The sequence below is a fragment of the Gigantopelta aegis genome, chromosome 3 (assembly GCF_016097555.1).
Source record: "Gigantopelta aegis isolate Gae_Host chromosome 3, Gae_host_genome, whole genome shotgun sequence".
NCBI classification, from domain to species: Eukaryota; Metazoa; Mollusca; class Gastropoda; order Neomphalida; family Peltospiridae; genus Gigantopelta; species Gigantopelta aegis.
Genome location: NC_054701.1, coordinates 45,124,682 through 45,191,607, shown reverse-complemented (window position 1 = coordinate 45,191,607; position 66,926 = coordinate 45,124,682). Strand labels below are relative to the sequence as shown.

Below are 66,926 nucleotides of genomic sequence, written 5' to 3'. Positions count from 1 at the left end.
ATACAATATTACTGTTTTTATAGTTGTATCAGACATACGTATTCTGAGAAAATTCAGTGGTATCAGATATATTCAAATTTTGATTATAACAAGACATGTCATATCTACTAAATAAGGGTGGTATGCTCTTTTAATATTTTAATTTATTTACATTAAATACTACAGTAAGGCAGAATTGTTTCTGACTTAGGTATTTAAACTCATTACACACACCTGTGAGAATTATTAAATGCACACGTACCACTATTATTATGATATTGATTATTACAAGGAATGAATGAATGGAATTATTTCACGACTTTCAGCATGAACAATACATCGGCTGTTGGGTGTCAAACAATAGTAAGTGCATGAAAGAATCGATGATCAACATCAATATAAAAAAGTCAAAAAGTCAAAAATTAAAATTAAAACATAACTTGTAAAAAGTTGTGCCAAAACAATACAGATGTCCCATGTTGGTAAAATTAAAATTTAGAATAAAATTCAGTATTTCTGACAAATTTCAACAAATTCTGAGTGGAATCAAAATAATTCCACCATATTTGATTTCTCCAACCAAACAGATCTGTTTTCGTTTGCAACAAAATGTGGCTTACTTCCAGAGTACACTTTCAAGTCTCGCATTAAGGTGGAGAACAAATGAACGTGTCAAATATGTGTGACCGAAGTAAGCACAAACACAAGGCCATTTCACCTTTCCTGCATCGCTTGTAGAAGGACTGCCACTCCCAGAACTAGCTTTGACAAGTTGAAAGCTATATTGGTTAATGTCATGTTTAAAATCGATGTAGGGCACACCATCCCTGACATGAGGCAAACTTAAAGCAGACTTGGCAACTGAATCTGCTGATTTTATTTCCCCTGATGCAAACATGACTGGATACCCAACAAAATGCTATGTCTTTATTGGCAATGTATAAAAAGATGCACCTTCGTATCACCATCCAGGTGTGTTCCCGCTTGATAGTTATAATGGTGCAATAGGGTGGTTGTTTGGGAATGACAATCCTACAGGTGAAGTAAGAAGAATGATCAAATGTTTGACATCCAATAGCCGATGATTAATAAATCAATGATTTTGGTGGTGTGTAGTTAAACAAAATAAACTTCAACTTTGTCATTCAGATTTACGAAACTACGTACAGTTTTGTTATCCGTACTGGAATGGTCTCCGATAGTTAAAACTTGATTACGAACGATTCTAAAGGTTAACATCTTCAAAATAAACCCGTTTTGTGTGAGCCAGGTAATGTTAGATCTACACGAATTGCATGGCCATATTGCTTACGTGATCAGGTATCTGCGCCAGAACTAATTTTCTTGGCGGATGTGTTCTATTTTGGGCGGCGATGTTGTTCTGACATTTAAACAATTCGCGGTCTGTTATGGCCTACAGGATGCAGGGATGGAATTTTCACTCAGTATATAACCACGCAGTTCAGCGTACTTCGTGTAGCTTTTTACATCTTTAAATATACTTAAAGTGGTTTAGACACAACGATTTGTATACATAGTATATATAGGTTTCATGTTTTTGAATAATGTTTTATATTAGCAAATATATTTAATTATTTATTAAAAATATACTAACATGCAGTCACATTAACTGTTTGTAAAATAATTTTGCCTACAATGTGTTCATAATGTATTGATATGAAATATAGAAAATATACCAACACACTGATTAGTAAAATTATATATATTTTTGTTGATCGTTCTCGAAAGGTGTTTCCGTCCATGCATACATGTCATTTTGCTACCAATATTCATTTCACGATGTTCTTCATATTTAGTATTCAACTCTCTTAGACTTTTTTTTTTTTTTTTTTTTTTTGGCTTTTTTTATAGTGTTTTTCCTTTCGTAAATTCGTTTTTCTACAATTTATTACTTATTTTATTTTTAAAATATTTTTATGTTTAATATGCTAAATTATTTATTTGTTTATTTATTTATTTATTTATTATTATTATTATTATTATTATGTTTATTATATCACCCTTTTCCTATCTATATCACCCTTCTCTCTCTCTCTCTCTCTCTCTCTCTCTCTCTCTCTCTCTCTCTCTCTCTCTCTCTCTCTCTCTCTCTCTCTCTCTCTCTCTCTCTCTCTCCCCGTTTCTTTTCTTGCAAGTTCATGCATCATCGAGTATCATCTTCCTTGACATGTTTTCATATCAAGAATATTCACTGTAACGGATTCAGAGGGACGGGGGATCACTAGCGCTGCAAGTTTTACCCAATCCCAAGAAAAAAATAGAAGAAAATCTCCCGTGAATAGTGCCTTCCATTTTGACGTAAAAACTTGAGATTTGTGATAATAGCTGTTAGACTCAGGGATACTTTTAGAAATGAATAAGGACACCCTCCTTACCCCATCTCTTTTCTAGATCCGTACTTAAATAATGACATAAATATTCAAGTTTTCGATTAATAACATTACTGTTATTGAAACCAAACTAAGCAAAATAAGAAAGATCAAAGTATATTTCAGTCTACAAAAGAATGTTAAAATGTTAATAATAAATGAATTTTAAAAATATTATAACAGCTTGTGGTAATGTATTTAACAAAAAATCCACCTTATTCCGTCCTCCAACGACAATCTGAGAACGCATGCGATACATATCTTTTATGTGCGGTTGTGGTTTTATTGTTATTTATTTTGTAAGTAGAATTACATTTTAAACATAGTATATTATTATAAATGTTTAACATGGTAGCGTTAGTTTTGAGATTTGCAATAAACTATGTTTCAGTCGTGTGATGATTTTGTTATTTATAAACGGCAACCAGAGTAGGCGCGGATCCAGTAATTTTGCGGGAGGTGGGGGGACTACATGTTACCCGTCATGTAACTAGTTAAATGAAAATTGTATATTAGTGGTAAATTTTCTTTGAAAATAAATGAGGGGGAATTTCGTCGTGAACAGGAAGGGCCTACCCCCCCCCCCCCCCCCAACTTGGATCCGCGCCTACAAAGCATGTTATAAATTGTTAACGCTTCGATCGTCAAAGGGTTCTTGATTTAGTCATATACTTCTCAGGCTTTTCATTCACAAAAAGTTACCGTCACAGTAAGTGGTCATATAGAATAGTCAACACAAATAAAGAATGATTTATGAATTTGGGTGGCATTCATTGGCATAGCCTAAAAAGGGGCATCTTTTTATGTTCTTCCCACATAATATAGCCTACTACTCGATTTTAAATACGTCAGATAAACAAATAGTGCACATCTGAAATTTGGTCAACATGTAATCAATAAAACAATATGCAATCTCGATGTTCCTTACATCACCACAGTAATGTATAAAAAGTTTGTTTTATTTAACGACGCCGCTAGAGCACATTGATTTTTTATCTTATCATCGGCTATTAGACGTCAAACATATGGTCATTCTGACACTGTTTTTTTTAGAGGAAACCCGCTGTCGCCACATAGGCTACTCTTTTTACGACAGGCAGCAAGGGATCTTTTATTTGCGCTTCCCACAGGCAGGATAGCACAAACCATGGCCTTTGTTGAACCAGTTATGGATCACTGGTCGGTGCAAGTGGTTTACACCTACCCATTGAGCCTTGCGGAGCACTCACTCAGGGTTTGGAGTCGGTATCTCGATTAAAAATCCCATGCCTCGACTGGGATCCGAACCCAGTACCTACCAGCCTGTAGACCGATGGCATGCCACGACGCCACCGAGGCCGGTCACAGTAATGTATAACTACAGTTAGATATGTCACCCATCGAATACAATAAAGTTAACGTTTGTTTAAACGACACCACTAGAGCACATTGATTTATTAATCATCGGCCATTGGATGCCAAACTCCAGCCAGTGCACTACGACTGGTATATCAAAGGCCGTGGTATGTGCTATCCTGCCTGTGGGGTGGTGCTTATAAAAGATCATTTGCCACTAAGGAAAAAATGTAGCCGGTTTTTTCTAAGACTATATGTCAAAATTACAAATTGTTTGACATCCAATAGACGATGATAAATAAATCAATGTGCTCTAGTGCTGTCGCTAAACAAAACAAACTTGGTGGGGTTTTTTGGATTCAAACATTTCGTAATTTGGTAATAGAGAGGAAACCCGCTACATTTTTCCATTAGTAGTAAGGGATTTCTTATATGTACCATCCCACACATAGGATTGAATACAATAAATGCATTTACTTTACTTGACATGTTGTTTTTCTTTCATATATCACTAGCAAAAGTTGAGTAGTACAATCCTAACACGACGTATAGGGTTTGTTTGGGTACCACCATCCCTCCACGCCTATATAAAATCTTTGCTACGCCAGTGGTGGCATTTGTTCTATCTGAAGTAATGAAAGAAAAATATTAAGGGCCGAATGTAGGAAGCCTGTTTTCCTTAAACGCAGATGTTTAAGCATTGTAAATATATATATATATATAGTTACACGTGTGTAAGACTATACAGGGTTTGTAAATTCGACCCTAAAATTTCTTATTAAACGACACTCGGCCCACTTTAGACTGGCTATTTGGTGTCTATTATGGTCCGTGAATTGATAAGAGAGAGAGAGAGAGAGAGAGAGAGAGAGAGAGAGAGAGAGAGAGAGAGAGAGAGAGAGAGAGAGAGAGAGAGAGAGAGAGAGAGAGAGAGAGAGAGAGAGAGAGAACGAGGGAATTGACGGGAGAGGGATGGAGGGAGAGAGGGAGGGAGAAACACAGACAGAAAGAGGGAATGAAAGGGGGGCGGGTGGACAGACTGACAGAAAGAGGGAATGATAGAGAGAGAAAGAGAGAGAGAGAGACGGAGAGACAGACAGACAGACAAACAGAAAGAAAGAAAGAGGCAATGAAAGGAGAAAGAGAAAACGAGGGAATTGAAGAGAGAGGGAGAGGGATGGAGGGAGAGAGGGAGGGAGAGAAAAACACACAGACAGAAAGAGGGAATGAAAGAGGGAGGGGGGACAGACTGACAGAAAGGGGAATGATAGAGAGAGAAAGAGAGCGAGAGAGAGAGACAGACACACAGAAAGAAAGAAAGAGGCAATGAAAAGAGAGAGAGAACGAGGGAATTGAAGAGAGAGGGAGGGAGAGAGAACCACACAGACAGAAAGAGGGAATGAAAGAGGGAGAGACAGACTGACAGAAAGGGAATGAGAAAGAGAGAGACGGAGAGACAGACAGACAGACAGAAAGAGGAAATGAGAGAGAGAGAGAGAGAGAGAGAGAGAGAGAGAGAGAGAGAGAGAGAGAGAGAGAGAGAGAGAGAGAGAGAGAGAGAGAGAGAGAGAGAGAGAGACGGAGAAACAGAGGGAGGAGGGAGGGAAAACGGGGCACAGCAAAGAATATTTTAATATGCACTTTCCCCTGCTTTAGTGGTGTCGTTAAACAAAAAACAAATAGTTTGGGATACGGGGCGAGACGTAGCCCAGTGGTAAAGCGCCTGCCTGATGCGCGGTCGGTCTAGGATCGACCCCTGTCAGTGGGACTATTGGGCTATTTCTCTTTCTAGCCAGGGAACGACGACTGGTATATCAAAGCCTTTAAAGCAGAGTATGGCGGGAGAGGACCGGTTCGTCGAAGGCTGCCAAACCTACGATGTACGTATACATTTAACTGTATGGGAGATAGATACCGAGAGACATTCACTACCAAACCTACGATGTACGTATACATTTAACTGTATGGGAGATAGATACCGAGAGACATTCACTACCAAACCTATGATGTACATACATTTAACTGTATGGAAGATAGATACCGAGAGACATTCACTACCAAACCTACGATGTACATACATTTAACTGTATGGGGGGTAGATACCGGGAGACATTCACTACCAAACCTACGATGTACGTATACATTTAACTGTATGGGAGATAGATACCGGGAGACATTCACTACCAAACCTACGATGTACGTATACATTTAACTGTATGGGAGATAGATACCGGGAGACATTCACTACCAAACCTACGATGTACATACATTTAACTGTATGGGAGGTAGATACCGGGAGACATTCACTACCAAACCTACGATGTACGTATACATTTAACTGTATGGGAGATAGATACCGGGAGACATTCACTACCAAACCTACGATGTACATACATTTAACTGTATGGGAGGTAGATACCGGGAGACATTCACTACCAAACCTACGATGTACCTATACATTTAACTGTATGGAAGATAGATACCGGGAGACATTCACTACCAAACCTACGATGTACCTATACATTTAACTGTATGGAAGATAGATACCGAGAGACATTCATCCCATCTCCGTGTAATTATGTGGTACAAAACTCGTCTTAACCGATTCCAGAAAGGTGAAATATCAACACTTTTCTCCAGAGACCAGGAAAGGTTGCGAGTCACGTGTTAGGATTGCTTATACGTTTAACACATGGTTTGTTTTTGTTCTTCTCTCTCTCTCTTTTTGCGAAGAACGCTAGTCAGATCTTTATTCATCGACATTTCCACCATTACTATATACATGTAGTCTCACGCGTAGGTGTACGGGTTCCCAATTTTGTAGCGGGAGGGGGGAGCTGGCTGATTTTTTACCGAATTAAACGAAAATGCAGGCATAACATTTATTCATATTAGCATTACTACCTAACAGTTATATAGGGTTGCAAACGAATCACTACGCATTTTTACATGGATTACAACTAATTTTGAGAGTAGAATGATGGAAACACATGCTAAAACTCTCCGGTTTAATAGGGTTTTTTAAGGACAAAAGAAAATGATTAATGAATATTTCAAACTATATTTGTTGTACTGTTAATAGTAATAAGAACTGTGGTTTAGTCGTAGATATAGAGAATAATACTTCTTATTCTTATTCTTTTAGGTTATGTATAAAATTCGGCTTACGATGTTCTGTGAAAATGGGCCGTGGGCCCCGTTCCACGAAACGATCTTAGCTCTAAGATCACCTTCGTGCATAAGGTAGCTATGCACTTAAGGTGATCTTAGGGCTAAGATCGCTTTGTGGAACGGGGCCGAGGACGACAAAACTGTAACACATGATCAGGGCCCCATCTCCACACAATGCAGAGTCGAAAAGGCATTTGGCAAAATAATGGATGATTCCATAAATCTTTAGCCAGTGCCTTGTCTATAGGCCAGCCACTCGCAAGGAGTCTCTTTGCTGAAGAGTTCATCCTTCTTGGATCGCCACAAAGAGGTTATTTTCTAGATAGCGAGAAAAAATCCGTTACTCATAAAGCAAGAGGTCTATTATCATGTACATTCCCACAGAGAACAACGAGTATTACCACGGCTTTCGGTGCAACGTATATTATAAATGATAAAAAGAACAAATAAAGTGTGTTAATTTCATATTTTTAATCAACCAATATCAACAATCGGGCATTGCAAAAACTCAAATGATTTGTACTGTCTCACAGCTGAGTGAAATGAATAACACAAAATATAAATAAGGTTAGTTAGACCCGTTTCCCATGGAAACGCAGTGAACACGGAGCGTAGCACCTTTTTAACCAAAAAGCTACATAATTACTATCTTATAATGATTTACAGGCAACACTCGCTAAACTCCAAATGAAAAACAGAGGGGAAAAAAGGGAGAAAACTATATATATATTAAGAGGAAACTGGACATCATACTTGCATCCGTACAATTATGGACCTGAGAAAATATTCTTCCTCTCTCTCTCCCTCCCTCTCCCATACTCTCTTTCTCTCTCTCTCTCTCTCTCTCTCTCTCTCTCTCTCTCTCACAAACACACATTATATACATACGTAATGCACATATATATAATTATATACATCATTTGTCTTTTGAAGTCATAATATTAAAGATATTAATTCATCAAACTAGTTCAACTTAATATTAATGAAAACATAGATCTGCAAATTCCTTCCTTGTTTCAAATAATGGTAAAAGGAAAATAAAATGGAAATGCTTCGATTCAATGCAATAATACACATGATATTAATGATAAACACTTACAAATGTGTTTTAAATGTTGTTTTAACCAGACCAAAACAATTGTAAGTAATCACATATCTAATACCATAACTAACGGGGATGCTAGTGGGTGGGTGGGGGATGCAGGTGGGAAATGGGTTGGTGGGTGGGGGTAGAATGGCCATTTTTGTGTAGCTGGAGGATGATTTGAATTACTGTACCCCAAACGTTTAGGGCACCTCCACCCCAAATATTTTATGCTCTGTATGGCCAAGCATTTTTTTCTGCTTAAATCCCACCACCACCACCCAAAAGGGCTTTTTTAAGTGTCCTTCTGGAAAGGACTATATGATTGGGTCATGATTCTTTTTGTACCCTCCCCCTGCAGTTATTTTAGATGTTAATAAACAAAATGAGTAATATATAATACATACACCTGTATTCTGAAGAAAGTTAATTTGCAAATCACATAAAACAAAACAGCTTGCAATGACAACACAACTCATGTACCAAGTATACATACATAAATGGACCCTTGAAGACATACATTTATCAAAGCAACACTGCTAACCACATTATTTTAATGACAATATATGTATGCATATAGTATATAAACTGTTTCAGAGGAAGAGAATTCTACATGAAAATACCCCTGCAAACATATTCCAATGTATTCTTATTTTTGAACTTAAATGATAACTACTCTCAGTTATTATTCTTTGATAGATAAATTACTAGTATATTATTAAAATTTTGTTAATTCACTTCTATTAGAAATCACCTACTGTCACTTTCATTTCAACTTATTTTCGTGCTTATGTCCAATTAAGGTTCAAGCACGCTGTTCCGGCACACACATCAGCTATCTGGGCTGTCTGTCCAGGACAGTGGGTTAGTTGTTAGTTGGTTAGTGGTTAGTGAGAGAGAAGAGGGTGTTAGTGGCCTTACACCCACCCACACTGAGTCCTTAAGAACTTGCTCTGGGATGGAGCCGGTACCGGGCTGCGAGCTCTGTACCTACCAACCTGTAGTTCGATAGCTTAACCACTGCGCCACTGACGCCGATGACACTGTCAATGTTACTAAATGAATACTTGCATATTCCATATGTTTATATACAAATCTATAAATAATCAGCCAATAAACATACATCCTAGAAAGACTGACAGGGGCAACAGATAGGCAGTGATTGGTTATGATCTTAATATATTCAGTTTGTCATGTAGATTTGAACATTATGATGGATTCCAGTAGATAGTTACAATAAACATATTTACACCGTCTTGCTGAATGTCAATAAAGGAGTTATAACTTGTGTTTAGCTTCTTTGTGAAAATAAAATTCCCTTTTATCTTATAGAAAATGAAGAGATTCTTTAAAGGCAGCTTACTTGAGCAAATGAATATGGATGAACCTCAGTAAGAATTTAGCTGCCACCATTTCAATTAATAAATAAATGTGTGGATCTAGGTGGTCTAGACCTCCCTACCTACCACTTTCTATTCTGTAATATTTTTTAAAATTCTAATCACAAAATCTCCATATATAACCCATAAACAAACGTTAACCAAGTAAAGTGTCATGGACCCAAAAGAACAGACAAGTAGATAAAATTGTGGGCATCCATACACATGACATGATGGCACATAATAAAGTATAAGCCTGAATAATCAGGCATATGTAGGCTTGGCAGAAGCAAGCAAACCTTGGCGCACCTGACTGGCTGACAGAGAAGGCGTTTCATCTAAGAAAGTTTGGTAAGGCAATTTTGACCTGAAAATGTCATATATAAATTATAATGTAATTTTCTGTATTCTACAAGTAAAATTCATCATAAGTAAGACTTTTTAAATGCTATTTTCCCCACAATGTATACCATTTAAATTTGAAACATTAGAGTCATGTCTCAAATTGTTAGAATCGGTGAACTATTTATTAACAATGAACAACTGCACGGGTCCAATCAAATAATTTGTTACAATTACAATTCCAAATATCATGAATATTATCAACAAATAATTCATCGTTTTGCAATGTATTATTTTCAAGTTACTACATAGGACTTTGTATCAAAATCTTCAGCTGAACAGGCTCAACTCCACTGATAATGGGTACTCGAACATTTAGAAAACTGTAGGTATAGGTAAAATTTATGAGATAACATATGCTTTGACAGACAAATATATGACCCAAAACATTCAGGGGATTACAAGTGCTCTCCTTTGTCCCTACACCCATGGATTAAATACATATTTCTACAAGCTTTAAACTGTGAAATGACAAATAGGACATTATTTCAGGTCTGACATCTGTTATTTAACTGAAACATTAAGTTTTCGTTAGGTTGGTGCTTTTGTTTATAATGCTTTTGTCTGCATTAAGGTTGTATTCAGTGTACATGTAAGTCCAAAAGCACATAGCATTCTTTCTAATAATGTTTTTTTCAAATAGCTATATATTAATTTTGTTTTTTATATTTACCATAACCACACTAACAAACATCGTGCCAACCGACCTTTTGGGGTCATGATTTTCAATACAATTAGAAACAAAAACCCAAACCAAACCCCCACCACCCAACACACTCCTCAATTCTTATTAAACAAATACCAACACTGTGTGTCATGTTAACACTAACTAAATGTTTTCTAAGGATCCTCTAGCCAACTATGTTTCTCTTTCATCTCAAAAACTAAATCTATATGCTCTGTAGACAGCAAAACAAACTACATGAATCTACCTCTCACCAAATACTTTTTCCATACATTCTTAAAACTTCTCTTTTTCTAAACCTAAAACATTTGTATCATGCTTAATTACAGTTCTTGTTTTTAGCTGATAACTATTTATGGTTGTCAGAAAGCTTTTATTTCCGTAAACTAATGCAACTATCTACTTATTTTCTGCATTTTAACGCTAATTTCACCTACTGTATGTACTACTGTGATCATCTGCTTTGAGGTTTTCAAAACAAGAATTCTGCATACATAAACATTCAATAATTAACTTAATACACTACTTGGCATACAATGGCATTTTTTTTTAAAAACAGAAGAAAAAAAAGCAGTGACAAAACAAATTCTTCAAACATCAAGACATATAAATGATCGATTTTGGCCTTTAGTATTCATTCTCACATATTTTGTAACATAAATTAATAAACCACAATGCATTATTATTTCAAAACAACATGCAAATACACAGATAAATAAAGTACAAAATATGACTTCGGTGACACTGGATACAAATATAGTATATGTTATCATACATTTCTGAAAACATGCGCGTGCCAACACTTTGGCAACATTGCAAAGTAATTACAGATATGTATACCGACACTATTGGTCAAAGCAACACACTTTTAAATAATCTGTCAAAAATCACAGGCATCGGAACATTTTGCTTTCAGTTTATGTCTAGCAATAAATGTTTGGGAGGCACAATCAATATCCAGGAGGAATGTAGGTAACAAGTCTTCAATACTGAAAGACATAGGGTGTAACTATAAGGAAGTCTTGTTGTGTTTTCTTGTCTCCCTCACAAACCACCATGAAATAGTTGAACATTCTGTCACAGATTTTGTTGTTGCAAGTGTCTTGTACATTGCAATCAACAACAAAATTAATACATATGTACAACTGAGAAACAAAACAATTTCTATTTTTCTCTGAAGATTGCACACAAGGGAAGTAACTCCTTTCTGTACACAAAAAGTATTTCATCTTATTTCATACTCCAACCAATGAAAGATTTATTAATGAACCATTTAAAGATCTTTTACTCAAAACTTCTTTTCCACACCACAAATTGTACATAACCACACAATGTTACTAATCACAAAGAAATGTTTCCAAAAAGATCCCAGTTAACACTGTATTAGTTTTAATTGGCAGCTTTCATTCACAAGTTAACAGTCATTTTATTCATACACCAAACAATTATCTGCCATTGAGAAACTGCTGTACCTGATGAATGGAAGCACGGACAAAGACAATATATAAAAAAAATTCTCCATTCTTCATTCCAGAAGCTCAAAAAGATCCATTCTTCATTTTCAAAGCTCAAAAATCAAACATTATAAAATTCATCCATTAAAAGAAATCTTTTTTACTTCAGTTGTGACGGTCAAAAGCTTCATGTTGGAATGACTATAAAAATACTGTTAACGTTTTACTGTATTTTAAAAGGAAAACAAAAACAAAAAAAACATGTGATGCTAACCATATAAAAACTTGTGAAAACAAATTAGCTGCATAAATAAAACATGGCATCATTAGCACCATACTCTGGGTGTATCGAGAACAAACTGAAACGGGTCTTCACCACAATGGTTGAATTCCACGAGTGAAAGTCAACAGAACTGTCTGTGTATGGAACATTAGCATAATAGTGCAAGAACAGATCCATATTGGCTTATCCTCTTTATGTGTTACAAAGCAGTCAAACAGCCTAAGGAGATTCTTCGGAGGCGACTAATTCACTAATCTCTCACAACTTTGATATCTTGCAAACTGACAGGACGATGCAATGCAGCTCTTAAGAGAACTTTGTGCATCACACACCAGGTTTATAAGAATATAAGACATCTGACTAGATAAAGCAGCTGCTTGATATAAGAGAAACAGACCAGTTGGTTCTTTCGTAGTTCTGTATGTACTATTTTGCAGATTTGTTTTTTTTTTTAAAGTCGGTCAGGCTTAATACTGGCATCTGTGATCCTCCTACTGCCTTTTCTTGTGTTGGTTGACAGGGAACAAAACATTTAGAACACTCTTGAGTCTTGAGACAACTTCTAAAAGCTTTGATGTGTATCATAACTTGAGAATAAATTGCTTAAAAGACCTGTTTTGGTCTTTTTGGGAATGTTGGGAGTGTCTGAATATTTCTTTTCAAAATAATTTTTCATGACTGTCAAAAGAAAGAATAGGTCTTCACAAAATAGTTTTCTACATATCTATTGGGAATAATAACAACCATTGATTTATTTTCTTATTTTCCTAATAAGGATGGCTTGCTTACAGATTCAAACTTTTTTTCATGAAATGTTGTTTTTGCTCATGTCTTGATGTGACCCTATTTCAATGTGAATAAGGTGCAATGGCATGTGTCAAGTTGACTCAATACTTTTACATATGTAAGAACTTAGAATGACACGGAATTGCTTAAACGTGTAAGCTCTATTCAGTACAGTCACAGTCTTCTATGTATTGTCTTCTAATACTGAAAGCTGTACTCATGAAGTGTGAACAATGATGAATCTTCAGATGATATCTTGATGCTTATACATGAATATTCATGAACTCAGAACAGCATGGGCATGCTTAAAGGTGCCGGCTCCGTGTCTGGAACTTCGTGTTTCTCTGTGTATGTTTTGGCAGAATCCTGAGACAGAATGGAGATCAAAGACTTAACACAGTTGCCTGGTATGAGACTCCCTGCAAACACAATGATTCATGTTCAAGTAACTGATTAAAGCATAATAAAACTGAGATTTATTAGATTTGTGACCAAGTAGTTTAAGTAGTAGTTGACCAATCCCCAAATAGGAACTGGATTTGAATTTGAACTTACTTGGAACTGGTCAAAATGTAAAATTGACATTAACATGTTTATATACTTACATTTGTTTGACACCTAACCGCCAATGTGTATTTTTGTGCTGGGGTATTGCTAAAAAACCAAATATACATACATATATACATACATACATACATACATACACACATACATCACACACACACACGGTATGCACTTGGGATTTTTTTGATTGGCCAATCGGGCCATTCACAGCAACACTCTGACTTGTCCGTGCAACTTTTGAATGGCCCACGACTGAATTTCGTTAAAAAAACCACCCTTACTTAAACTGCACTTTAAAAACATGTTATCATATCATACAAACAATAATAACAACACAAAAGAAGGAAACAGAACTTGTTTTAGTTTTATTACAAACTGCTGTAATTAAATTATAATTATTATGTTGTTACAGGACCCTATATAGGTTTAGTTGCGCAGATACGAATAGGAAACCAGTTGAAAACAACAAATAAAAAATAATTTTCTGATCTCTAACAAACATTAGTTGCGGCAATTTGCGGTCGCCAGGCGGGCGACATGTGATAAGGTTTTGACTTGCCTGACGCTATTTTGACTCGCCATGGGCGATCAGGCGACCATAAAGTGCACACCCTGCATACATACATACATTCATTCAACCTTTTTTCTAAAAATGAATTTTGGCCACATTATGTCAACAAAACAACAACATTTTTTTTTTAGGGGGGGGGGGGGGGGAGGGGGTAGTAATTAGTAATTATTATAATTTTAAATCGGAATATCTGTCCAACTATATTGCTGGCATAGAGATTGTTGAAAAAAACAACCACTCAAAAAACCCTGATAACAATTAAATTAATTCGTAAAAGTTAAAAAGTTTGTTTTGTTTAACAACACCACTGGAGCACATCGATTAATTAATCATCGGCTATTGGATGTAAAACATTTGGTAATTCTGACTCGTAGTCATCAGAGGAAACCTGCTACGTTTTCTAATGCAGCAAGAGATCTTTTATATGCACTTTCCCACAGACAGGAAAACACATACCATAGCCTTTGTCCAGTTGTGGTGCACTGGTTGGAATGAGAAAAAACCCAATCAGCTGAATGGATCCACCGAGGTGGTTCAATACTGCAACTTAAGCAAGCACTCAACCGACTGAGCTATATCCTGCCCCCAATTCGTAAAAGATAATGCTTACATATAAATCACAGCAGAAGCGTTCCACCACCACCCCATCCCAAGTATATGTCGAAAATCACTTAATAATGAAACTTCAAATGTTAGCAACAAACTTTTATCCACATCATTTTAATCAAGCATATACCTGCAACACCAATTCTAGAGCAAACCTCTTGGCAGAAGGAATAGGCATACGGTCTCTCATTTTTGTACGGGGTGAGGGGGTGGGGAGGCTGATTTTTGCCAGAATTACACGAAAATGCCCAAATCTGTATTACAACATTTATTTATATTAATTAGTGTTATATTAACAGCTCTGTAGGGTTACAAACAAATCACTATGCATTGTTTTACATGGTTTACAACTAATATTGCAGTTAGAATGGAAATATACATGTATGGTGAATAGTTTTCAGGTCTGTTCATTTTGCCTGAATATCGCTATCGTTTTTGCCCGAATTTGAATATATGCTCAGCACTGTCTTGTACACTTACGGCAGTAAGTAATCTTTTATATGCTCTTGCCATTAAGACATGGCACAAACCATGACGCTTGACAGAAAAGTAGTTGGAACAGAAAAAGCAGTCTGAAGTAGTGCTTAATACGATCGATTGTTGTACATCAAGCTAACATTCTTCTGAAGTGGAAAATCCTACTACTCTTTTGATATATCATAAATATTTACTTTTTACAGGGTGAGCTAAATAAAACCAGGATGTTAACTCATCCAGCAACTTACCAACAATTCCTCGTATTGCCTCTCTCTCTCTCTGTCTTTCTCTCTGTCTATCTCTTTCACACACACACTTGCACATACATATATATACATATATTATTTAGTATATACATTTGAATATACAGATCTAATTATGTACTGTTTATGTATATACAATAATACAACACACAGCAATGATTCAAGGCCCCAACTTTGACCTTGCTTATGTTTCTGGGGACAATAAACAATTATTTGTTTTTAAAAACACCTTACCAACAATTCTGTGACCGTCGTCGGTCTTTAGCCTGATGATCTGCATCTTGGATCCTGAGGCACCAGGCATGGATGTGAGAACGCTCTCCACTTTACTCCACACACTGAGCACGGAGCCACTCAGCACGTGGTAGGTCCGAGTACGCAGGCCTATCTCACAGGATAGACCGAGACTCGCTCGGCGGCAGTTACCTCGCCTGCAAAACAAACAAATCGCATAATGAACCACACAGCCTTAGAGCCTAGCAAAGAGGATATATATATATATATATATATATATATATATATATATATATATATATATATAATGTCACAGGATATTAAACTTGATCTTACAGAGTTTTTGGAGAAATCTGAAGACATACCAGGTGTGTGTGCAGGAATTTTAGCAGGGCAAGTCTAGACTGTAGCAGGGCTAGCTCTTCTACTCGCCATATTCGCCAATTGCGAATTTCGACAAGAATTGGCAAATTTTATTTCAATTTGGCGAAAAAATACTGTGTTATAATTTATATTTTGTTGAAAAATAACTGTAGGTTTGGCATTTTTGAGATAATTTGGCGAAATGTTCTGATCATCCAGAGCTAGCCCTGCTGTAGTGAGCAAAGTTTATGGGTGGTTTGGGATGTGCTGGGGTTGAGATATGCTTCCCTGGAAAATGTATTGAAAAATAAAATAAAATTTGCATGAACCCCAATTACTTCCCTGCACACATAGAGACGAGGGATATACTAACATTTGAGCCTGGAATCACTCCCCCCCCCCCCCAAAGAAGAAGAAGAGAAAACCATGAAATTAATAAAGTTTCTTACACACCCGTTGGTAGGAACACCATGTATTATTTTTGGTTACAAATACGTATTTCACTGGAAATAAGCCCAGGGGACCAAAACAACTGATTGTGAGCTGAGCATGGGGGGGCTTATTCCCAGAAAAGGAGCCAGGTTTTTTTTATAAAAATAAATAAATAATAATAATAAATAAAATAAATAATAATAATTAAATGAACCAGGAAGAAAACAAAAAACGTTCAGTAACATGTTTATAAATTAGTGTTCAATTTGTTATTAATAAATAATGATTTATTAATTAAATTAATTGTGGGTTTTTCCCCTAGTATCTAATTATCAGAAACACACTCTCTATGTTACAATTACTTACGAGTGCTGTTTATTTACATCCAAAATTTAATGCTGAGAAGACTTACAAGAACAGCAATTAACAACAAACTCAATAGCGTATACACACATTTGCGACACAGCCAGCTTACACTGTTCAGGTCATAGGGCTTTACGTGCACATTCAGAGCAAGCTGTTGTAGCACACGCCTTTCAGCTAGCTATACAGGTAGTTGTCAATCTAGGTCATTGTTCTTAGCCAATCAGAATAAGGTATTTGCCTAATTAGCATTAACAGCAGACCCAGTGTGGTTTTAAAAATAGACATTGGTTTTAGTTCAGACTTGGTAGATATTGTAAATAATTTTCAACTACAACAGCCTTTTTAATGTTAAGTTACACATTATTTACAAATTTCCAATTAAATTAAAAAAATTGTGTTTTTGGTTGTCCTGGTGATTGGAATATCTTAAAATGCATTATTATGCAAACCACAAAAGACATATACCTTTAGAAACTACAGTCGACAAATTAAATGGCCGTTTGGAAATTTGGAGGAAAGTGGAGAAATCATGTAAGAAAGTGGAGAAATTACTAAACATAACAAAAAGAAGAGAATAAAGTAAAAGTGAACATACCAGTAGGCGTGACTGCAACAGGTTGTTGACAAATAATACTGATCATCCCACCAAGTCTGAGCCTGGTCTGGTAAAACCTGTAAATACAAACAAAAACTTTAAAACTCAATACAAAAACTCACGAGATGAGAAAAATATTAATAGTTACAGTAAGAAATAATACACTGCTTATGGTCTTATTTGAACTTTCCCATTACATATATTTCAACTTATTTCCGTGCTTATATCCAATTAAGGTTCAATCATGCAATCCTGGGCACACCTCAGCTGTCTGGGCCGTCTGTCCAGGACAGTGTGTTAGTGGTTTAGTGAAGAGAAAAGTCTTACACCTACCCAAAGAGTTGTTAAAACTCGCTCTGGGTGGAAGCCGGTACCGAGCTGCGAACCCAGTACTTACCAGCCATATGTCTGATGGCTTAACCACGACACCACCGAGGCCAGTGAACTTTTCCAGCTAGCCTGTGATATATATATGCACACTGGTTATTATCTGTTCTAGTGATGTCACCAATTATAGCTACAATGTATGCTATAAGAAATTCTGCATACCTTTTTATATTTCTTTCTGATTTCCTCCATAGTCTCGCAGCGTGGCTGAAGCCCTGTGTTTGGACGGTATACATTGTACAGCTTCTCGTGCTTCTTGTTCTTGCCTTGTATCACAACCAACACGGAGGTCCTCTTTAGGTTTCTTTCCTGAGTGGCCAGACAAGTGGAAAATATAGTAACAGTAAATTTACTACTATTATTTGATTTGAGAATGCTTTGGAAAGGGAATGGAAGTAAAGGAAAGTAAAGGGAGGAAAGTAAGGGGAGGAGAAGTGAGCTGAAGGAAGGAGAGGAAAGGAAGGGAAGGGGAGCGGTAAAAGGGAAGGAATGGAGTGAAGGGAAAGGGGAGAAAATGAGAGAAAGAAAAAGAAGTGTGCACAAAGTTTAATCAGCAGCCATTTGGCATCAAGCACATACAAACTGTAACACTTAATCTTAATTTTTTTTTTTTTTAAATCAGTAACCAAAGTTTGTTTTGTTTAATGACACCACTAGATAAATTGATTTATTGAAGATTGGCTATTGGATGTCAAAACTAGTAACCAATAAATATTGCCAGTTTCTGTAGCAAAGTATGACCCTTTTTGTGGAATACTCTTTGGTATGAAAAGAAAAACATCTAATGGATCCACTCCCAATGACCTTACTTATTTTAGTTGCATCCATAAATGCTAATCTCAATGCATTTTAAAAAAATTAAAATTAAAATTAAAATGGGGGAGGACAATGAAATTTTAAGAAAACAATGGGAGCCAAAATTTTCTGTGCTAGAATTCTGTTGTGGCATAAATAAGTATATGGACTTTTCGTTTAGAGAAAATTCCATATGTAAATTTTTTTTAAACTATTTCACATGAACATGATAACAAGTAATTCATATATTATTTTCTACATTTTATGAATGAATGAATGTTTAACGACATGCAAAAAAACTACAATAATGGATATTGAACCTGATGTGAGAGATAGAATCCTTCTTCTGTTCCAACACATTTCCTCCACAGATCTGTGGCATTCAGCCATGACATGCCACGCTCCACAGATATCTAAAACATATTTGATAATTTAATAATCAACATCTCTTAATGATACAAATTAGACTACCAAACATTCTACTAAAAAAAATTAAAATCTGGCAGAAAGTATCCTAACCTGTACGTAAAAAAACAATGCACTAAGGATGAGACTTAAGTTTATACTTCTGTCATGCAAAATGCTTGCAGTTTGAGTTTTAGATTTTCAAGTTGAAGTCAAGAATTTAACGATAAAGGAAAGATGTATGGTAAAGTAAAGTTTGTTTTGTTTAACGACACCACTAGAGCACATCGGCTATTGGATGTCAAACATTTGGTAATTCAAACTCGTAGTCAATAGAGGAAACCCACTACATTTTCTTAATGCAGCAAGGGATCTTTTATATTCACTTTCCCAGACAGGAAAGCATGTACCACGGCCTTTGACCAGTTGTGGTGCACTGGATGGAACGAGAAAAAAACCAATCAGTTGAACGGATCCACCTCAAGCGAGCGCTCAACCTACTGAACTAAATCCCACCAAAAGAAAACATGTATGGTGACAAGCATTACAGCACCTGTGTGTGCTATAAGTGGTTTATTAGATAATTTTCAGACCTGGTTGAAATTTCATTAGCTCTGCTGCTGAAGTAGTTGGCATAATGGAGTTTCGTGCATTGTTATTTAATGTAAATTCAAGGTTTCCTAATAACTATGGTAGTAAATGATTTATTCTGCTTTTTAATATAATATGTAATAAAAAATTAAAGAAAACTAGTAAAGTAATTTTAAAAATGACTGAAATCAACCATTTATGAGGTAAAATAAGGCATGCTAACATATGAAGAAACTAATAATACATAAAGGCAGTGTTTCTGCCAAAAAGAAATTTTTGGGTATGGTGCTATGGAACTGAATGCAACCACAATCAAGATGAGGTATGGGGGGGCTCCCCCAGAAAGAAAATGAGTTACGTTTAGGGTTAGGGTTAAGAAAATCATACAGTAATGATAAGAATAATTAATTTTGTTAAAAGGTTAACGTTAAAAAAACAATCTGCAAAAGATTTGGGGTATGTCGCCATCCCATTTTACCCTTTGGCAGAAACCCTGATAGAGAATATTACCAGTCAATAGTGTTTTTCGATATCGTCATTATCATATATTAGGAATAAAAATTTATTATGTGAGTATATAGCGAGCATAATACATTATTTTTATTCCTAATATATATTGATGATACCAATACACACAAGGGTAATAATCCTCTTTATCATATAATCTCAAGCTTAATACATGTTTTGTAAACTTTATGCACAACTTTAATTCCAATCAGCCATTACCCAATATTTTTTAATGGAAATGACGTCAAACTCGAATGGCGTCATTTTGGATATCCTTACTAAAAAAAAAACCTAGTGCTTAATGTTTTTTATTTTCTGAACACTGGACGGCTTTCAGTGTAAAGTTGCTATGAAATGTTTTTGTTTGATGACTATGAATGCATATGTCAGTTATGGAGTGTCACAGTAGTACGTTTGTATTAAAGTCATCTAATTTGCAAAGTTATCAAATTCTGAAAGTATGTGATCTGAAAAATATCACATACTTTGATTACAATGGATATGGTAGTTAATATAGGATAAATAATATTATCTACTAATTAAAAAAAACGACAACAGAAAAAGAAAAACCCTTACTGTAGTAAGTTCAGTCTTGGCTGTATTGGTAGCAGTATTTCCAAGGAATGTCTGTGTTTCCAGTTTGTGAACTCTCTCTTGTCCAGAGCCAAGATCTGAAATATTACACGTAGAATAAAAATATTTGCCAATATAAAATTTTAAAAAACCAGTTTCTTTCTTAGACAAAAGGACACATTTTACAAATCCCCCCTCCAAAAGAGCAGCAGTTTTAAACTAGTACAATTTATACTATGAAGAAGAAACAGATTGCTTCTTGGTTTGCAGTTGCCCTTGGACCATATTAAAGGGACATTTTTGAGTTTGCTGCAATTTTTAAGATGTTATAGACTAACAGAGACTTTTTGACGACTGTAATTACATATCAAATACATTTTTCTGCATAAAATATTAGTGGCTGTATATTAAACATCTTTCTGATCATTCTAATATTTGTACTAGGTTAAATTTAATTTTATTTCCTAAAAAAGATTATCTGAAGACAAAATCCAGTTTGGGCTTCTTACAAATATTAAGACGACCAGAAACACATTGAATATACAGACACTGATATTCTGAAATAATAAAAAAAAAAAATTATATGTTAAGTTTAATCGTAGAAATATTTTATTAGTCGGAAACATCTTACAATGCAGCAAACTCAGGAGTGTCCCTTTAATAATATTCCAAAGTGTCTGAGGTAATGATAACCATAATGAAATGAAAATATAGGATGTCGTCTTTAGTGTTAGATATCTTAAACAATTATTTAAGTAATCATTTTAAATAACCTGGGCTCATATTTTCAAAGCTATCTTAGCAATACGATAATGTAAAAAAAACTAAATGGGGCTATGTCATCTGATGCATGGAGGTCTTAGCTGCCAACAGTTTTACAATATGGTTGCGCTAAGATAGCTTTTAAAATATGGAACTATGGATATATACATTTAAAAAAATATATATATGTATCTTACAAAAATAATTTAATGAGTACTCTACATTTGTTAAATTAATTTTTCTGTTGCAATGTTCAAATCTTAGTAAACACAGTTTTAGACACCTTAAAACCAATTTTTTAAAACATTGTTGGTGATGAGAGAGGTAGGTCATAACTCTTCCATTTTGCTCTTTGTTTAATTTCAAAATGAAAAGACTAAGATCGAAAAACAGAACACAAATGTAGAAAAAAAATTCCTTAACCTTTAGACTACTGGATTAATTTTTAACAAAAAACACATTGAGTGGGTACAAGTTTATAATTTTTACTTACATATATTCACTTAAATGTTTCATAAATACATGAAATAAAGTTCATATAGGAATCGGCAAGTATTATTTGCGTGTCTTTTTTTGTAATTTTTATTATTTTAGATCGGCTAATGGTGATTAAAATTAGGCAAAAAATCGAAAAAGTTGCGTTTACTTACGGGCATTTGTGGCCAGCTGTCCAGTATTTATGTCCATTATTCCCGATAACAGTGGTTTTCTGATCAGAATTTTTTTTTAAACCCGAACTACGATTCATATTGAAATATTTGGTAATTTTCGTTGTTGGTAAAACAATTAAATTTATTATCAAATTAGCTGTCACAATCAGCTATCGATCCCTGAAAATGACCGCGACGTGCCGCCATTGTTGTCAAGCGAAAATACTTGCCGAAAAAAAATCAAAACAAAAACCACCATTTTGAAAAAAAATCTTTTTTCTTTAATTATATTTCCGTTTCCGGTGAGTGTCGTGTGCAAAACGGCGGGAAATATGAATTGGGGAATGCACTGTATACAGTGTACAGTATATCGACTGACGATGTTGGGCGAGATATCTCGCCTGCAGTACTCAGAAGGTTAAAAAATAGTCACAAAATGTACCTAGAATTCCCATGTCCCAGCGGCCATTCCTCTTGGCCTCCAGAATGATTGTGGTGAGAGTTTCCGTGAAGTACATGAACAAGGCATTCTGTATGGCAACCTTCATCCCAAGTATTCGGTTCAAGAATCTGCTGATGTTATTGTAATCTGAAAGAAAATGCATATTTTAGTCAAAAAGATCTGAAGATGACATGGGTTTCGAAAAACAAATCTGGAAATTTAAAACAGGTGGTCGGGTTAGAGTTATACAATGGTCTAAAATGGTGGTCCCTTTTGAGAAAGCATGTAAAGCATCAGCTGAAAAACCATATCCTAATTTTTGTGCAGAGAATACTGAATTTTTTTTTACAACAGTGGAAAACTTGTTAACACTGCACTGACTATTAAAAATCCACAATTCCTGATAAATCCAGAATTGATGGGATCCTATTGATGGGATTTAAGTAAATTGAAACACATGGAATGTTTTAGTGTTAATTTTTTTTAAAAGTGGCCTTCACCTTTAAGCAAATGACTAGAAAAGCACCACCATGCATTTTCTTTACACGAGACATAATTTAAAGGTTTAAAATCAGTGTAACGAATGATTTTGATTTAAATACATAGAAACCAATTTTCTATGTTTAGCAAGTGACTCTAGACTTCGTATTCATGACCTGAAATGCAATTAAATGCATCCTTTTGTATGAGGGTCTACAGTAGAAGTTTGAGGTTAATCCATTAACCTTTAGACTACTGGATTAATTTTTGACAAAAACCATGTTGAGTGGGTACAAGTTTATAATTTTTACTCACATATATTCACTTAAATGCTTTATAAATACATAAAATAAAGTTCATATTTGAATCGGTAAGTATTATTTTCGTGCATTTTTCAAATTTTTATGTTATTTTAGATCACTTATTGTTGATTAAAATTTGGCAAAAAATAGAAAAAGTCGCGTTTACTTATGGGCTATTGTGGACAGCTGTCCTGTATTTATGTCCATTATTCCCAGTAACAGCAGCTTCCTGACCATAATTGTTTTTTAAAAAACGAACCACGATTCATATCCCAATATATGGTGATTTTTCTTGTTGGTCAAATTTATTATCAAAATAGCTGTCACAATCAGCTATCAATCCCTCAAAATTACCGCGACATGCCGCCATTGTTGTCAAGCGAAAATACTTGCCGAAAAAAATAATTTGAGACACAGGAAGCTAAGTTGTCTTTTGTTTCCTCTTACTAAATCGTTTCCGGTGTGTGTTGTGTGCAAAACTGTGGGAAATATGAATTAGGGAATGCACTGTATACAGTGTACAGTATGTCGACTGGCGTGACGTCGGGTGAGATATCTCGCCTGCAGTAGTCAGAAGGTTAAATGATTTGGACTGATGTATAAATATCAATACGTTACTTCCCCATTACTAAATTCCATTGTTTTATAAATGTGTGCAAATATAAACAAGCATTCTGAGAGTACTACTAAAGCAATTAAAAAAATGTGTGGAAAACAAATATTCATATCTCCTAAGTTCAAGGGAAGTAACTCTTTAAAACAATTTGGTAAAATCAAAACTTGATCTGTATCAGTATATGATAAAGCTGTACACACAATTTCAGCTCAATATCTCAAGGCATTGTTAAAAAAAAAGCATCTGGAAAACTATATGAGGGACAGACACGGATGGATAGACAGACAAAGATGAAACTTATAGTTCCATCCGGTTGAATCGGTAGGGGACTAAATAAATGAGGACAATCTTTAAATGTTGATAACAAGCATCACAAATGTAAATTGTACAATTTATTTTGTCTACCTTTTTCTAGATTTGAGAATCCAGAGTTTTCCTGAACGGTGACCATTCCCACACCAATAAGACTCTTCTTAGCATCTGGGAAAAAAGAAATCACAAAACAAATGAATCCAAATTAAATATGTTGACAAACATTATAGTACTCTTTGACATCATTAAACCAAATACAAATTCAAGAAAATATGTTGAAAAGACAGAGAACTCTTGTTATTCAATAGAATCATCAACATAGTGAAACCCAACAAATCAAATTCTCATTAACCATGAAGCCACAAAAGTTTTGGTGACCTATTTCAAGAAAATCCATATTAATTAACCCCTTTATAATTACTTTTCAATAATAATCACTGCAGGATAATTTAACACACTTTATTCATGTATTTTACAAAAATACAACTAAATAGAGCCGTAACAAATGCATATTTGCTATCAACATTTGTTATGGAATGAAATGTCATAAACAAATATTTTTGCTGTTAAATACACATTGCTTTCCAATGTGTGTTTGACCATCCTTATTTTCACAATAACTTTGAATACATTTTGTGCTAAACAGTTGCTGGGGCTGAATACGAATGGAACTGTGGCATGTTCAGGAGGGCGAGAGAGAGTTTTTGTTTAACGACGACACCACTAGAGAACATTGATATATTAATCATCGGCTACTGGATATCAAACATTTGGTAATTTTGACATATAGTCTTAGAAAAGAAACCCGCTACATTTTTCCATTAGTTGTAAGGGATCTTTTACATGCACCATCCCAGACAGGATAGCATATACCACGGCCTTTGATATACCAGTTGTGGTGCACTGGCTGGAACGAGTCAAGAGGGCGAGTGATTATGAACAATTAAACTGGTATTGTCTTCTATCACATCACATTCATTTAAATGTTTGGTACAAAAACTGGTCCTCTCGATCATGCTACTGGTGTATTTATTGTTACTACATGAATGTTATTGTAGCATTCGAGTTAAATGTTTACCTTCAAAGAAGTTGCCAACGTAGTTGCTGGGTGTTGGCACCAGTGTAACCTCACCATTGATGTTCAGTACACATTTCATGATCACCTCCAAAGCTGTTCGGCCAAACTGTAAAACAATGTCAAATTTGAAAGAAAAGAATTTTTATTTTTTATTTAATGACTCCCTGAATATTTTACACTAATTGTGTATGGTTATTATGCAATTAACATATAATATTAATATTAATAATTAATATCTTTATGTAGATAGAGACAAATACATATGATTCCACCTAGATTATTCTTGTGATTAGCAGCAAGGGGTCTTGAATTTTTTTTTTCCACAGATACAATAGTACATACCACAGCATTAGATATAACATTTGAAGTATTGGTCTAAAGTGATCTGTATACAATATAAAAAATAATATACTTTTGTCTTCGCATTAGTTAATTAATAACTAAAAGGGGCAAATATTTGAAAAAATAACAGTGATAAAATGTCTTTTTATATTCAGACAATAACTGTTGTAATTCCAATACCTTGTTATCAATGTTGAACCTGCTGAGATCTCGCGTCTCGGTGGCCCGTCGATCACCATGAGTCAGAGCTCCCTGAATGACAACACAAAGATTTAATGTAATGGTTAATTCATAAATAATGAATGAATGAATGAATGAATGAATGAATGAATGAATGAATGAATGAATGAACGAACGAACGAACTAATGAATGATTTAACGACACCCCAGCGCACAGAATACACTGGTAAAACAGTCGATACAGAATCAAAGAAAATGAATGTACATTTGGTGACTTATCGGCACACTTATAATGACAGACTGATAGAGGTTACATATCAGGGCTTGTGACATTTTAATCATCATTAGCTGGGTGTTCAATTACGTTTAAAAGTGAAGTGGGGTACCCAGTATTTAATTGTGAGCAAGAAAAGTAGCCAGCAGCAAAAAATCACTACCAACAACCTACTAATGAGCCCTGTATATAATAACTACTGCAATATCTTTGAACTGATTACTCATGGATATTATTCGGTTTGGATTTATGTACTAAAAAATAAACCTTACCAAACTCTCCAGTCTTTTTGCTACAGTGGCCGCAAACCTCCTCTCTCCAGCAAGCTCGGAGATCAAAAACACGTACTCTGGTGCATTCACCTGGTTCGATCGATGAGTCCGTCCTGCAAACAAGACACCGCATTATACGTGGTTCATAAACTCTGTTATCAACTAATTCACCGTTTATGTTTTTACATGGATCCTTATTATAACCAAATGTCTGCACCCAAATTCAATGCATTATTTTAAGTGCCCCTACCAAACAACAAAGAAGAATTATTGAGCTATTTTCTTTAACATGACCCAAATCAAACTTTCTATGATTTTTGGAATATAAGATTTGCAAATTCCATTATTTTCTAGGATTTCTTGTATGAACTTTTAAATTTTTATATTAAACAATATTATACCATCATCCATGTAAATGTTAAAATTGTTTGACATAAAACAATATAACATATAACTTTTCGTCGCCAGGCTGTCGACACAGGATAATATTTTGACCTGTTTTGACATTATTTAAATCACATCCCATTTTGTTAACATTTAAGACTTACACACATCTCAAATAAATGATTGATGATCACCATTTCGTAAATGTGCTCCCCAGTAAGGCCATGAAGAAATAACTCACCAAACTGCTGGATAGCCCGGTCTGCACTCCAAGGCAACTCCAGTGTTATGTGAACTCGTCTTTTTTGATTGATAACTCTTCGGTCAGATTGCAATGAAATACCCGAACTGGCAGCTTCAGATATAATAGCAATACACTGCAACAAACAGAGTAGAAACTCAAATGTGGAGTATAACAAGAGTACAAGTGTATTTAAAGTAGTCCATAGCTCTGTACAGTTACTGCCACACGTATCCAAATTTTAACAACTCAAAGGTTTTAGACAGATATTAAAACTATACAATTTGTTCAACAGAAAAAGTAGTTTATTTTCATATCTAAATGCTAATAATACTTAATTTTATGCAGACATGAAAAACGTAAGAGTTTGTGCTAAAGAATATCCAAAAATTATTCAGATTATAAAATGCACACTTGAAGCCAGACAACCATGTGAAGGGTGCCAATCTGGATTAATGTGGTACATCATAACCTCATAAAGCTTGTGGCTGGACAGTTAGGTCAACAAGGTTATTTAATAGAGGACTGAACCCAAGGAAATATGGTAGATAAAACAAATAAAACTCTTTCATGTCTAAAAGACAATGGCTGCAGTATATTTTTGTTTTTAATGGCTTCAGTTTAATTTAAGGGGTTTTTTAATGCTAAAAAGTTTCAAAAATTGTTCAAAGTGTGGCTTAAATGCCAATTTTTGTAAATTATGTGAACAAAGTAAAAAGCAACCTTTTCTCCATCCATAAATCGCTGCTTCTCAGTAAGGTTGAGGATTTCAAGAGGTACATCGACTTCACTTCGGGACTCGTACGAGATGCCACCATCGTCATTGGACACCACTCGGCCTTTACGACCCGTCATCTGGAAAGACAGTATCATCGTTATAGTTCGGTTGTTAAAAATTAAATATACACCAAGGCTGGTAAAAAAAAAACAATTTAAACAGAATTAGCAATACACAATATATATGTGTAATTTAACCCCCCCCCTAAAAAACATCTCTTTACACACATCAGACAGATAGTTAAAAGTTTGTTTTGTTTAATAACACCACTAGAGCACATTATTTATTAATCATCGATTATTGGATATCAAACATTTGGTAGTTTTGACAAATAGTCTCAGAGAGGAAATACACAATATTTTTCCATTAGCAGCAAGGGATCTTTTATATGCACCATCCCACAGACAGGATAGCACATACAACAGCCTTTGATACACCAGTCATAGTGCACTGGCTGGAACAAGAAATAGCCCAATGGCCGCACTGACGAAAATCAATCCCAAAGCAGCTGCACATCAATTGAGCACTTTACCACTGGGTTATGTCCTGCCGACAGATAGACAGACACCCCGAAGAGACAGACAGACAGACAGACGTACCTCTGCAACATTATCGGGTCCCCCTAGTTCATCAATGAGCTGATCCAGTGTGTTGGGAGGAAGCTGATCACCGAGAGCCTCTATTTTATTCAACAAGTCAGACTTCATGGACAGTGCTTTGTCCCAACCATCCTCATCTGAGAAAAAAAAAATAAAAAAAAAAAAAAAAATGAGAATTACGATTAGATTATAAAATTAGATCAGGACATTCCTTTTCATGACATAAAAGTTTTCCAAAATCTTGTAAATCCATGCAGGAATCGTCATTAGTTGTAATTGCAAAATGTCCTATCCTGGCTAGAGATTTTCCAAGCTATCTTAATGCTATGTTATCATAAAACTGTTGAAAGCTAGGACGTCACTACATCAAATGCCATAGCCTGTGATGGTTTAACAATATCGAAGAGCTAAGATACCTTTGAAAACCTTTTAGATGAAGGTCACAGTTAAAGGCCAGGTAACACAAGTCCATTTAAAAAAAAAAAAAAAAATTCACTTTCAATACATTAGGCTCAAAAGATTTTTTAATATTTATTTTTTAGTTTCAATTTTAGGGCTTAACTAGCTGTATTGTCTAAGAAATATTAATTAGGATTCCCGAATAAGCAATTAATTCAAATTAAAAGGACAGCCATTATCTAAAGTACCACTTACTTGTCGACAAGCTCTGACTTGAAGAGTAATTGTTCGTCATGCTGTCAGGATTAGGTGTAGAATCGAAACTGTTATGTCCGTTCTTTGACAGCAATCCTGCCGCCGCGAGCTGCCGGTCAAACTTCTCATCCTCATCAAAATCGTTTTTCTTTGATTTTTTCTTTTTCTTTTTCTCTTTTGGAACCTTCTTCTTTTTCTCTTTTGGTTTACTCTTTTTGGATTTTTTCTTTAACCAGGGATCTAATATCAAGTATATAATTAAAAATTAGATGTACAACATTGTCTGCAACTAAAAATGTTATCATATACAGTAGACTGATCAACCCCTGCAATTAAGAAAATGCATATGACAAAAAACATGCTGTGAAAAACAAATCAAATATAGTCCACAGCAAAAAAAAAACTGCAGTAGAGAAGTAAAAACTCCACAGCATTGCTGATTCACTATGGATTGATAACAAAAATGCAGATACATCGAGGTTATTACCAGAGTGTTTTTCGGTATCGTCAATATCATATATTAGGAATAAAAACTGTATTATGCGAGCCTCTGGCATTATTTTCATTCCTAATACATGATATTGACTATACCGAAACACACGAGGGTAATAATCTCTTTATTAAATAATCTCCAGCTTAATACAACATGTTTTTGTAAACTGTATACGCAACTTTTATTTCAGTCCGCCATTACTAGATATTCAAATGACGTTAGAATATGTGGTGCGGTGTCTTTTTGAATGGAAATGATGTCAAACTCGAAAGACATCATTTTGGATGTGTTACATCAAAATAAACTAGTGCATAACGTTTTTTGTTTTCTGAAACGCTGGACAGCTTTAAGGTGGAAAATTACTATTGAAATGTTTTTATTTGACGACTATGAAAGAAAGGAATGTTTTATTTAACGACGCATTCAACACATTTTATTTACGGTTATATGGCGTCAGACATATGGTTAAGGACCACACAGATTTTAGAGGAAACCCGCTGTCGCCACATAGGCTACTCTTTTTTACGACAGGCAGCAAGGGATCTTTTATTTGCGCTTCCCACAGGCAGGATAGCACAAACCATGGCCTTTGTTGAACCAGTTATGGATCACTGGTCGGTGCAAGTGGTTTACACCTACCCATTGAGCCGTGCAGAGAACTCACTCAGGGTTTGGAGTCGGTATCTGGATTAAAAATCCCATGCCTCGACTGGGATCCGAACCCAGTACCTACCAGCCTGTAGACCGATGGCTAACCACGACGCCACCGAGGCCGGTTTTGACGACTATGAATGCATATGTCAGTTATTGAGTGTCACCCTAGTACGTTTGCTTAAAAGTCAATAAACCTAGAGCCATGAACTCGATTAATTTACATCTAATTTGCAGAGTAACAAATTCTTAAAGTATGTGAACATACTTTGATTGCACTGAAAATGTAAGCTATTTTACGATAAAAACAAAATACTATTTTAGACAGTTTGTTCAGAACTGACAATCATGGCAGATGCCTACATCAATTTCATCTTTATGAAACAATTACCTCCAATATTCTACTAATTTTAGAATATATTACACCTATACTTAGGCATGCATGCATGGAAAAAAAAATCATAATGAACCTAATATGGTGTTTTTTAAAACAATGAAACAAACAAACAAGAACCCACCATCATCACTATCGGACCCTGCACCGAACGGATTCGAATTGTCACTGTTAACCTCACTCTCCGAGTCAGAGGAATCGCTCAGACTCAGGTCAAGGTCACTTGGCCCTGAATCAGAGGAACTATCTGAACTCCCGGAATTCAAGCTGTCCATCTTCAGTTTCTTGGTGTGGTTGCCTCCACCATTGACTTCTGAAAATAAACCGTTGTACTGGCTAACAACCAATCCGTAGATGACAAGAGTCTAGTATTATTACATAACACATTTCTAATTCATGCATTAAATTTATGAACTCATTAAACATTAAATTCTTTTTGCGTTTTGTTTAACAGCACTACATTCATCATGGGCTATCGGATGTTAAATTGATCATAGTTTTTGGCATAAACTGTAAATGCTTACAAATTTTCTATTCTCAGAGAAAAGGTTTAAACAAAAATACCAGTGTTAAAAAAAAAGAGTCTCTTTCTTTACACTGGTTGCATGCTAGTCAACAAGTATGTATTTTGAGTATACTACATTAATTATAAAATTATGTATCTTAAACAATTTTCAGTTTTGTTTATAAATAATATTTTAGTATAATCAATCATGTTTTTTTTGTTTTTTATTCCACTCCACCAAATAGATAGATCATCATCCTGCTAAACAGGTCTTTTCATATTTACATCTTTACATCCAAAGACAGGAAGGAAATATTTTATTTAACGACGCACTCAACACATTTTATTTACGGTTATATGGCATCAGACACATATGGTTAAAGACCACACACATACTGAGAGAGGAAACCCGCTGTCGCCACTTCATGGGATACTCTTTTCGATTAGCAGCAAGGGATCTTTTATATGCACCATCCCACAGACAGGATAGCATATATCAAGGCCTTTGATGTACCAGTCGTGGTGCACTGGATGGAGCGAAAAACAGCCCAATAGGCCCACTGATGGGGATCGATCCCAGACCGACAGCACATCAAGTGAGTGCTTCACCACTGGGCTACATCCCCCCCCCCCCCCCCAATTCAAAGACAGTATCTTTAGACTATTTTTTATAAAAAAAAGAAATCTCTAACAGTGCTAAAATAAAAACATGCCAAACACAAACATAATTCCATCTGCTCTTACCTCGTTTACGTTTGTTGTTTGCGTTGTCCTTAAAGCTGCTAATTCCAAAAATATCAAAAGCTTTCCTTCTGTTAGGAGCAGGAAAATGCTTTTCAACCAAAGTCTGAAACACACCTCTGTTAAAAAAAAGAGAATAATAATAATAATAAAAAACATAAAAAGTCTACATTTTTCCATTTATAGCAAGGGATCTCTTTTATTATGCACATCCCACAGACAGGATAGCACATACCACAGCCTTCAATATTCCAGTTGTGGTGCACTGGTTAGCATGACAAATAGTCCAATGGGCTCACCTACAGTGATCGATGCTAGACCGACCGCACATCAAGCGAGCACTTTACCACTGGGAATGAATGAATGAATGAATGAATGAATTAATGAATGTTTAACGACACCCCAGCACGAAAAATACATCGGCTATTGGGTGTCAAACTATGGTAAAAGCAAAACATAAAATGATGAACCACATCAATATAAAAATTCAAGATTTAAATAAAAACACAGTGTAAAGGACTGTGCAAAAATACAAATATCACAGATAGATACAATTAAAATTTAGAGTAAAAGTCAGCATCTCAAAGAAATTGTAATAAAAGTTCTGGATGGAATCGAAATGATTCCATCACATTACGTTGGCCAAATATATCTTTTCGCGTTTCTTTCAGATGCTTACACTCCACCAAAATGTGGCGAACCGTCAGAGTACACTGACAATGCACACACTGAATGGGTCAAATATGTATGACAGATGCGAGCACGACACATTTACCACTGGGCTACATCCAGCCCAAGAAAGAGATCAATGGAACAACTTATCATATCTCAATCGTCAGTAATCCACCACTGAATTTCATCCTGCACAAAAACTACTATTAAAAATCATGTGCATTAAAATAATGCTAGCTATAAACAAAGGTGAGATGACACTGTTAAGTGAACCTTACTTTGCTGTGGAGACAAAGTCATTGAGTTCTCCGCCCATTTCCTCCACCTGTTCCAAGGTCCGGGCCTCCCCTGTCGACTGAAGGCCGATCACCACACACTGCAACAATATGTGCCACATTAATCAACAGTCACAACATTCAGACCACAGTACAACTAAGTAAAAAAGAATATATCATCTTTATAATACAGTCAACAAAGTTACCAGTACAAAAAAAAAAAAACCTACCTGTATAACGTTTATCTTAATGTATTATCAACAAATTAGTCAACATAAAAATATATCTTTAAAAAAATATCAACAAAGCTCCTAGTACAAAATTATATCTTTCCAATACAATTAACAGGCATTCGAATCTATGCAATGAACATAGGCTAACCTAAAAGTCACCCATTATAAAAACAAATTAGAGCACTAAGGCAATTTTACAAAATTATATGTATTATTTATTAGCCATAGAGTAATTCGGTGTTTCTGCCAGAAAGAATTTTTTGGGTATGGCGCTATGAAACTGAATATTTACAATATGTGTGTTGAATGCAATCGTAGTTGATAGGGGGTATGGGGGGTTTCTCCCAGAAAAAAACTAAATTATATAGCGCTTGAATTAGGGAATGCACTGTATACAGTGTACAATGTGTAAACTTGTGTGTCATCAGAAGGTTAACTAAGCAACAGCAATACAGGTTCTCTGTCAATGACCCACCTTTCCACTTTTGACAGCGTCTCGAGCCAGCTGCACACAGCGCGCCACCTTAGCCGATATACAGAGATACTTGAAGAACCTCTGGTGCGCCGACCAGAACTGACCCCACATACTTTTCTTCATCCTCTGCTCGGCATCAATGAAGTCCGCGGCCTGCTGAAATTTCTCACGTGCCTCAACCCACTACAAAGAATAACATAGGAGTCTTAATAGAGAAAAATACTTTAAATAATACACCACTGAATGGCCAGATGAAATTTCTCACATGCCTCAACCCACTACAAAGAATAACACAGAAGCGTTTTAACAGAGAAACATATTTTAAATAATACACCACTGAACGTCTAGCTCAAACTTCTCATGCACCTCAACCCACTACAAAGAATAACACAGCAGCATTTTAATAGAGAGACATATTGTAAATAATACACCACTGAACGTCTAGCTCAAACTTCTCATGCACCTCAACCCACTACAAAGAATAACACAGAAGCGTTTTAATACAGACATATTGTAAATAATACACTACTGAACGTCTAGCTCAAACTTCTCACGTGCCTCAACCCACTACAAAGAATAACACAGGAGAAATTTAATATGGATCTAGTCTATTTGCCATAGATTGTAAAGGAGAGAAATATTTTAAATGGCACCTCCGAAAATTTTAAATTAGATATTTTGGTGTTTTAACATATGTCATGATACAGTAATTCTGACACTTAGTTTAGAAAATTAAGAGAAGAAACCCACTGCCCCCGCAGAAGCTACCCCTACCTATTAACACAAGAGCTCTTTTATTATGCAGTGTCGATTCAAATGGTACTGTATCAGTCTTAAATGAATATATGTTAACACATGACATAGGTCATTTAACATCAATCAGTTTTTATTCAAATTTATAAGCTAAATGGATATACAGGTATGTTTTCACTTTCCTGCCAAATGGAGGAAATAATTTTTTCCAACAAAAATGATAACAACTGAAATAGAAAACCTAATGGGTTCTACTGCCTACTGCATCTCAGACAGATACATGACATATCGGAGATAGAGCACTCACAAGCAAATAAAAATCTACATACCAATTCCACTGCACTGTCGTAAACATCTTTGAAGTTTTTTGGGAGGGGGATCTCTTCTATACGGAATGAGACACCATGAAAACTCAGCTGTCTGGCGATGTACATTCCCCGTAATTTCATATCCATGGCAACTAACTCCATAGCACCAACACCTCTGGGAAAAACAAAAATAAAAATCCAGTTTCAATACAAGGTACTCGGCCTACATTACATTTAAGCAAATAATGTTTTCCTTTTGTTGTTGTTGCTGTTTGTGTATGTGTGTGTTTTTGCTGTCATTTATTTTTTTATGGGGTTTTGGTATGTGTATGTGTATTTCCGTGCATGTGTGTGTTAAAATAACAATATCAACCTCAAACATTTTTAAAAATTTGTCTCCATTTCTAAGTTACTCAGTTTACGGAAAATAAGTAAACAAGACATACTTTAGCATATCAGACAATCAATCCAAACTGCGCAGGCTGTCCAGCACACCCTTATGAAAAAGTAGGACAAAAGCAGGATTGAAAGTACAAAAAAAGTAGGACAAAGTGGGAAACAGTAGAAAAAAGTAGGATAAAAGATAGACAAAAACAGAACAAATTTTTATTATGTATTATAGAGCAATTAACAAATTATACTAAATTAGAAAATCGTTACTAGTCCTTATTTTTCAGACATTAGGAGCCACATTTACAAAGCATGTTTATGTCTTACACAAGTTTAAAACATTTATTTACAATGCTTTAACACCTGCATTTAATCTTTGACTACTGCAGACGAGATATCTCACCCGATGTCACGCCAGTCGACATACTGTACACTGTATACAGTGCATTCTCCAATTCATATTTCCCGCCGTTTTGCACATAACACTCACTGAAAACAATTTATTAACAGGAAACGGAAGACAATTCTGTTCCTGTATCTTTAAATTTAATTTTTTCAATGGAAAATATCTTGGAATTTTGAGTGGTTTTCAGCAAGTATTTTCGCTTGACAACAATGGCAGCTTTTTCGATTTTTTGCCTAATTTTAATCAACATTAATTGATCTAAAAGATTAGAAAAATCCACGAAAATAATACTTACCGATTCAAATATGATCTTTATTTTGTGTATTTATAAAACATTTAAGTGAATTTATACGAGTTAAAATTATAAACTTGTACCCACTCAACATGGTTTTTGTCAAAAATTAATCCAGTAGTCTAAAGGTTAAGAAAAACAGACTTCATAAATGGCACAAGCAATGTGCACACTTTCACAGAAATTTGTGAACCAATAAAACAAAAAAGTAGAACAAAGTAGGAAAAACTGGATATTTTGAAGAAAAAGTAGGAAAAATAGGATGGAGACCAAAAAGAAGAAAAGGTAGGATCACTGGACAGCCTAAACCGGGTCATAATAAACCTGAATTAAGATACATGACTAACCTTCGTTCAACGGCCTGAATGAAGTCATTGAATTCTTTGAAAGGCGTGCCTAGTCCCCACAAACCAAGTCGTGTCATGTATGCCATGTTCTTTGGTTCGGATGCCCCGGTTGCACTGGCGTATATGACTCTCGCTTTTGGAAGTCGATTCTGCAGCTCTAACACGGTCTGTCCCGTCTTCGTTGGCTTACTTGATCCAACTGGACACAGATTTTTGGCCTTGTGACATTCATCAAAAACGATCTATGGTCAGGTCAAGGATTTTAAACAGTGAATGCTGTAAAGATGTTAGTTTCGATGTCAAAGGAACATTTATAAAGTTAAAGTAATCAATAAAGACTGGCTAGCTGTAACCCAGGGTTTTTAAAAATATTTTTATATCACATAACTAAGAAGAAATTAAGATGTCAAAGTGTTGTGATTCAGGGAACAATTTATTAGTCTATTCAATTAAAGCAAGCAATATTTTTATTAGAAGACGAACAAATAAAAATTTACATAATTTTAAACGAAAAAGCAAACTGAATATAAATCAAAATGTACACACAAACACATGATGGATAAGTTTAAAGCCATAAGCATCCTCAAACCTGTATACTGCATACTGTTCAGTGTGGTGGGAATAAAAATAACAGATCTGAAAGTATGAGGATATGAAAAGTTAAATATCAGCAATTTGATGTCAAACATTTTATTATTCTAACAAGTAGTCTTAGAGGACAGCGGCTTCATTTTTCCATTAGTAGCAAGGAATATTCTTTCCAGACAGGACAGCACAAGCCATCGTCTTTGATATAGTAATCATTGGGCACTGGTTAGAATGCAAAAAACCACAAAAATTAGAGAATGGATTCAGAGGGGGTTTGATCCTGCAACGAAAGAACCTTAGGCGAGCACTATAACCGACTGAGCTAGATTACAAAAATAAATAAATAATAATAATACTTTAACGACACCACTGGAGCACACCGATTAATTAATCATCGTCTATTGGATGTCAAACATTTGCTAATTCTGACACACAGTCATCAGAGGAAACCCGCTACATTTTTTTAATACAGGAAGGAATCTTTGATATGCAGACAGGAAAGCACATACCACAGCCTTTGAGAGCTAGATTACAACGACATTTATTCACAGATAATTTATAGAAAGGATACACATCCATCAAAATCTTTTCCACACCATTTGAGCAGCTGTTTTAACCGTGTCTTGTACTTGCCACCCGACTGACTTTCTCCGATCAGAGACGAGTAGGTGGAAAATATCACGCCCTTCTTCACACTGCCATTTTCTTTGGATGAGATTTTTGCATATTTGAACTAAAAAAACAAACAAAAAACATACATCGTATAAAGTAAAGGCCAAATGAACAATTATTGATTTATGACATGTATATAAGATAAAAACAAAAAATGTATATTAAAACATTTATTCAATGTTTATCTTGTTTAATGTTCTTTTTAAGCTATCTACACCCAAAAATAAGTTTTCAGTGGAATATTTGGGATTGTTGTTTGTTTTCATGTGTAAATAAAGAAAAATGATATTAAATGGTTAATAAAGGTATAATGAGACATTCTTAAGGTCTATCCCAGTGAACACAACAGGAGGAAGGAAATGTTTTATTTAACGACGCACTTGACACATTTTATTTACAGTTATATGGCATCAGACATATGATTAAGGACCACACAGATATTGACGGAGGAAACCCGCTGTCGCTACTTTATGAGCTACTCTTTTCGATTAGCAGCAAGGGATCTTTTATATGCACTATCTCAAAGACAGGACAGACATTTTAGTTGGTCCTGAGGGTATCCGGTTTGGAGGAGTTTCACTGTGTCAGAGCAAATAGGACTGTACTAACCTTATTTAAAGCATGAACGTCTATCTTGCTTGCTCCTATGTCACGCAGATCTCGTTCAGAATCCACTTTCAGATCTGTTGATACACTCAGCCTAAGAATATACAACATCATTTTAACTTTAATACAGACTGTTTAGAAGCCTTAGGAAGGAAGGAAATGTTTTATTTAACGACACACTCAACACATTTTATTTACAGTTATATGGCGTCAGATATATGGTTAAGGACCACACAAATATTGGAGGAGGAAACCTGCTGGCACCACTTCATGGGCTACTCTTTTCAACTGGCAGCAAGGGATCTTTTATATGCACCATCCCATAGACAGGATAGCACATACCACGGCCTTTGATGTACCAGTCGTGGTGCACTGGCTGGAGCGAGAAATAGCCCAATGGGCCCACTGACGGGAATCGATCCCAAACCGACCCCTTTACCACTGGGCTAATTCTCGCCCCCAGAAGCCTTAGGAAAGCAAACAAAATATTTGCTTAATGATACTAAAACATTTTTAACTACAGCTATTAAAGAAGGAAGGAAATGTTTTATTTAATGACATACTCAACACATTTTATTTACGGTTATATGGTGTCGGACATATGGTTAAGGACCGCACAGATATTGAAGGAGGAAACCTGCTGTCGTCACTTCATGGGCTACTCTTCTCAATTAGCTGCAAGGGATCTTTTATATGCACCATCCCATGGACAGGATAGCACATACCACAGCCTTTGATGTACTAGTTGTCGTGCACTGGCTGGAGCAAGAAATAGCCCAATGGGCCCACTGACGGAGATCAATCCCAAAGCGACTACGTATCAAGCAAGTGCTTTACCACTGGGCTATATCTTGCCCCTACTACTGACATTAGGTGTTTACAAAAACGTTCAAGAGAAGACCCGGTGCTGACACTACTTAGACAGTCCAGTTGTAAACTCACTTAGCACAATGTGACAGGCACACACAATTCTGGGTGGCAGACACTGTCATTGTATCGCAGCATTCATCACTTTGGATCATTTTCTGCAGTATTGTCCCCACAACCAGGACAGAATAAAGCTGTCAGGCCTTCAGATGAACCGCTGAAAGAGAAACTATTCGACCCGTGGAGAACCTGCAGTGCACATCTGCATTTGTTCCAGCTAGTGTGATGCCTATCTGAGTATTCAAAGAAGGTATTTATGTTATGGGAGTTGCATCACTTGGTCTGGGAGCAAGAAGAAAGTTAAAATTTGTTTTGTTTAACGACACCATTCGAGCACATTGATGAACTAATCATCAGCTATTGGATATCAAACATTTAGTCATTGTGACATAGTATTCTGAGGAAACCACCATTTTTCATAAGATTTTGTTTTTAAAGACACACAAAACACAAACTTACCATATAGCCCGTTTCCTGCCTTGTAAATAATTTTCATAAATAATTCCAGCTATTGTTCTTCCTTTTCCTACACCAGCACCATCACCTGACAAATACAAATAAATTCATGTTTACTTTAGTTCTTTTTGTTTTTAAAGTGTTCTTGTTGGATACAAAATTAATTTTCCAGCCAAATCTGGTCATTTTTCTAGAAAATTAGAAGGTATTTTTGCCGATTCATCATATACAAGTCATGAATATTCAGGAGCTGTTATTTGTAATAGCAATAGCATTGCTAGTGTAACCAGAGGAATACCTAACCCTTACTCCACACCAGGAAGAAATGAATGAATGAATGAATGAATGAATGAATGAATGAATGAATGAATGAATGAATGAATGAATGAATGAATGAATGAATAATTAAACACCACCCCAGTATGAAAAACACATCAGTTATTGGGCATCAAGCAAATTTTTAACACAATGACGTCGTAGAAAAGTGCTAAAAAGGGGTGGTAGAAAAACCGTCTACCACATGTGTGTAGACGCTAATCCGCCCTTTTCATTGGTTAATATTAGGATGTACACGGCAGTTGCTACCAGTTGATTACGTCATTTTTTAAACAAAGTAGTATATGACGTCACATAATATGAGTAGGTCTTCTCGACACAACTGTATGCTTTCACACTCGTAACGTAACATGGGTGTCAGCTTAGAGGTGATGTCACGTTAAAAGAAATAAAATAGAGAGACTTACAGTATAGTTAGACTAAATTAATAATTAAATTTATGAGACAGGTTGTGCTAGAAAATATTTCTGGCACTCGTCCTTTTGTATATGGTTTTTCTGACACTCGTCTCAAGAAAATCAATCCATGGAGCTCGCTAAAGCTTGCTCCAAAGATTGATTTTCTTGAGACTCGTGTCAGAAAAACCATATACAAAAGGACTCATGCCAGAAACTATTAGTCACCAACTAATAACAGATGGCAGTCCAAAAAGTGTTCACTGGTGTCACTACCGTCACAAATTATTAGTTTTTCACTCAGTAAGGTGACCATTTCACTTACATTGCAGAAGACTGAAATAATGGTGCTTAATACATAAAACAAACATAGTTGCATCTACATATATGAAAAATTTCAGATTATAACTTTAACTACATGTACTGAAGATAAATGTTTACACTTATAAGCCACAAAGTAAGTGACAGTTTTCTTTGGAGTGGCAGACAAATTTTTTTTTTTTTTAATCCTACCAATAAGGAATCCTGCTCTGTGCCCACTGGGGAGAATGTTCTGATGCCGCTGCCCTGAATACACAATGGTCTCCAGCTGTAGGGCGGACAACATACACGCGTCAATGATGTTCTCGGGAATACACAGCTTGTAGTAGACATCCGGGGGTTCGACACTCGACAGTGAACTCGTCTCCACAACAGGGTCGGGATGCTTTTCTCCAATTTTCACTGTAACAACATAATAATGACGATGGTAACAATGATGATACTAATGATGGTAATATTCCAATGCTTTTTACACATTTATTATATTTGTACTCATAGTAAAGATCAATGCACTAGAGAAATTGTACTTTTAAATAAACCAGTGGCATAAACACGAAGTTATAATTATTTAAAACATAATGAGCCTAACTTACAAAGCCCATTTATGTGACTACATGCAGGGCATAAAATTTGGCATGAACAATTCTGTCGTTCGTCTGTCGGTTATGCAAAACCAATATCAACATAAACGACGGATCATTTGTGCAAAAGCTGTAATCACTCGTCAGAAATTTTTTTAAAAACGCGTTAGCTAATATCATCAATGTTTTGGAAAACTGCATGCAATGAACAATCCCTGACCACCTAGATGTACGTCATACCGGTATGTGCATGATGGTAATGTTCTAACCAGCTTTCTCTCTGTCGTTCAACGTGTCCAGCTATTTTCTTCATGACTACCGTCACTTTCGTTATAAAACGCTACCTACGTTGGCACGCCACCGACATATTTACAATTTACGCGTCATGATATTCGGTGTTTGAAGCGCGTAACAGAACTTTTATGAGTAGTTTCTTAGAATATTATATTATATACCGATGCAATTTAATGACACTGATAAAAACAAAATATTATACTTTAAAAATAAAAACAGATGTGTGTCATCATAAGCATATGAGCAAAACCTCAAATTCGGGCAAAAATGGAAGAGATATTCGGGCAAAATGTGCTAACCTGATACCTTTTTTGCCATATGTTTCCACCATTCTACGTAAAAATGCGTAGTGATTCGTTTGCAACCCTATAAAGCTGTTTGGTAGTAATACTAATATGAATAAATTATGTTATATCCAGATTCGGGCATTTTCGTTTAATTCGGGTAAAAACCAGTCTGCCCCCTACACAAACGGGAGCCTGTACGCCTATGGGTGTCATGGAAATCTCTCTCACCGCTACTCCAAGCCAATCGGAATAACTCGGCTGATTACGGATTTTCCGCGGAGTTTGACACTTGTAGCTTCTTTCAGGCTGATTCTAGTCTATTAATAACAAACACGATGACAATCTAGCGACTGTACCTAGTGTCGGACAAAATGACCGCTATAAACTGTGCAGCTACCGTTAGATTGATTAGTTTAAAATCCATTTTGCCTGTCACTAGTATTTTGCATGTACAGTGAAACCTGTCTAAACCGGACCTTGAACATACCGGAATCCTGTCAAAACCGGCCAAGTTCCATGGTCCCGATTTTTTTTCCTATTTAAACCATGTATAAAAACCTGATAAAACCGGAACCTCTCAATTCCGAAAACCGGATTGATTTTTCGCTCAGAAATGTTAAATCCTTAACCTAAACAAACCGGCGTAGTGTAAATGAATGAAGAGTCAACTTCGCGTGAAAACACAACTTCCAGCTAACAAAGCCGACCGGAATTTCCACTAACCAACATCCGGTGTTACGTCACGGGTCACCGCTTTCTGCGGTCTCAGCCCAGAATAGCAGACAGAGTAATTAATGCTTGATTGTTTCCGATTGTACTGTCTGAAACTGTCGACTTCTTCTCACCTTCAAACACATGCCCGCTACTCACGCCTTACGGTTTCCGCCTTTAATTTGGTCAATGCAATTTAACATTGAAATACAGGCACAGTTAGAATAAAATGATAGAAAAAACAAACTGTGGACTTGTTTTTTAAACGTTGCTTGGGTCCATGTTTTTGGTGAAAATCATGCAAGGTTTCGATAAAAACTAAATTATACTGAAACTTGTTTTGTTTTGTTAACTGTTTTGTTTTAAAGTTAGTTCACAAATATATATATAACAAAATAGGGATACGGCGAGATGATTAGCCCTTGTTGCCTTTACCACATTCAGATTCATTCGGCAATTCTCGGACATGTTCGTTTTTAGCTACGAACATATCAGAGAATTTACGAAAGTTCTAGATCCATGGCAAAAGAAACTTGTGGAAACAAACAATGCATTAATAATTAGTAAATATTGCAGCACAATGTTATCATTAACTAAATAAATGATTATATAACTGTACGTTACAAAACAGGTTTATTGGATCAATCAAATCATTCTCGGGCAATTCGTTGCAAATTGCACGTCAAGGGCAATAACTCTGTTTTATAAAAACGCGACCCTCTAAACACCGGATCCTGTCTAAACCGGATAAATATTAGGTCACCGACGTTATCCGGTTTAGACAGGTTTCACTGTAGTATTATTAACATGCACCGTGATGCACGAGATCTCGTGACAATCGTTACTATGAATAGCATTTTACAGTATTCATAATTTCCAACGAATTGAAACTAACTTAATTTTTATTTTCGCCTGGCAGCTTTCAAGTTAGTCCTAGAACACAAAAAGTATATTTTCGTATTTATGATAGGATGATTTAATAGAGAAAAGCTACAAAAATCACTCATCTTAGATTCTCGTTGCCCATTAACCTTTTCATTTTTATCTAACTATCGAAGAAAATCGTTCGTGTAATCAGTAAAACCACACGAACGATGTATTGGTTGTCTGAAAAATTCAAATTTTATGCCCTGTACATGTATGCATTTACAATGCTTAAACACCTGCGCTTAAGAAAAACAGGCTTCGTAAATTCGGCCCAATAAGTTTACATCTCATGGGCGTAACAAGTTGTATAAAAATACCATTCAATAGGATTTAGATTTTTTTTTCACTAATACATCAAAAAATCTATTTCTCCACCAATATTTTCAATTTTCCTAATATGTGATATGTTTATTCAGAATAAAACTGCCGTGTAAATTTATACCACTGAGGAAGATTTTGCTTATCTAACGTTTTCACTTGTTACAATAAACAGATATGTAGGGCTAGCTTTGGGTGAGCAAAACAATTCGCCTAATTGTCTATTAAACTTCAAAAATAGCAGAAATTGTCAGTTATTTTCTAAAAAATGTCAATTATTACATGTAATTATTTCGCTAAAGTAAAATAAAATTCACCAACTGCTTTCAAAATTTGCAATTGGCGAATCTGGCGAGTGCCAGAGCTAGCTCTGGACATGTGCTGATTTCAAACCCTGTAAAACTGATAGGGCTCGAGCACTTACACTTGGGTGGCATGTACTCGGAATATGTCTCCGCACGTCCCAACTGTTCAACCTCCTCCTCAACCTCCTCTTCATCCAGTGCACTATTTGGTCGGCTTTGATAATGTCTCTGTGACTGACAACAACAACAACAGAAAGTAAAAGTAAAATCAGAATGGCTAAGCTTCAATATTTTCCAATGCCGTCACATATTCCATGGATAAATGGTCCGACTCAACAGCTACCATACAACAAAGTGAGCAAGACATGTAGATTTCTGTAATCAATAAACAAACTGCCATAAAGATAGGTCACCAACTGCTACTGAAATTTGTATTTTATATACTCTATGTACTGTAGCATTTAAAACTATTTTTGATCCAGGTTATGCCTTAATTAACAAAAAATAACAAAGCTTCAACACCAATAACATAATGATACAAACTAATAAACAACATAATATTAATAAACAAAATAATTAAGACCCGGTTGCAGTGTTCTTGTCTATACATAAAATACCATTCGACAAACCTGAATAGTTTTCAATATTATAAATACCTAAAAACATTAAAAAAGAATTAAACCCAGTTGCATTATTGAATTAATTTATTCTCATCTACACATAAAATACCAGTCAACATACCTAAATATTTTTCAATATTATACATATATAAAAACCTTTAAAAGAAAATTAAAACCCAGTTGCATCATTCCCGTCTATACATAAATACATGTGGACAAACCTGAATAGTTTTCAAGCGAACATCATCATTAGACCAGAGTCGAGACACGTCTTTGTTGGACACACTTGTCGGAATACTGGTTCCGTTTACAAACGGAGCGTTCCTCTCGTTAGCATTTGACACAAACGTAGGAAGATTGCCTGAGGGCACAGGCAAGGTTGCCGGTGATATTGAAGACAAACTACCTATGGTGCGGGAATGTACCGTATCACCACTCTTCAGTCTCTGTAACTGTGAAAATGCCTGCAGTGCAGACAGGTGTGAATACGATTGGTCCGTGTCTTTATTTTGTAACTGGAAGTTAGAAACAGTCACTGACTTATGTAACGGAGAAGAGGTGGGGTAGTTTGGCACGTTCCCTCTAATCACAGTGTTGTGCGTTAACGTCTGGAATTGACCGACTGATGCCGACCTGTGTATTCCGTTGGCACCGTTGGTCGAAAACGACACTGTCGAAGACACAGGACCAGACAGCACTTTCCCTCCACTTAGTCCCACTTTGCTGACCACCTGAATGGGTGAGCCTGTCTGTATGACTCGCCCATTCAAACCGTTTCCAGAAAGAGTTGTCTTCACGCCAAGCTGCAGTGCGTTTCTGTCAATCATCGTGCTGACGGTCTTGCCATCGTTAGCTACTATGTAGGCTCCTGACTGTGGGGCCAAGGTGATTGTCTGTTTGGTGGTCACATTGCTGCCTGAACCGACTCTCCGGATCGTAATCACACGCGGCTGATTGGGCGACCCTCCCTGAAGCAAGGATCGGGAAAGATTTGCTGGGAGAGTGGAGATACCGGAAACCAGGCCTAGGTTCGCCTTTGTGTTGGGAATCTGAATGATCTTCGGCACCATCGTCGTCTGTCCCTGAACGGCATGTGTTGCCACTGGTCGATGAATGGTCTGACCCGGTATCTGAAATATAAACATTCAACATTGCCAACAGACTTCAAGCAGTAGCATTACATTATACTTAGACCTCTGAAAATTAACGAGAGCAATAGTTTTGTTCGCGCATCGCTCGCCAAGTACAGTGAAACCCCTCTAAACAGAACACCATATTAAGCAGGGAAAATGTCCGATTTTAAGAGATATGCGGTTTAGAGAGGTTAAGTTCTATATTGATGATTAAAATGGGACCATGAAAAACGTCCGGTTTTGAGGGTCCGATTTTGAGAGGTTTCACTGTATAGTTTTGCATAACCAATTTTTCATTCACGCACTGAATTTATGACATCATTTACATGGTCATGACAGGTTACATAAAAACAAAATAGATTACCAGAATTTGTTTGTTTTTACGTTAACTTATAAAAAGTTTATGCAAATGTTCAATTGTCAGAGGCCTGATCATACTAACAAATGCATTAAACAAATTTCACTTGTCCATAATCCGTTTGCGTATAAATACAGATGTATATAATCCACAATGTGTTATCGATAACAATCACTTTCAGGGCCAGCTCTGTCATTCACAAACAATTGGCAAATTTTATTTTAATTTGACGAAATAATTGATATTTTGTACAAAAATAACTTGAGTATCTGCACAGTTTTTGATGTTTGATAGATAATTTGGCGAAATAATTGATATTTTGTACGAAAATAACTTGAGTATCTGCACAGTTTTTGATGTTTGACAGATAATTTGGCGAAATTTTCAGCTTACCTAGAGCTAGCTCTGACTTTCTATCAAAATGGGTTGAGCAGATTCCATTCATGCAATATCTGTGTAACTGATCACTATGCATTATGGACTACATATCTATACGCACATACAGATTACAAATATAATTTACACCTAACTGTGAACGATACAAGCAAGATTTTTATAAATGTTACATCCAACACAAATAATGAATTAATTATAGTTAAGCTAGATACAAAATGCCCAAATAAGTGATTCCTGTGGAATGTAATGAATAAACTTATTAACTCGTTTACTGTAATTCTCACAATTACCAAACATTAACTAAAGACATGTATGAGGTATGTCTTGTAAAAGATTTTAATATGTACAGCTGAAAACCAATGACGAATGCTGATCAAAGCCTTTATATTTTACACACTACGGTAATTCATAGACCATAGGTGCCTTATACCAAACTTTATATGACTTTCCAACACACTTAGATATATATAATATTCTTACTGGACTGGAGGTTCCTGTTCTGGTGAATGAAGAAGTTGTGACAAACTGCCTGAATGTATCATCTTTGATAACAGGTGACTGGCTGGAACTTAAGGAATATTCAGTTCCCTGTAAATGACAAATATATGTATATATATATATTTTTTTTAACTATTCAGTAACCTGAACATGTTTGTATATTAACTAGTACATCAGTCATTTAGAATCTATATCTAAGTATTTCAGTAAAAAAAATTATAAACCCATTCACTTTATCACCTCAGTTGGACTGAAGTATTATATTTTATTGTATACATACTTAAAGAACAAATAATGAAACTTAATATTAAGTTGATAAAGGAAATTTTTCATTTAACAGTTTCAATCAGCATGACTTACAGATCCAGTTAGACTAGAGAACCCACTACTGGATTGCGCAACATCAAACCCAAAATCTTCTAGGTCATTTCCCGTTATTCCTGACTCATCTAGTGCTGCAGATAACAAATCTTGGAAGGAATTCTAGAAAACGATAAAAACAGTATTTATATATTGATTAAATCTTCATTTCTACATGTAAATTTGATTTGGCACCAGTCATATGGCAATATATAATAATAATAATAATAATAATAATAATAATAATAGTTAATATTGATGCAATCTGATTATTAAATAATAAACAATTTATACTTCATTCACTGCAGCATCATGCCTCAATAGTCTAGCACCATCTTGCCTCAATCAGTGCCATGATTAAACAAGCATTTTTCAGTAATTAATTCTAAAATTGCCTTTATAAAACGCCCCAAAAGGTATTATTAATTAATAAAATATGCTTTTTATATCTTTTGCCATTCATTTATTAAAGTAAGCACATAAATTAAATTAATGTTTATTTTAATTTTTAAAAATTGTATTTTTAATGAAAAACAAGTGCCCCGAAAATGGTGAAAATGCCCCAAAAGTGTTTGGTCTACCATGCCGTGCCTAATTTCTAGGGAAATCACTATTACGGCTATATGGCGTCGGACATATGGCTAAGGACCACATATATATTGAGAGAAGAAACCCACTGTCACCACTTCATAGGCTACTCTTTTCGATTAGCAGCAAGGGATCTTTTATATGCACCATCCCATACACAGGATAGCACATACCATGGACTTTGATGTACCAGTCGTGGTACACTGGCCGGAGCAAGAAATAGCCAAATGGGCCCACTGATGGGGATCGATCCCAAACCGACCGTGCATCAAGCGAGCACTTTACCACTGGGCTACGTCCTGCCCCCTAGATATGATGAAATTATGTACCATCAAAAAGGTTCCAAGCCGAAATCGTTATCAGGACATGTGAAAAAACTGTAGACAAAAAACTGTTACATGTGTAAATAAAGACATCACATTTTTCATGAATAATTATCCGACATTAATTTTAACCTCAAATGACATTAGTTTGGAATGTTATTAGTAAAATAAACTATTTTAGTTTGTTCATTATAGAATTATTGAATTTGTATGTCAGTGAAAGATAGTTTTCACTTTTCTTTTAATGCATTTCATGTTGAAGTAAATCCTATATGTCAATCATAAAAATAAAAAATAAATTAAATTGTGTGTTAAATAAGTGTTGCCATGGATTTTAAGTTTAGATTGCATCAGCTGAGTCTACTTGTGAAAATTATTACTTTTACTAAATTTGTTGGCATATGTAGCAGTGTTAAAAAATAACTGGGAAAAAAAACACTTCACAAAACTTATGACAATTTACAATCATATAATCATAATGAATCCTATTCCCAATAACAATTATTTTAAAGTTTATCTTCAACACATTATAAAAATTTAATTCCTTTTTATAAAATTTTCTTAAAATGACTGTAAAATATTATAACAGTAACTCTCTAGTATTCAGTTTATATTCCCATGGTAAAACATTCTACCGGTACCTGGGTCACGATACATCATTACATGTTATGTTTACTTCCGCAATTTAGCTAACCATGTCAAGTTGGGTACTTTGAAAAATCTCTGAATGTCATTATGTGAGAGAATCAGTCCATATTCAGCATCATACACTTAAATACATCATGATCTAATTGTAAATGATAAATTTATTAGATGTCTGTGGTCTTTTATGCCTTACATTTGCTTCTGTTGCCATATTTCATGCACTAAAACGTTACGCACTTCCAATAACATACTCGGCCATTTGCCCCACTGTACCCACAATTCCGTTGCTACTATTATCTTATTATCTATCCTCTTTTCTATGGTTGGTCTTTTGATTCTGTCGTTCGGCAGTTAGTGTATACAAATATTAAAGGGATATAACCTCCCTCAGTCGGCAGACGCTCACCTTAGGTGCTTGGGTCGTAGGATCGAATCCCCTTGGTGGACCAATTCTCTGATTGGGATTTTCCCCGCCCCAACTAGTATATGAAAGGTTGTGGTATGTGCTGCTAATGGGGAAAATGTAACGGGTTTCATATGACATGATTATTAAATCAATGTTCTCTATATAATGGCGTCGTTAAACAAAACAAACTTTATTAAACCATTAATAGCAGAAATATGGGTTTATTTTGTTTTTTGGGGGTGGTGTTTTTTTGTGTGTTTTTTTTGTTTGTTTTTTTATACAGTTTCTTTTAAGCTTTTTCCCCATCGTATACATAATATATAAATATATCTCGAACTACTCACTTCTTGTGTGATGCCTTCCTACATTGGTGACAATATATTATAGGCTATATATAGGCTATAGCCTAATGTGTTGTGTACAAACAAGCTTAATTTATATCTTCATGTGTGCGGATGCCCATGCGATTGCGCATTCGTATGCATATACATAAGCGTGTATGCTCGTGCGTGAGCGCCACCCCCACCCCCAAACTAAAATAAAAAACACCACCAAACAAAGAAATACAAAACAAAACAAAAACAACAAACAAACAAAAAACAAAAACTACAGAATCGGAATCTGTGTACCATGGTAAATTGTTGTTTACGCTCACACAGTGAGAGAAATGTGTCGACTTGAGCGATATGTTTACTATTCAACTTCACATTTTTATTGTCCCATCGCAAATAAAACTTAAAAGTTTGTTTTGTTTAATTGGAGCACATTGATTTATTAATCATCGGCTATTGGATGTCAAATAGTTGGTAATTCTGACACGTAGGACTTCTTCATCTGAGAAAACCCGCTACATTGTTCCTAATGCAGTAAGGGATCTGTTATATACACTTTTCCATAGACAGGAAAGCACATACCACGGCCTTTGACCAGTTGTGGTGCACTGGTTGTAACCAGAAGAAAAAAAAACCCAATCTGTTGAATGGATTCACCGAGGTGGTTCGATCCTGCGACGCAAACATTTCAAGCGAGCACTCAACCGACAAAACTAAATCCCGACCCCCTCGCAAATAAAAGTTAAGTTTGTTTTGGTTTAACGACACCACTAGAGCACATATATGTCAAACATTTGGCAAGTGTGTGTGTGTGCATATAGGCCTATGCACTTTCCCGTAGCCAGAACGGTTCATATTACAGCCTTTAATATACCAAGCGTGGGGCATGGCAAAAAAAGAAGTTATATATAAAACCATAAAAGGTCCTATTTTTGTGTGTGAACATAACCCTTGACTATATTTAAGCATTCCTTTGCGCACAAATGAAGACAGTCCAGGGCCGTAGCTAGCGGAGGGGCAAGGGGGGGGGGGGCCATGTGGCGGGTTTTATCTGATACATCTAGATGCATTTTATAAAGTGAACAATAACAGGCACTCATGCAGAGGAAGGGTATCGGGGGTCGAGACCCCTCCCTGCTCAAGCAAATGTTATTTTTCAATATATGTCCCGGGGGTAGCATGAATCGACCCCGTTATAAACTACGCTCGTCACAATATAGATTTCTCCCTGCCCCCCCCCCCCCCCCCCCCCCGCGCCTGAATCATACAATGTCGTGAACAACTATTTAAAGCTCTTACAAAACCAGTGTGGGAACAGGACTCTTCTCCAGCTAGACAAAAGAAGGCACTTTTAAATTAAAAAGGCTGGGTTTTCTTAGTATTTTTCTGAGGAAAACTGCACCCACTTCTAAGCACGATACTGCTACTGTAAATGTTTTCAATGTTTTGAATTAGTATAAGTAAATTCAATTAATTACGTAAAAAAAGGTAAAACTTGTTGTTTAGGTAGTAGCTTTATTAAACGCCACCTGCTACATACACCGTTTGTTTCTAGAATATTCCGCATGAGTTATACAGATGCATATGTTACAGATCTAGCATGAACTCAGTCAATTGGACGCTAAAACCAATCAAATCGAGTTTTGAATCCTTGTTCCTTGACTACCTAACCAATGAGCGCCATTTATTCAAAATAAACCTTTTAATTTATGAAATTGGGTGATTTTGTTGGCTTTTGAGGGATGTTAACGAGTATGCACCAATATTACATGAGTTAATTCTGTGTCATTAGGATTTTTATAGGTACAGCTGTTAACTATTATTAATTAGCCTGGTTTTATGTAGCAATATGTGATAGATATAATAGATTAATGCAGCTGATCAACTAGCCTCCAAAACAACTTTCACGTAGGACTTTCCTTTGACACTGTGACTGTCACTAACCATAACTCTTAACTCTAACTCTATTTATGATAAATATTTATAATGTTCTTTATACGAGACAGTGCCAAAGGAAAGTCCTACCACAACTTGTACCATACAGTATGAATCCATGACGTTTCGCCATGGGGCGAACAGACCTGGGGGCGAACTGGCTGGGGGGCGAAACGTCTGGTACCCTACAGTATTGCACCAACTCCCCCCAAATGTCTCAGTGCAATGAACCAGGTTGATCAGCTTACTCTAATCGGAAGGGACATAGTGATAGAATGTGTGGTTCTTCTACGTCCGAACCGTGTTACATACCTTATATTTAGCTGGTATTCAAAACTTGTACCGGCAGTGGTTAAGCCATCAGACTACAGGCTGGCAGTACAGGGTTCGCACCCCGGTACCGGCTCAACCCTGAGCAAGTTCTTAAGGGCTCAATCAATGGGTAGATGTAAGGCCACTACACCCTCTTCTTTCTCACTATCCAACTAACCCACTGTCCTGGACAGATAGCTGAGGTGTGTACCCAAAACGGTGTGCTTGAACCTTAATTGGATATAAGCACGAAAATAAGTTGAAATGAAATCAAAACTTGTGGCACCATCTTTCAAACGTTTCTCAACCGAAATAGTGCAACAAATGGACACACAAACCAAAAATTTTAAAATGTATAACCTACCATATTCACTAAATCCCAATGGAAATACTTGTGTCATTATTAACAAAATAAATCTTCCAACAACAAATGTCAAAAGTCCCCTGCCATTTTTAATACCGGTATGCTACATAGAGGGAAGCAACTCGCCTTGCACGTTAAGAAAAGTATTGACATAACGTGCCCCATGCTCTACAGCTTCCCCCATCTGTGTAGTTAACTGACCTACTAAACGTTCTGTTACTGTTAATACTAATACTAATGATTATGCAAGAATGAACCCCCTAATATTGCCATTTATATTTCTGGCTTCAATATTGTTTATATAAAGTGGCCAGCAGTAATGAACTTGTTATAACACTCCTTGGACATCTTAATCGGTTTCTTGGGTTTCCGACTAGTGTCTTTAACATTGTTGATGGGCCCTACTAGACCTGACCTATCACTCGCAACTTATTTCAAGGCTGACAAAAGGCTATATATATACATGTATCATGATTCATTGCTACACAGACAGACAATATTCTGAAATAGTTATTTTGATATATATTTGTCAATTGATTTTTTTTACAAATTAACAAATGATGGCACAAATCCTGTAGATATATTCTTGTTAACTGTATGTGATAAATGTGATATATTAGATTATTACCTGTATGTTAATGATTGTATGCACATTGTTTGAAATGATCTACAAGCAAGTACATGTATCTATTTTTAGATACTTGATGATCTGCCTGCCGAAAAGTAACACTGTAAGAGAACATGGCAACAAGCACAGAAGCAGCAAATGTTTCACTCTCTCCTTCAAAGATTTCAGACTTTTATCATCCTTGTGTAAAGAGCTCGCCTCATCCTGATAAAGAATCTGGTAAATATAAAAAATAGCATATTCCCTAGTTAGGTTAATTGGACAGTTAACAAGTTGGTTGGGTTTTTTTAGGGGGAGGGGGTGTTATTGGTTTTCAAAGGAGTGTCCTGAGGTTGATTCCACTGTAAGATGTTTCCGACTAACAGAGCCTTTGTGGTGACTAAATTACATTTTCTTGTTCAGAATATCAGTGTGTTATAAACAAGGTGTTTGTTGTCGTCCCAATGTTTGTAGTAGCCCAAACTGGATTTTACCTCCCAATAATGATGTACATACGAACAAATATATATTAATGTAGTAAAACAAAAAATGACTGCTGAAGATATCAATTAGCATATGGTCGGAATCATATTGGATATACAGACACTGATATTCTAAATAAGAAAATGTATTTAATATGTCATTTTAATCTTTAAAAAGACTGTGTAAATAGTTAACAGTGGCTGCAAACTCTGGACAGTCCCTTTCACAGAATTATTTGTTCAGTATCAAACTATCATGTGGCGATTTACAAGTTTGATTTATCAGTTGTTACTAATCATTAGTTTGGAAACAGAATGTTCTCTGGTTAATTAGCTGGCTAAATTATTTTAGTCCTCTACTGGTCCAACTGAGGGGACTATAGGTTTTGATCTCTGCATCTGTCTGTCAATCCATCTGTCCAGTATATAGTTTTCCGGATGATTTTTTTTTCTTCAGTATCTTGAGCTGAAAATTTGTGTATATTTTTATCATATACTGTTATAGATCAAGTTTGACTTTCACAGCAATTTACTCATTTGTGAAAGAGTAGGCCCTTGAACTTATGAAAATTTGTTACCCTGATGTAAAAAAAACAAACAAAAAAATGTTTTGCAGTGCCTGATGACATCAGATGAAATTTTGTATATTGCTTTATTATGTACTGTTACATATAAAGTTATTTTCATGGCGATTTACCCATTTATGGCCTTGAATTTAGGAGATATGAAAATTTGTTTGGCCCAGACATGTATTGCTTTAGCAGTACTCCCAGAATGCTTGTTTACTGTTAGAAAAGCTGTAATAGCCAGATATTTCACTCTGTCTTATAACTAGAGTTGGTTCCTTTAAAGTCTGTTTACATTTTCACATATTGTAGATGTTGATGATTCACTGTTATCGTCATCTGTTCTGTTGACTCCTGATGCGTCTCCCATCGAAGTGAAGGATGCTGAATCCGAAACCACGTCGGTATGTGCTGATGACAAGTGTGCGACACCAACAGATACAAAGACAATAACAGATTCCTGCAAGAAATGTGACGAGAGAGCACAAAGTAGTGACAGGGAACTTGAGCACATAAAAGTATTACCAAAAGGGAAAGATGTCCCCCCAAGCACCCCACCCATTTCAGTCCCTAAGAAGAGAAGAGGAAGGACAGGGCGGGTGAAATCGGCTCAGTCGACAGTGGCAGTTGACAAACCTTTAGGAAAAACAATGAGGAAGAAGTAAGCTCAAGACCCTAGTATTTCTGTAGTGCCAGTTTGTATTAGTGGTTTTTTTCATGTAATAAGTAGCCTATGGTGTGTTGTGTATGGATACTGAATGACTGAAGGCAGAAAGGTTTTACTCGGCAAATATTTTGCTTCAGTTACCAAAGGTCTATATAGTGTGTTTTACTGTAAATGTAAAACATCAGCTATATGTATATGTACATACTGATTTATTTGTGTGTATATATATATATATATATATATATATATATATATATATATATATATATATATATATATATATATATATATAGATAAATATTGGTGCAGGGCTTGAACTTAAGAATTTACCACCCACAGCATTTTTTTTAAAATTGCTATAGGTAAAACGGCCCACCGACAGCAATTCTGAGACTGCCTCTGGTAATTTTTTTAATCGGTAACTGTTTCAGGAAATAAATATGACTGAATAGTTATTTTGTTGCATGTAAACATATTTCATATGTACAAATGTTAAATACTAACAGATAATGTACACCAGATATTGTAATTTTGCTGTTGTTGACGAGTTTTGCCGACTGCAATATTTTTTATCCAGCAGCACTCAATTGCCGCCGATGACGCTTCCGACCCACGGTAAATTATATCTCAATGATGCCAATTGCCGTCGGTGCTGTTGTTAAGTTCAAGCCCTGTTGGAGGGATGTTTTGCGGGGGTTTAATTTTTAATATTAACCACAATTTCAAACTCAGTCACCAAAGTTTTAATATAAAAAACTGGGTTTACAATGAATGGGGTGAACCCTGGTAAAGTGTTTAGATCTCAATACAAGTGGCCAGGAACTGTTTCTCAATCTTTAGCATTTGCTTTGAGGTTACGGTGTGACAAGCAAAGACTGTTGTCCATTTCACAATATGAATTTCGAACCTTGTCATTTACGTATAGTCTGATGACTTCACATAGGTTGCTTTATTAGGCTGCTTTATTGTGTGTCTGTAGTTGAGCTCCACTTGAATATTCAGTTATCTGCATTTTATGTTTTATGTGGGTTTTGTTTCTTTACAGGAAAACTGCCACTGAAGTTCAAAGCAAAACAATAACCGACTACTTTCCTGTCAGGAGAAGTGGTCGACAATGTGCTTCCTCTCTGAAGGTTAGTCAGTTAACCAGATGGTGAAGTTAATGTAAATTGATTTGGTCTTGCTTTATTGTAGGGAAAAGCATTATACGGAGAAACTCTTCTAAACCAGACACCCTCGGAACTAAGTAAAAAGTCTGTTTTTAAGAGGTATCCGGTTTAGAGAGGTTCTCTTCTGTACAGATATTTGAAAAAGAACCCTTAAAAATGTCTTAGTTTTGAGGTAATTCCGGTTTTAAGATATTTCACTGTATATGAATATTTTGTCAAATTTGTGTTGTGTCTGTGGGAAGGGGACATGAGAGGTCCCTTGTTGCTATTTGTCAGGAGTAGCCAGTGTGGTGGAAATGAGTTTTTCTTTCACCATCCAGACCAAATTTTGCAGTAAACTTATTATTATGCTGATTTAGTGATGTGTTGTTAGTAAACTCATTTCCTTTTCCTTTATTAAAATTTTGTACTGACATTTGCTGTTAACTGTAGGATGGGATACTTTTTATATTTCAAAGCTCAGTACTCTACCAAAGCAGAAATATTTCACAGATCATGCCTTTAGAATTGCATCCAACTATATATAATCCATTTATATTGGCATGGAGCATACTTCCACTGACGTGATGAAGGCTCGAGTCCGAGTCTAACCAAACTTAGTTTCACAGATTTGTGAATAGGTGGTCCATTGCCTCATGTTCCCATTTTGGCTATATACCAGTTGATAAAACATATCATAGGAGGATATATATGTATCCTAATAACCCTTGAATCATTACAAGTGTCACTTTTGGTTTTATTCTATCCATTTTAAATTGGTACAAATGTATGGCTCTTTAAGTCTTAATGCAGGGTTTGTACTCAGTCTGGAAATCCTTGAAAAGTATGGAATTTATATATTTCATTTTCCAGGTCTTGAAAAAGTATGGGGGAAAATTTCAGTAACTTGCATAATGTCGCCCGAACGCGATCTCCTTTTACACACAATTATTAACATTCGGAAACTAATCAGAAATGTCCGATTTTATACACTTGCTGTAAGTAATTCTGGAAAATGGTTTAATGTGTTTTGGAAAAGGTGTGAAAAAAGTATGGAAATTAGTTTTGAAAAAGGTGTATGAACCCTGTTAATGTCACTTCAATGGAGAGTCATTAATATAGATTTTTTGTTTTTTTAATGTAACCATGTTTATCTGGATGATTTTTTTAAAACAGTATTTTATTTACTTTTTAGAAAGGTCAACAAAAGGATTTGGAAGAAAAGATCTTGTCAAAATCAGAAGATGGACTTAAGGTTTCTAATGGTTCTTAATATGCATACATGTACATTGTAGGGCGGGACGTAGCCCAGTGGTAAAGCGCACACCTGATGTGTGGTCGGTTTAGGATCATTCCCCATCAGTGGGCCCATTTGGGCTATTTTTCATTCCAGCCAGTGCACCACATCTGGTATATCAAAAGCCGTAGTATGTGCTATTCTGTCTCTGGGATGGTGCATATAAAAGACCCCTTGCTAGTAATGGGAAAATGTAGTGCGTTTCCTCTCTTGACTCAATACAATTTCAATACAATTTCTAAACATATTCTGTCACAATGTAAAATATAGGACAACGTTGAAAGGGCTACATGACTACTATTTTAGAAAGTGCATTTGCTTTTTTAACTTCTGTGCAAAAAAAAAAAGATGTAGCCCAGTGGTAAAGCGCTCTCTTGATGCCCGGTCGGTTTAACATCGATCCCCGTCAGTGGGCCCATTGGGCTATTTCTCGCTCCAGCCAATGCACCACGACTGGTACATCAAAGGTCGTGGTATGTGCTATCTTGTCTATGGGATGGTGCATATAAAAGATCCCTTGCTGCTAATCGAAAAGAGTAGCCCATGAAGTGGCGACAGTGGGTTTCCTCACTCAATATCTGTGTCGTCCTTAACCATATGTCCGATGCCATATAACCAGAAATAAAATGTGTTGAATGCATCGTTAAATAAAACATTTCCTTCCTCTTGACTGTGTCAAAATTACCATATGTTTGACATCCAATAGCTGATGATTAGTAAATCAATGTGCTCTAGTGGTTTCGTTAAACAAAACAAACTATAGCAAATTCTATATGTACATTGTATAGTAATCTGTATTTTCTTATTTGTCATACTGAGCACCTCGCAATTATCAACATTTTGATGACTATACAAACATTTTTCGGATGAGAAGAGTACAGTTTGTACATTCATAAACATGTCTAGCCATATTGTAAATTTAAAGACTTGCAAACCCTAGTTTTAGTCTGTGAAATGAACAGCAAGTTTAGTTAATCTGTACACCTGCAAAACATTTGGATACGGTTATAACAGAGAAAAGCTGAAGTTTGTGTTGTTTAAACCTGCAAATATTGTCTAAAAATAGACTAGAGCCTGTCTTTATAACCATTACATCTTAGACAAACGTGCATTTTTAGAATTATGAAAAATGCATTTTGAGTTGTTACAAAAACCTGGATGACCAGAACCACTTTAGGTAGATGGAAATGAATGTTCTAAATAATAAAATGTAAGTACTCCTAATTTAAATGATGAAAAATGGCTTTGTTAGTGAAAAATATGTCGTCATGATTAAAAACTAGGGTCTGTCCTTTTAAAAAGTCGAATGAAGTCCAATTTTGTTTACCGTCTTGTGAAAGGTTCATTACTGTGAATTAAAAAGAAATTTAAATGTTGAGAGAGTGTAGTGGCCTTACATCTACCCATTGATTGAGCCCTTAAGAACTTGCTCTGGGTTGTAGCTGGTACCGGGGTGCGAACCCTGTACCTGCCAGCCTGTAGTCCGATGGCTTAACCACTGCCGGTACAAGTTTTGAATACCAGCTAAATATAAGGTATGTAACACGGTTCGGACGTAGAAGAACCACACATTCTATCACTATGTCCCTTCCGATTAGAGTAAGCTGATCAACCTGGTTTATTGCACTGAGACATTTGGGGGGAGTTGGTGCAATACTGTAGGGTACCAGACGTTTCGCCCCCTAGCCAGTTCGCCCCCAGTCAGTTCGCTCCCAAATAGGATGTCAGTTCGCCCCTACAAAGGTACCAGTTCGCCCCCAGTCAGTTAGGGTCATGTTCCTGGCCCGGAAAGTCATGAAAATTTTATATTGGTCATGGAACGGCCTGAGTATAATAAAGTTCTGTTCTGGTATATCCATACAATGAATAGTTTAGAATTGTTTTTGTACTTTAAAATATGGAATACATTGTTCATGTTCTTTATTTGTAAGAATTGCTATTTAGTTGTGTAATGAATCCAGCTTGTGAAGTGCAAGAATATTTTGCCCTGCAGGTTGTTGAGATTGAAGGTAAAGGTCGTGGTGTCATATCCACACGGGAGTTCAAGAAAGGCGACTTTGTCGTGGAGTATGTGGGTGATCTCATCGACGTGGACCAGGCGAAGAAGAAGGAGAATCAGTATTCCAGGGATCCGGACATTGGGTGCTACATGTACTACTTCCTGTTCAAAAACAAACAGTATTGGTGAGTTACTTTACAATACGTTGGGTGCTACATGTACTACTTCCCGTTCAAAAACAAACAGTATGGGTGAGTTACTTTACAATACGTTGGGTGCTACATGTACTACTTCCTGTTAAAAACAAACAGTATTGGTGAGTTACTTTACAATACGTTGGGTGCTACATGTACTACTTCCTGTTCAAAAACAAACAGTATGGGTGAGTTACTTTACAATACGTTGGGTGCTACATGTACTACTTCCTGTTAAAAACAAACAGTATTGGTGAGTTACTTTACAATACGTTGGGTGCTACATGTACTACTTCCTGTTCAAAAACAAACAGTATGGGTGAGTTACTTTACAATACGTTGGGTGCTACATGTACTACTTCCTGTTCAAAAACAAACAGTATTGGTGAGTTACTTTACAATACGTTGGGTGCTACATGTACTACTTCCTGTTCAAAAACAAACAGTATTGGTGAGTGAGTTTATAATACGTTGGGTGCTACAAAGCAGTGTTTGAGATTGAACATTTTGTGCAGTATCCCCGTTGAATACCAACATTTTAAAATCTGGTATCCCTCCTGAGAATTTGGTATCCCACTTTTGCATATGGTTACCTGATATTTAAATATCAAGGAAGCCAATTTTAATTTTAGTAAATAGAAAAAGGCTGTATTAGTTGAAAACATTTTATAATGTCTACTTGCCTTTTCAGTGTATTTCAGTGAGAAAATATTGTTATGGCATAGAATTAGGTACTAGCTTGAAACTACTGTTAACTTCGCCGGTAAATGACGATTTTATTGTTTCAATGAAAAATAAAAATTACAAAACAACATTATATGGTATCCCGGCGGGATACTGGGTTCTTGAAGTATGGTATCCAAAATTAAAATCTGCTATCCCCGGGATATCTGAATACTGTTAATCTCGAACACTTCAAAGTAACTTGTGCTACTTGTTGTTCAAAAACAAACAGTATTGGTGAGTTAGTTTGCAGTCTGGACATTGCATGTTGTGTGTACTAGTACTTAATGACAGGTTACATTATAGTCCTTACAGTGGCATTATTTTGAACAAAGCAGAGTAACATTATCCAGCACTCTGGCTAAACATAATTTATACACATCAAAAGAAAAAACCCATTAATACATACACGTTCACATACACAGAGAAAACATTATTTATACTGATATACATGTACATATGCACACGTGCAAAAAAAAACCCAACAACAACATCATTTACACAAATATTCACACAAAAATAGATCATTTCTTTTCTGCTTTTTCAGTTGTTGAGACCTGGGTCTGCTTGACATCTTGTTATCATTTTGGTAGTAACATACACATATATATATATATATATATATATATATATATATATATTTGTAATTTTGTTTTCAGTGTTGATGCTACAGCAGAAAGTCCATACCTAGGTCGGCTTCTAAATCACAGTCGTCTGGACAGTAACTGTCAAACCAAAGTCGTGGACATAAAAAATCATCCTTACCTCATACTAGTCGCATCGCGAGATATAACACAAGGGGAAGAACTCCTGTATGACTATGGCGACAGGAGCAAAGCGGCACTGGAAGCTCATCCTTGGTTAAAGTCATGACGGAAATGTTGTTAGCAATAAATAATGGAGGAAATGTCTGACTTATCGTTTTGTGAATTTCAGGTTTATGGTGTTTATTTTGCAGTCACAAAAATGATTTTTGGGCAGGTGAAGACTCTGCTTAATTTTAGTCTTAACCAAATACCGAACTGCATTTTCGATTAAAATTAATTAATATTTATTGAAAACACAGCTTAGTTACTGCCATTATTATACAAGAGATTAAAAAATATATTTCCTAAATTTACTTACTTTATAATGTGGCTGAGGTAATGAAAATGGCAGCTGAAATATGTGAAGATTATCAAATTTATAAGACACAACAAAGTTGGATATTTTTGTTTACAAAATATTTTAATATTTAATTGATCATCATCAAAATTTGTATATAATGTTGACCTTTTGTTACATTTTCAAAATGGTTCCTTTTTTTCTTTTTTTTTTCTTTTTCATACCATGCTTTCTCCCTCCCCCCCCCCCCCCCCCCCCCCATTGACAAAAGTGTGCGGTGAATCTGTATAACTAAACACTTTTGAAAGTCCTATCTCTCATTAAGCCAAAGTTCCTTATCTTGTCATGCAACATCATTTAGGGGCATGGCACAAGTCTTGTAACTACATAAATTTACTTCGCGTTTTCTATGGTTATTGCACATTTGATGTTTTGACAGCTGATTGTTCAGAGTGTGACAGCACAAGTGTCTTATCGGTTTTCAGTCAAAATATCAAAAGTGCCATAACCATACATACCACTTGTAAGTTTATGCAGTAGCTGTAACTATATTCCACAGAAAGTATCATAAATTAGCAATAATTTTGTCAAGTTGTAAAGTACAGTTTTTTTGGTCTTTGATCCATCAAACCAGCATGTATTTAGAATGAGCTTGATATTTAAATTGTGTTTGATTGTGGCACATTTAAGTTTCAAATGAGCGTAATAAATACAAAACTGATGTGTAATCATGAACCAAAACAAATTTCTTAAAACATAGATGGCCAAACCCTATAAACATGTAACAAAATGCCCACATTGCAACAATTTTCTGACTGATGGTGGTACCACTATAAATGACAATTTTCGAATTTGCTTTTTGCCGAATTATTAATGAAATGTATTTGCCAAATTTTAACTTTTAATTCTTTTAATTGGTGATTTGGCAAGCAACAGCTTAAGCCCTAGGCAATGTATAATATACAGGGGCATAGGCTTGGTTGGGGGGGGGGGGGGGGGTCAGAAACACACACACCCTTTAGTTTGATTTATGCTGAATTGTACATGAGACTAAAATTTGGGTTTAATTCAGAAATATAGACGTTATCGTGATGTCTGACAAAAACTGTTGGCCATTATCCCATTTAAGTGGTGACTTCGGTTTTATGTTATAGTAAACAACAGTATTTTGCTCATTATGCCAGCATACATTTTGTTAGTATTTTCTATGCATTTTTGTCTGATTTGTTAAATTATTGTATATTCTTTTTTGTGCAATTAACAGGGTTATGTAAATACTAAGATCAAGACCAAGTCACATCTGTCATGTGTTTGATAACTATTTTTGTCTCACTTTAATGAAATGAGGAATAAACTCAATATTTATCTCTCACCTTCATGAAGTCTAAGGCGTAACTGTTTTTATTTTACCTTCATGACGTGACAAATAACATAACTGTTCTCCTCTTCATGAAGTCTAAGGCATAACTGTTTTTATTTTACCTTCATGACGTGACAAATAACATAACTGTTCTCCTCTTCATGAAGTCTAAGGCATAACTGTTTTTGTTTTACCTTCATGATGTGACAAATAACATAACTGTTCTCCTCTTCATAAACTCTGAGGAATAACATCACTATTTTTGTCTCACTTTCATGAAGTGAGGAAAAAAACATGACATGTCTCACTTTCAATATAGATGCTATCATGCTATGTGTGACAAAAACTGTTGGCCATTATTCCATTTAAGTGGTGACTTTAGTTTCATGTGTTATTGTAAAATGTGTATGCTCATTATGCCAGTATGCATTTTGTCTGGTTCATAAAATTGTGAGGAATAACATCACTATTTGTGTCTCACTTTCATGAAGTGATTTAAATTACCTTCATGATTGTGAGACTAAATGACTAGTTTTTGTCTAACCTTCATGAAATGTTAGACAAACTGATCGCAGTGTTTCTTTCATTTTCATTCTATCTGAAGACAGCAGTGTCTGCATCCCCTTTGATGTAAATCCACGTGAAGTCTATAGACTAATAAATAAAGATAAACATCATATTTCTGTCTGTACGGTGACAGGAGAAACCTTTTAAACAGTGGTGCACTTGTTTTCATGATGCCAAGTCTCGAATTGGCTTCTCGTTTTGTTTTAAAATCTTCTTTTCACGTGTTATTTCAGTATTTTATTGCAACTTTTATTGCAACTTTTATTGCCAGTCTAGTATAATCATCGGTAAAACTTTTAACTTGTTTTATGTTGCATGAATATTCACTATAATTTATTTGGATGTTCTTAAACACAAATGTAGACAATGAAATTAAAAAGAGATTAGTTTAATTGTGCATGTTCTATGAAGTAATGTGTTGTTAATACATTTCATTTCAACTTATTTTTGTTGCTTATGTCCAATTAAGGTTCAAGCATGCTGTCCTTGGCACACACCTCAGCTATCTGGGCTGTCTGTCCAGGACAGAGGGTTAATTGTTAGCTGTTAATGGTTAGTGAGAAAAAAGAGGGTGTAGTGGTCTTACACCTACTCACCGAGTCGTTAAAACTCACCGTGGGTGGGAGCCGGTCCCGGGCTTATTTACCAGGCTTAACCACAATTCCACCAAGGCAAGTGTTAATACAAGAACAGTATGAAGAATGGAAGGATAACTAGATATAAAGGTCGACATCTTTTTGAAGGTCTTAACCTACATCATCAGGCACACGTGCAGGAATTTTAGATGGGGAGGGTCTAGTAGGGTGAGTAATAAATTGTTTGCAACACTATATAGCTGTTTAGGAGTAATGTTAATATGAATAATTGGTGTTGTCCAGATTCGGGCATTTTCGTTTAATTCGGGCAAAAATCAGCTTGCACCCCTACAAAAATAGGACGACAAGAAAGACACTTTAGTTGACAGACTGATATTCTAAATTAGAAAATCTATTCAATTATGTATTTTTAGTCATAAAAAGACTTGTTAGAAACATATAACAGTGTAAGCAAACTCAAAAGAATCTCTTTAATAAAGAGTGTATTTTGAATACCAAAGGCATGTTCAGAAGGGCAAGCAATCTCTCACTAGACTGGTTTCTTCGCCTAATGTTAGATGAATATGATATGATAGATAATTGTTGTACCAGTGAAATCATTCACCAGTGCAGAGTCTCCCAAACACGCCACAGATACTTGAAGTGACCTGACATTACATTAATGTCAGTCAGTTTTGTAGTTTTACCAAGACAGGTTGACATTAAATTGTTACATACAGACAAGGTTGTACAGTGTTGGGGTTTTTTTTTTAACAGGTTCAACTAGTTTGGATTTGTGTTTCCCCTAGTCATTCAGTTTAGTCATTTTCAATTCTCACTATGTTGACATGCAAAATGAATTCCCATTTGTAAAAACAAATTCAAACAAGAAAAATAAATTTATTTTTTTCTGTACCATTTGTTTGTATTCATATAAAAATTATTAGTTCTTGGTAACAACCATGTGTATTCCAACTAATGGTTTATTAAAGCCCTTGGTATGTGATGTCCTGTAACACATTACATGGATGGAATTCTCGTTGAACCCGGGGGGCGAGACGTAGCCCAGTGGTAATGTGCTCACCTGATGTACAGTCGGGTCTAGGATCAATTCGCGTCGGTGGACCATTGAGCTATATTTCATTCCAGCCATGACTTTTATATCAAAGGCTTTGGTATGTGCTATCCTGTTTGTGATATAAAATATTCCAGTTGATGGAACACTCACGAATGCACGATACGCTGAATTCTAACCGACCCAAACGCCCATGCCTATGTCTATATAAAGAACATTAACAATTCAGCATATTCATCGACAGGTACTAATTAAAACACCTAGAAACACCAGCACCCAAACACACAATTTTTCATACGTACACAATTATTGTCTGAAAAAAATCAGATTGGGCTATTACAAACTTTTAGATGACTAGAAACACATTAGATACTAGCATGTAGACATGTATAAATTTATTTATTTTTAAATTGTAATTAAAAATACTTATTTTTCAGAAGACATCATACAACTGCAACAAAATTCAGAACAGTCTCTAAGTGGAGCTGACCTTGAAAATTATCTAATTTAAAACTACTGGCTTCATTTTGATAGATAAAATGCTGTGGTATATTTATTAAAGGGACATTCCCGAGTTTGCTGAACGATTGTAATTACATATCAAATATATGTTTCTGTATAACATATTAGTGGCTGTATATTAAATGTGTTTCTGATCGTTCTAATATTTGTACTAGGTTAAATTTCATTTTATTTCCTAAAATATGTTTTTTTCGTACGTACAGAATTATTTGAAGACAAACTCCAGTTTGGGCTTTTTACAAATATTAAGATGACCAGAAAAATATTGAATATACAGACACTGATATTCTAAACAAGAAACATTACATACATACATACATACATACATACATACATACATACATATATATATATATATATATATATATATATATATACATATACATATACATATACATACATATACATTAATATACATATACATATACATATACATATATATATGTTACAGTGAATCTGTATAATCAGGTAATATGTATATTACTTGATTTTTTCAGCTAATATGTATATTACCCGTTTCACTCGGGTAATATGTATATTAGCTGAGAAAATCTGGTAATATACATATTACCTGAAATATACTTCACTAATTTATACAGATTACCTGAAACGTGCAGAATGGTATTGACAAGGTTGTTATTTGACTGAATGAATAACTATAAACAATAATATGCTGGCAATCTTTATTGGCTCAAAACACATACCATTTGCAACACACAACACACACACTACTGCAGAACAAACAAGATCTTTTGATCAATGTAGTCCAAGTTTTCAATTAAAAACAAGTCTATTGATCAATGTAGTCAAAGTTCTCAGTTCAAAACAAGTCTATTGATCAATGTAGTCAAAGATCTCATCAACAGCAGTTCTTGTTTATGCATGGCAGGCTGGAATGGTAGTGGGAATTGCACACTAATCTGGCTTTGAAGCATTTACATCGATTTGTCTGACACCTCTTACTTCCAGCACAGTTACATGTGTGTACTGATGTGCTGAATTGGAATAAAATATAGTTAATTTAGAATTAATTTTGTTATTTTATTGTGTTTAACTGATATTTTTATACACCCACTGATACTGGAAATGAAATTTTTATTAAATTTTTTTTTAAATTAAAATGAAAAATAAAGGTGAGCAATTGTCCTATTTCTCACTTTATTGGTGAGCAATTGTCCGGTGAGGTATTGTCCGGTGAGCAATTGTCCTGTGAGCAATTGTCCGTACTCCTCCCAACAGACAGGATTAGTTAAAACAGCAGTGGCGGATTGTACAGATTAACTGTAACACTGTCTATGAAATGATTTAACAATGAACATGTACATCAAAGGCATTGTGACCAATCAAGGAGAACTTGGACTACATTGATCAAAAGACTTGTTTTGAACTGAGAACTTGGTCTACATTGATTTAAAGACTTATCAATACATTCTGCACGTTTCAGGTAATCTGTATAATTAGTGAAGTATATTTCAGGTAATATGTATATTACCAGATTTGTTCAGCTAATATACATATTACCTGAGTGAAACAGGTCTATAGGTGATGTGTGGTATGCGCACAGAAGGTATTTGCGTCTGTGTCGACATGCTGATACGAGTTCATTCGTGGAGTTTAGTGTGCTGGTTTCAGGTTTATACATTATGAACAGTTTTTCCTTCAGGCAGAGGTTACATCTTTTGCTCGCTGGAGACCTGCATAGTGACGTAACCTCGACGTCACAGAGTCCATTGCGTCATCAGCTTTCCGTTGACGGTGTAATTAAATCTACATCTGATGAGTGAGAGCAATTCAACTCTCTCACGAAACAAGCCTGTCATGTAGAGATAAGCATACACTTTTAACGATGTAACTGGCTCCCACACGGTCGAGCACTCTATTAAATAGCGTCTTTCAACTTGAAAACGACTACTATATATATATATATATATATATATATATATATATATATATACACACACACACATATATACACACACATATACATATACATATACATATACATATACATATACATATATATATATATATATATATATATATATATATATATATATAAATAGAAGCT

General features: G+C 35.5%; 2 protein-coding genes across 3 annotated transcripts; one reads left to right on the top strand and one right to left on the bottom strand.

Moving 5' to 3' along the window:
- Nucleotides 1–8,866: 8,866 nt before the first annotated feature.
- On the bottom strand, nucleotides 8,867–48,887 carry LOC121368111 (protein strawberry notch homolog 1-like). The gene is made up of 30 exons (XM_041492682.1): nucleotides 48,817–48,887; nucleotides 47,068–47,190; nucleotides 46,690–46,797; nucleotides 44,544–45,452; nucleotides 43,822–43,936; nucleotides 40,472–40,681; nucleotides 39,231–39,315; nucleotides 37,848–37,938; nucleotides 37,138–37,299; nucleotides 35,979–36,220; nucleotides 34,565–34,718; nucleotides 33,483–33,665; nucleotides 32,778–32,875; nucleotides 31,831–31,946; nucleotides 30,706–30,894; nucleotides 29,044–29,283; nucleotides 28,390–28,526; nucleotides 27,736–27,867; nucleotides 27,013–27,148; nucleotides 26,388–26,500; nucleotides 25,842–25,913; nucleotides 25,320–25,425; nucleotides 24,335–24,409; nucleotides 22,532–22,678; nucleotides 20,681–20,775; nucleotides 18,922–19,014; nucleotides 17,969–18,115; nucleotides 17,420–17,496; nucleotides 15,664–15,860; nucleotides 8,867–13,367 (listed from the first exon to the last, which is right to left on the bottom strand). Exons 1-30 carry the CDS (start codon nucleotides 48,832–48,834, stop codon nucleotides 13,234–13,236), a joined length of 4,704 nt encoding a protein of 1,567 aa, XP_041348616.1. The 5' UTR covers nucleotides 48,835–48,887; the 3' UTR covers nucleotides 8,867–13,233.
- Nucleotides 48,888–51,020: 2,133 nt separating this feature from the next.
- LOC121368110 (N-lysine methyltransferase KMT5A-like) lies at nucleotides 51,021–60,987 on the top strand. Of its 2 annotated transcripts, none has more exons than XM_041492681.1 (7): nucleotides 51,021–51,113; nucleotides 52,670–52,819; nucleotides 53,940–54,288; nucleotides 55,340–55,427; nucleotides 56,638–56,697; nucleotides 58,733–58,923; nucleotides 60,315–60,987. In XM_041492681.1, exons 2-7 carry the CDS (start codon nucleotides 52,714–52,716, stop codon nucleotides 60,526–60,528), a joined length of 1,008 nt encoding a protein of 335 aa, XP_041348615.1. In that variant the 5' UTR covers nucleotides 51,021–51,113; nucleotides 52,670–52,713; the 3' UTR covers nucleotides 60,529–60,987. The 2 variants fall into 2 exon arrangements, with proteins under 2 accessions (XP_041348615.1, XP_041348614.1); XM_041492680.1 differs by having other exon boundaries at nucleotides 51,035–51,164.
- The last annotated feature ends 5,939 nt before the right edge of the window (nucleotides 60,988–66,926 follow it).

Bases quoted from the DNA above. Each gene is read 5' to 3' on its own strand.
- LOC121368111 (XM_041492682.1), bottom strand. The intron at 39,316-40,471 runs GTAGGATTAAAA...TGTATTTGTCAG, and splicing joins CAGAGCAGGATTCCTTATTG to GTGATGGTGCTGGTGTAGGA. The intron at 19,015-20,680 runs GTAAGGGTTTTT...AATATGTTTTAG, and splicing joins CCAAGACTGAACTTACTACA to ATATCTGTGGAGCGTGGCAT.
- LOC121368110 (XM_041492681.1), top strand. From the start codon at position 52,714: ATGGCAACAAGCACAGAAGCAGCAAATGTTTCACTCTCTCCTTCAAAG. The intron at 54,289-55,339 runs GTAAGCTCAAGA...GTTTCTTTACAG, and splicing joins GGAAAAACAATGAGGAAGAA to GAAAACTGCCACTGAAGTTC. The intron at 58,924-60,314 runs GTGAGTTACTTT...TTTTGTTTTCAG, and splicing joins TTCAAAAACAAACAGTATTG to TGTTGATGCTACAGCAGAAA.